Genomic DNA, 71663 nt, shown 5'->3' on the forward strand with positions numbered 1-71663 from the left:
CCAGTATTTACAACTAACGGCATGAGAAAAAGGTCGGGCAGGGATCCAGCGCCCCCATCCCCTCCCCTCCCGCAAAACGCCAAACGCCTCAGTTTTATTCCGAGAGTCCCTCCCCCCAAAGCGACGCCACAACCAGACAATAAGCAAGGCCTACCAAGTAACCCGCGCTAGACATTGAAGCAATGAGGCAAGTGCTCCCGGTACCACCGAAGTACTATCGGTTAATACCCCAACGTAAAATAAATGCATGGCAAGTGGAATTTTGATCACCCGAGGGTGGAGATGAAATAAATGGGGAAAGCTACTCACTGACCCACACCCAGGAATACGGGCCTGGGGAGACACCCCTGACCTCCCCTATAGGACGTGGCGGAAAGGGTTTGGTTGAAGGGAAAGGAAATTGGAACAAAGGAATGAGTATTGTAAATGGGAAGGGAATGGGGGCAGCGGGTTTTGGACCTGATCCAGGATATCCGACTCCATCATGGACTGAAGGCGGGCCAGTTGGTACATAACTGCGCCGTTTTATAACTCAGATATCTGACTCCTTTTCAGGCCTGCGCTGTCACCTCACAGAGGGCATCCGACAGTGCCAATTCCCATATACTGCGGCCCTGCAGTGGGAGACCGTGCTGCTCAGTTCATTCAACTCCGGATCGTCCAGATGGTATACAAGACGCCCAAGGAGTCATGCCGGCCGTCTGAGGGTGGGACTGCTGAAGAGGACTTCTCCTCCCTTCTTCCCCCATCCCCGTCTTGGGTGAAATAAAGTTCTTCGCTCACTCAACGCTGACCATCAAGCCTATCCGAGTCACGAGATCCAAAGAGTCACAAGGTCCAACGATCGAGTCAAAAAGTCTAAAATTGGATCTCTTGAGTTGGAGCTCTTGACGAGGATCTTTTGACTCGTACTGGACCTATTGACGCGGGTAAGGTGAATCAAAAGGTCTAATATTGGACCTTCCGACTCGTTGGATCTCTTTACGCGGCTTAGGTGAGCCAGATGATCCAACGAGTCTCTTTGTGGGCCTCACCTCGGTGAGTTTGCTAAGGGTGAAGACTAAGGTTCTGTTGCCTCTTCGTTATCCTTACAATAAGTGTATTCATTCAATCTCAGCCCAAATTTTTGAGCCATATGTTAGTTTTTCTTTCAAGTATATGTATGTTGCTAACAGTCAAAAATAGATTTGCGCCATGGGCAGTTGAAAATATCTAAGTGATTAGGCGCATGCTAATAACAATGTCGTTTGCCGGTTCCGGGCTTTCGGTACAAAAACCAATTCAAGGAAGCGTTTTAGGCTGCAATGTCTGCGTCGGGGTGGTTGCTTGCAAAAATCGTACTTATTCACTACACGAGTTCTTGCTCGTAATTCTGTTTTATTTTATTTCAGTGGAAATGATATGCGGCCTTGCCAAATGAAGCTTTATTTGTTCGCGGAATAGTAGCCGGAATAACCGTAGCTTCAAGATAGTATTATAGTTGATCATATCAGTCTTCCTAGCGAATTCTTACCATAACTTTGTTTAAAAATCTGTGAGTTACATTATTGTTATCCACTTTCGAGTGCATGCGATAACATCTGCGTAATCGAGCGTCTTCGCTGGGGGAAAGAAAGCAGTCGTTTTCTAAGTTAATGGCAAAGAACTTGGTAGCTCTTACACATCTGCAATCATGTGCTCTGCTTTGTGCTGATAACACATTGCACATAATGCCTTATTAGCAATGCTAAGTTACCAAGGGCACCTTCTGTATTTCGCCGGACGTTGCTGTCCGGGTATCATCGCCATTAGAAGGAACTTCGGCGTGTTCAGTGTGTTCGTGATTTGCTCGAGCGCTGGATTCGCCGAGGTAATCGACAATATAACGCTGTTCATTCCAAGCAAGCCGCCACGTTTCCCTCCTTGGAACCTTGCTCCCTTACATCCTATGCCCCGGCAACTACACCGACATGCCAGCAATAATGAACTACTGGGACTGAGTTGTCTCGTTCGGGCTCCTTGTGGCGATGTAAGAGACACATACCTGCCGCGAGAAATCTTTAATGAATCGACGACGGCATCCAGACAAGCAGAGCGACGTAGTATGACTTGCGTTTCTAGCCACGGCTCCTACAGTTCCCATAATTCATTGGACCTTGCAGCCGCCGCCCCTGGCCCCTCCAATTCCCCCTCGCCGAGTAGCCACGCATCCCTTCCGGTTAAATAGCAAATTTCCCGTTTGGAACGCCGGCGGCGGGAGCCCATAATTCTCCAGCTTGGAAGGCTTTCCGAGCGACATTTTCGCTGGTGTATGTGTCATGGCTCAATGAGCCATTTCCACTGTCCTGCGTAATCTAGCTGTTTGGGCCTGGGTTGGTGTGCTACCCACATAGTAAAATGCCTACGACGGGGAGGGAAACAGGCAGCCACATGTTTGTCCGCTAGAGTAAAGCCCGAGGCCTTCCAAATTTTAACTCGCAGTGAGACGGAGGCATGTTGTTCACTTGGAGGAAGAAGAGCGGGAACTGAAGAAGCGCCAGCCCGAACAGAGCGCGAATGGGCACGAAAACAACAAAGCCGATGCCGCGACCGCTACCTCCTCAAATTCCAGCTCGTTGAGTAGCTGCAAATCCCTCCCGGATGAGCAGCAATTTTCCCGCCTGGAACGCCGATGAGGACCAATATTACTTACTCAGCTTGAAGTACTTTACAGCAACAATTCAGACGGTTTCTCTCACTTCTAACTAAGCGCGCGCACCTAATTGTTTGCCGGTTTTAGCGTGCACGGGTTGGGAGGGGGGGGGGGCACGAACAGCAATAATGGTTTCATGCATGCCTTTAGGGTGACATGTCGTGCTGGCAGGTGGTTTAAACGTAAACGTTAAACGGCCCAGTGCGGTGTCCTTTCAGGCGTCAAGCAGATTGGGTCGGTGTGTTGCACAAACAGTGAGATGCCTACGACGCGGTAGTGAAAAAGACAGCCCCATGTTTCCTCTAGAATAAAGCTTGGTTCCTCCCAAGTTCAATTCAGCTTATTGGCTAGGAAGTATGCTCAATCGCAGATTACAAGCAAGCGTGTTTTGTTTCGTGCACTCCGTGTGATGCGGTCAGCTTCGCAGGTCACCATCTTCACAGAATGGAAGAGAAATAATTTTTTCCCCAAAGGCCGGACAGGTCAACCTGGGTGAAGCAACGGATGATTACGCAACTTATGCTTAGGCTGTTGATTCTGCACCTGGCGAATATCGTTCGCTAAACGCCACCCTCACTCATTTTGAGCTGGCGTTTTAGAGGTAAAAGATTAACTCGGCCTTGACAGAGCGGGCAGTTTTCCGTGTAAATAAAGCCATTTCTGTCAGAGAGAACACTCCCTTTAATCGATGACGAATATTTATAACGAGCCTTCCCCATTAAATAAAAAATAAAGCGCAGCTTCTAACTTCCGGGACGAAGCGGCTGCAGCCAAGGTCAGCCATTCGACGCGCTGACGCGACCGGAAGGCGGCGGCCCCTGGACGAACTCGTCGAGCGATCGGCGCACGTGATTTGCCAGGGCGTGCGGGCTCCCGCAGCGTCCCCTGGCGTCGTCGCCGTGCATGGCGAAAGCGGCGACGCCCGCGAAGCGTCGCGTGGCTGCGAACACACGCGAGGACTGCGGCCCGAAGCCCGCCAGCCAGAAGCGGTCCTTGTGCAGCACGTGGCAGTCGCCCGGGGCCGAGACGTGCTGCGAGTAGCCCAGCTTGGCGGCCATCTCGCACATCTGCCAGTAGGTCGAGCCGGCCGCCATCCTCACCGCGGGGGCCCCTTCCTGCATCGGGAAACAACGGGCCAACTATACTTGGCAAGGAGATATCAGTCTGCTATGGCCGGTGATTATATGTATACACAAGGTTGTTCGTTTCCGTGTTTTATTTTATTTTTTGTAGCGATAGCTACATTACGCTACCCCGGGCGCTCTTCGCGGGGTGACCAGTTTGACTTTGAGAGCTAGAGGTCAAAACCACACCCCATTCCGCAAGTGCCCGGCAAGCATAGGTCGGCAAAACAGAAAGAACTCACTCAAACTCAATCACAATTTTTTAAGTGCGAATGCACTTTATAAGCGACCCTGAATTCCGGTGACCGCCGTCCGTCCACATAGCAACAGCTGCGGGTGCGCGCGCTCCTCGTCTTCCTTGGCAACGGGGGGAGATGGGCGCGCGCTGCCTGGCCGCTGACATGGCACATACCCACGTGGGGGATTGGCCAGGAATCTCCTCGTCTTCCTTGGCAACGGGGGGAGATGGGCGCGCGCTGCCTGGCCGCTGACATGGCACATACCCACGTGGGGGATTGGCCAGGAATCTCCTCGTCTTCCTTGGCAACGGGGGGAGATGGGCGCGCGCTGCCTGGCCGCTGACATGGCACATACCCACTTAGGGCGATTGGCCAAGAATCGGGCGTGAGAAGGGCTAATGCACCCGCTTAAAGGAGTACTGACACGAAATTTCAAAGCTGAGATCCGCTCTAGCAATCAAGTACAACGACAACACAAATAGGTGTCTGTGAATAAATGCATCTTTCTTTCTTTGTAGTTGTGTGTGTGTGTGTGATCTCTCTTTCGCGAACATTACCGAACCGCGCAAATTCAACTCCTGCATTCGCACTTTCACATTCTTCCCCTCGGGGAAATGCGGGGAATTTTTTCATTCACGCTGTACTCAATCAAACTCAGACTGAAAAAAGTTCGTGCGTTCACAAAATCACTCGTACTCACTCATCAAATACTCATTTGTAATCGTACTCACTTGTACTCAAACTCATTTGTCCTCACGAGTATTCGTACTGAATCTGTACTCCTGAGTACTGAATCTGTACTCATGAGTACTCAATCTATACTCATGAGTACTCAATCTGTACTCATGAGTACGCAATGAGTACTACTGCTCATGAGTAATACTCATGACTACTACTCATGTTTCACTCATGAGTACTACTCGTTCTGCCCTCATGAGTACTACTCATTCTGCACTCATGAGTACTGCTCATTCTGCACTCATGAGTACTCAATCTGTACTGTAGGAGTACTCAATTTGTATTACTCACGAATAATCAACTTATCTGCACTGTTAGCTAGGTCGTAGCTCGAATGAAAGACTAAGTAGAAAAAATAAATTGTTTAATTGATTAGAAAAACACAGGTTACATATAAATCAGGACAGAGGAAGAAAACGCCTGACGCGGTGCACTGTCGTTGGGCGACTTACTGCGCGAAGGCAAGTACATGTGACAAAGCAAAACGGAACGTAAGCACTCGCGTTGCGTCTGGTGTCTCCTCTTGTTCTCAGGCCGGGTCGGGCTCAGGGGAGCTCGGGGGTTGTCGGTGCAGCCGTGGCCGTACACTGCGTTTTTCTGCGTGTCTTCGGGTGGCAGCTTTTGTCGTCCGTTTTCTTGTTTGCACTACTGTACTCAGGAGTGCATATACTCAAGAGTGCAAGCACTCGCAAAAACAGTATTCATGAGTATTGTACTCATGAGTGCTGTGTACTCATGAGTGATGTGTACTCATGAGTACTGTGTACTCATGAGTGCTGTGTATTCATGAGTGCTGTGTACTCATGAGTACTCATACTCATTAGTACTCAAACTCATGAATACTGTACTCATGAGTACTCATACTCATGAGTAGTGTACTCATGAGTACTGTACTCACGAGAAGTGGACTTACCCCTATACTTACTCGTCATCGTCATCACTATTTTTTTCTGGGTGTGTGATCACTCATCATCGTACTCACTCGTGAGTTTGAGTACAAATGAGTACAAATGAGTGTACTCACGAGTGTGTACGCCGACCTATGCCGGCAAGGAGCAGCGGCCCGATGGAGGAGAGATAGGCGGCAAAAGAGAGATAGGCGTATGCTTGGATGAAACCAGCGCGAACTTAAAGACAAAGGACAAGCTTAAAGACAAAGGAACGCAAGGACAGCCGCTGGTCTAAACACTGGCGTATAATATCAAGAAGGCTGAATATAAACAGTTAGCACAAACAATAAAGAACACTGCGCATGAGCAAAGCATGTTTACAAAAGCCACAGTGATAAGGCAACTAGATAGGCACCGGCTACAGACAAGGCCCTCGCAGATATGCAATTTCTTCGGGATAAAGACACATGCTTGCTTGGCTGACACACTTTTCTACTCTTTCTGCTATGTGGAACGCGTCCATAATTTTGCAGGGCGTTTGTTCACGGTGCCTAAATAAAATATCAGTGGCAGGAAAATTAGGTTTACATCCGCAGAACTTAGTACAATGTCAAGAAAGATGGGATGATGGGCGGCCCTTTATGACAAATCATGCTCCCATACACGCACGTTGATACAGCCTGTGTTCCACTCATTTTTTCCTTGTTTAAGTTCGCGCTGATTCCATACAGGAATATGTCTTTCCAACTAGCCCAGTTTGCAACCCTTCTGGCGAGAGCTAGGCGAAGAGGGAACGGAGGCGTGCGCGCGCGGGACCCGTGTCGCCACCTGGCGGAGGAAGGCGAGGTGAGCGATAAGCGAGCGCCACAAAGGAAGGCCAGGGGGCAATGTGCGGCGCAGAGCCGTGTGTGATGGAGGAAGACGAACATCCAGATGTGGTCGCTCGTACAGCGGCGACGCTTAAACAACGCCGTTAGGTGAGTAAAGAAGGTGAATAAGCAGTGTATTCATTTCAAACATCTCTGTATATCATTGCGAAACCATACCTCGACAGTGGGCCTGGCGAGGGCAGTGAAGCTTTCGCTATCAACTAGGGTTAACCAAAGCTAAACCACAGCAATTTTTAACTAGGGTTTTATTTGTCAAACTGCTAATCGGGAGAAATCGTTTTTTTTTTTTTGTAAAACCATTCCGAAATTTGGGCTTTTCTGGGTTAGATCTAGAGATGCACTAAGTTACACACTGTTTATTTTATGTGAAGGTATACCACGAGCTTCCTAACCTTAAAGCGTTAAAATTGGTGTTTGTTTCTTAAGCTAGTAATCAGGGGGACATCCAGGTTTTCCTGATAATATTCACCTAATTGTGGCGTTTGTTTGGAAATGAATCAGTATTAATGACAGCAAAGAGCTAGCAGTGAGAACCTCGTAGAAATGAAACATTTTATTCGCGAAATCTGGTCATCGAATTTTTACACATCCTTGTTTACATATACATCTTCATATGCGTGCGCAGCTTGTCGGTCTCCATTCGGTCGAACGCACCTCAGCCGGGAGAAAGTCTCTCGACATCACAGCTTCCGTTAGCTAGGCACAACAATGTTAGTGCCGCATTTTCCAGACTGCAGTAGCGAGCGGTATGATGTCAATACTCAATGAGTTCGAAAGCTGTGTTTCTGGGGCTTTCTTCCGGCAAGTACTGGTTAAGAATGGCGGATCGTCAGCGCCCCATTGTGCCGATCGCTATTTTGAAAAAGCCCATTCGGGGAAAAGTCCGGTTTAACCCAATTTTCCTGAAACATGTTCGGGGGGTAAAGAAACACACCTATATATACAGTGAATTTTCGTTAACCGGAACCTCAAGGGACGGGCAAGCATGTTCATTTTATGAGTTTTGTTTATAGAGACATTGTTTCGAAATTTGACCTTCCTTTGACCGTAGCCTCGCCGTAACCTTGCCAACGCATCACGTGACTTGGCGGGACGAGCTCCGCCGACGGCCGCGTTCTCTACTGGCGCCGTCGCTGCCGGCTTGGCGCATGCGCTGTCCGCAGCTGATTCGCGCCTGACCACGTGACTCGCCGTGTGCATGCGAATGAGAGCGAGGCCATGAATGAGAGTGAGGTCGGGCCGTCTTCTCTGAGCGTCGCGCGGGAGGTGGAGGCTATTAGCCGTCGTCTGAAAGCAGCTTCTGACCCCCCGCGGACATCGTCCGGGGTGCCGTTTGGCTCGGAAAACGCTGGAAGCAGGAACACAGCAGGCTTTGGACGAATAGTGTAATAATTACAGCTAAATCGAAGGTTCAACAAGTGACACCAAGAATGAACCAGGCTAAGCCAAGCTTTCGCTTTGCATATCCAGGGTTGGCTGAAATAAGACGCAGTCATTTTTTTCAGGTACTACTGGAACTCGAAAAATTTTCAATAGTCAGTTTCCTCAATGCAGATGGAACTGCGAATTACATTTTTCTACTTCTCTTATGCTTCCGATTCTAGCGCACCTGGAAGGCCGCGGAGCTGTTGAGGAGGTAGCTGGCGGCCTCGAACGTGACGCTAAAGAGCAGCCGCGGCGCCAGCGTCGACTCGAATCCCGGCAGGGTGTCGTTGAGGTCGGCCAGCAGCCGCGACACGCTCGGCGCCCGCGTGGTGCCGGCCAGCGAGAAGGGCATCGGGCATGCCGCGGCATCCGCTGGGGCCGGTGACAGGTCGTGCGTCCGCAGCACCACGATGTCCTGCACCACCTCGAGCACGCTGCACCCGAGACACCCGCCCACCCCGGAGCAGAAGGCTGCCATTAGTTTGTTTATTCTACAAACAAACATGCGACAAATGTGTTTGTGCGTGTACTTGCATGCGTAGTCTAAAAAGCAATGACGGCGTCATCATCAAAATCAGTCCTGTGCAGGACGAAGGCCTCTCTCAACTTTCCAGTCCTTTCCGTCCTGCGGAGCCTCTACACCGTTCGTTGCCACTAAATTTTGCTACTAAAGCGAAAGCTGTCTTTGTTGGAGCGATGCCGTCCTGTCGAAAAACTAATGGATTTCCCCATAGACCAGTTGGTTGACCGAAAAGCTGTGACAACATCTCTGGAAACACGACGCGTGCGTGGAACCGGGCTGTCAAAACGGTTACTTGAAAATCGCCAAAAAGGAACGCTTCTTACAGATAAGACTATACACGCATCGATCATGAAGGAGGAGTACCACTGTATACCTTTATCTCATAAACCACGTATCGGCATGCATTTAGACCTTTCGTAGATGCCTTCAAATTGGCGCGCGAAAAATCGCCACTTCGGTTTGTTTTTCGTTTGCGATTTGGGTCACTTTGAATGTCTGACGATCGATTGGATGCACTTTCAGCGAATGTTCTGAAGAACTTTCGACACACCTTTGAGAACCGCAAGCTTTCGCGCTCCTATCAACTTTCTTTAAAAGGAGACGGTAAAGTTTTTTTCATTTACGTCCCCCGTCGAGTTAACTTCCGTACTCCTAAAGTCCCGTCTCTCAGTAGCCACTGTATTACCCTGGTGGCCCACCTTGTATCATTTTGTCGCATCACATGACCAGCCACGGCATGCTTGGTATCACAAACACAAGACTAAAACCATGATCGCATAATGCGGGCATGATATTTGCTCGCATAACTCAAACCTTAATACATGGGTAGTGCGGGGAAAAACACGCTATAGTAGCTTACTGGCGTACAAGAACATGACAACCCAAACTGGAAGATTCCTCTAGATCTGTCACCAAACGCACTGACTCGCCGCTGGCCCTAAGATAAGAGCTTGTATAATTGCCACTGCAACGGGCAAAACGCGCCTCCACAAGTTTTCAAACAGTGTCAAGCATGCACAAGCAAAAACACTCTCGCTGAGCAGACACAGCGAGCCGCCGCCGCGTCCAGCCTGCGGATGCGCAGGAGTATTTCTGAACTCCGTCCGCTGCAATCTCGATGCCACCCGCGAGACCGGGCGCGTATACGGAACTGCAGGATTTGTTTCGTATGGGCGCTTCGCCGCAGATCACTGAGCCTCTGCGGGAAAGTCCGAAGGCGAGTCGCGTCGTGCGCAGTTGAAACATTCGCATCGCGCCAACACACACGCACGGCAGTCGATCGGTGACATCCGTTAATTTTAACTTCAGACCACTTTAGGGGCGCGGCTTGTCGTCGTAACTCGCTGTCACGCTATCTGGCCACCGCAGTTATGCGCCGTCACCCACCCAGACAGAGGCTTCGAAAAGTACTCGATTGCCCCTCACGGCCGGCCTGGACGCGCAGACCGGCAGTTCTGTAAGCAGAACTGTTCAAAACTCCGGGGATCGCTGACACTGGTCGTACCGGTCCCCGTTAGTTAGCCTAAAGAAAACTGCACGTACATTTGAGGCAAAATGTATGTAATTAATCGGCAGTCCCCGGGTTCATTCACTTAAGAATGCTGTTGGGTTGGCTTTTATTATAGTAAGCGAAAAAAAGCGGACGCGGAAGACAAAAATATGACCTGTTCAAACTGCTTAGGCGGGAAACTGCTTAGGCGGGAAACTTGGATTGCATTGGACAAACAAGAGTGAGACAGGGAGGCGAATAGCGTAAGGGGTGGTGGTAGCAGTGAGCGGATAACGGTGCCATACCCTATTATGACGAATCACTGCTCGGCGCTTCCAACAGCTTTCACGTTGTGTGGAACGGCTCTACTTTTTTGTTTGTTTGTTTTAGTGCGCAGCACTTTGGCTGCTGGTACTGTGGTTTGACATCGGCGTCGGAGTCGTCACCGAGCGAAGGAAGACAGAAAGAAAGCGGTGGAGGTAAGTGTGGCGAAAATGTGAGGGGGAGGGAAGTACCTATGCTGAGCCGGTACGAGACGCTCTTCGGCGGCGACGCATGGCAAAATTGTGAGGGGGAGGGAGTGAGACATGTTCCATGTTGCGTGGCTCATCCGAACCCCGTGACACTTGCGCGGGAGGTTCAAACACTATTTACAACAACATGATCGCTGGCGGCGGTGACGCGCTGCGAGACTCCGACAGAGTAGCGCGCGCCGCCGAACGCTCGCTGATGACTTCCTGAGGCGCAGCTACGCGCAGTGACAGAGAAGTCTGGAGTTCGCGCTGCACACAAATTTCGCATTAGAAAGTGCAGTAATCGCCAGATGCTTTTTATTAACGCAAACGAAACGTGTGTTATGGGGCGCTTATCAGTGCAGTGTCAGCAGTTTACGGCTTCCGAGGCCCACGTCAACGCCGGATTTTTCTCTCAATGGGCCACTTATTGCTTTCGCATTAAAAATGAACCATTGGCTTGCACGAATACAATGAGGTTAAAAAATATCTGCTTTCTCATTCTGCGATAAAGGATACCAGTGAAGCTGGGCGCAGTGCAAGGAGAGCACGAAACAACACGTTTGTACTTTGCGATTGAGTGTACTTCCTAGCTAACTAGCCTAATGAGACCTGCAAGAACTACAGTTTTATCCCAGCGGAGAGACATGGCGCTGCTCGTTTCTTTTCCATGTGATTGTACTAGGGAGTTTTAAATAGGGGCCCCAATGCTTTTGGTTCCCCAAGCGGCTTGGAGCATAGACCTCCAGCCGTCCTTGAGGTGTTCGGTTTGCGTTGAGCGCGCGCGCTATTTTGCCGAAATAGCGGGCGCCCCGAAACTGGTCCCAAGAGGGGCTTGCGTCCTTGCGTTGCTCTCGCAGTCAGCGAGACTCCGCGTGACCATGGCTGAAGCGAAAGCTGCGGCTCGTTTTCCTGGCTATGACGATCGCTGAGCTAAGCTTGTAGATTTCGTGTGCCGTTCGCAATAAATGGATAAAGCAGGCAATCATGAAGCGCTTTCTGTGCGCGGAGACGCTCCGCATACTCGCACCGGCGCAGGCCGTGACCGCAACCGCTTATTGCCGCTCTCCGGAATCAGACGAATCACGAAAAATAAGTTCCGCGTGCGACAGAGTAGATGTTATAGTGTGAAAAATTGTGCTAAGGGTGGTCATACCCAGTAATTTTGAAAGCGGCAATCAAATATCTGCCCCTATACTAAGCCTACATTCTTCTACGTCGGGTGTAAGCATAGATAGCGATATATAGATAGCTCCGTAGATAGCTACGCTTCACTGCGCTTACACCAATTTTCGTAAAGTCGGCTTAACATCTATAAACAAAGGCATTGCTGGGAAGACATTTTGAAGAGGTGAAATTAAACATTCGTTATATATATATAAATTCTTCCACACACTAAACACAAGTCTCCGAGTTTCCGCTCCACACGCCGATATTTCGTTCCACACGGGCGCGGCAACTTTGTAAATGCAAAGCACCTACAGTGACGCAATATCGTTGTGACGCGATTTCGGTGATGCAGTTTGGAAACGCAGTTTGCAATGTTATACGCCTGCCACCCTGCTATAGCTTAGCTTTAATTTGAAAGTACTTTTTTCAACCCTGAGTATTGAAACAAATGAGCTTGAGGAACTCTCTTAGCACTCTTCCCATTGAATCGTTCCTTGCGTACCGCGCTTAACTTTATTGTTACATTCTTCTAAAGCTATCCAGATCAATAGTCCAACATCACGCGCAAGCGTGCAGCCTGTAATCTGAAAAACCTGCTCCAAATTGAGATAAACATATGCTAACGCTTAAGGCTAGTTTTAAGATAAGCTTTAGGTTCTACCAGACTGTAGGGTGTGGGGACAGAGCTACATAGTTACATACATCTCTTAAATTTTTCCTTTACGCTACTTCTCCTCGATACATCACGCGGGAAAGCAGAGAAGCCGCGAGTATATATGTGACTTTCGGGCTGGCTGGCATAGTTTTAGTCGCTTGCAAGCTTTCCAGCATTATGAGCAAATGTTGCCAAAACACCAGCAGGCTCACAAACCTGCTGAGGGAGAGCGGACCGCCGGGGTGGTCTTTGTGGAAGGAGACCACGGCCGAGACGAACAGGCCGGCGCGGCCCAGGTCTTCGCGCATGCGCCGAAAGTGCGCGAAGAACTCGGCGTCTGAGGTGGAGGGCTCGCGGTGCGACCGGTAGAAGAAGAGAACGCCGTCCAGCTGCTTCGACTGCAGCCACGACGAAGCTAGCGCCGTTAGCTCGCCCGGTTTCGAACCGCGGACCTGCGTCAAACAAGCTGCCCATTGATTTCGCAAAAAAAAAAAAAAAAATATCTTGCGGCTAATTTGGTTGAGTCTTTTGGGGCAAAGTTGTAACGATACCCGTGCACGAAATAGTCCCTGAGGAAAGAGCCATTCGAGACAAAGGCACGGTCATACAGAGATCCATCGATCTACGTTTGTCGGTTCCCGCCCACTATATATATCTCAAACCCCGCGAAGTGGGCTAAAACTATACCCCTCATTAGGTGTTTATTGGTGGCGCCGTGTGCCCTTTGTGCCCTTTGACCAATGGCGAAGACACGGCGCAGAGGCGACATTCAAGCCACAGAATGAAACACGAATCCAACATTTACAGCAAAACGAATACCAAGAGTGTGCTTCATGGGAACTGAAATACTGCCGTATTTCCGGTAAATATCCATTTCGACCACTGCGCTTAATTTTCGCGGCCAACCCAAGCAGTTACAAGTTTGATAGAAAAATTCATAACAACATTGCGGGCATGTTTATACGTGTTTGTTTTTCATTCAAGCTTGAGCGTCTGCACCGGCTTATAAAGTTTCACCTTGTGCAAGACACTTTCTTTTTAAAAGGTGCTCAGCCTCCATCACAGCGACTTCGTTCTTCAGTAGAGTAGTTCTAGAGGGGACCCTAAACACAATACACAAACAAGCCCACCTGCATGCTCTTCCAACATTGATGATTGATTGCTTGTACAGTTTAACGCGCCGACGCAACGCAGGCGATGAGGCGCGCCCTAGTGGAGGGCTCCGGATTAATTTTGGCCACCTGTGGACCTTTAATGTGCGCCGAAATCTCATACACATGGGTGTTTTTGCTTTTCGCCTCCATCAGAAAAGCGGCCGCCGCGGCCGGGAATCGAACCCGCGTCCTCGTGCTCAGCAGCGCAACGCCTCCACTGAGCCACCGCGGCGGGTGCTTTTCGAACAGTTCCTCGCAGTTTACTCTTTGCTCTTCCCTGAAATAATCACAGACAGACAGACAGACAGACAGACAGACAGACAGACAGACAGACAGACAGACAGACAGACAGACAGACAGACAGACAGACAGACAGACAGACAGACAGACAGACAGACAGACAGACAGACCTGATTGCAGAAGACGGCCGTCGTCTGGACTCCGTCCCCGAAGAACGCGTACAGCGGCAGGTCCGGCCGCCGGCTCCGGAGCGACGCGGCAAACGCGTCTACGCCCTCAGAGCCCTCGTCCTCGACGCGGAGGTACTGCACGCCCCGCGCCGTCAGCTCGACGCAGCAGTAGACCACGACGGTGCACAGCTGCACGGGGACGTCGCGGAGGCCGTAGTCGCCCCGCACAGGCTCGTACACGCACCACAGCTGCCGCCTCTCTTGAGGGCCCGGACGACCACCGGGGGAGGACCCGCCGTCGCCTTCATCGCTCAACGCCGGGCCGTCGTCGAGGACCCAGCCGTGGCCGTCCCTCGCTCGGCTGCCGTCGCCCTCCTGCGTTTGGACGGTACGTGTTTTAGGTGATGTAATGAATGGATGGATGGAATTTATTGCGAAACAGATTGGATCCGAGGCCTGCGTAAATAGCTGGAGACACGGGAGAAAGGGAGGATTCAACGCCCATCTCGCTTTATGTTGTTCTTGGAAGCGAAGACAGCGCGTCGTTGTTGATGATCGTCCATTCTAACATTTTACAGTTACAGCCGGTGGTTTATTTTTTCTTCGCGTCATTCCGAGGTGCGGACAGTTTCACAGGAAGTGTGTGGTATAGTTGGAAGCGCATGAGTGTTGCATTAGGTTTCGGCGATGCCATGTTCGGGTACTGTGGCGCGGTGTTTGTTGTAACGGCTATACACAGAACGTCTCCATGTCCTCCGTGGCCGTGAAGGCAGCTCGGGCTTTGATGGCGAACACCTAGTTAGGATCCGCGCAGGTTACCACGGGGTATCGGGAGAACAAGGTACTGCTAACAATGGGAGGAGGTTTGGTGTCAGAACACTCATCCACTCCGCACACGTAGACCCACCACAATATTGAGTCAATTTCAAGATACCTTAGAAGGGGTAAAATTTTCAAGAGATCAGACCAATGCGGTTCCCGTCGCAAATGCTGTTGGTCTTTTGCAGAGTGCAGTGTCACCATACACAATTTCAGCCAACTTATGTCCACTGGAGAACGAAGTCCTCTAATAAGTTTCAAACCACCGTTATCTAGTGATGCCCGAATACATTCTTAGACTTCCAAGTGTCTTATCTGATCCGTCCACACTGGGCTTATTTTGAATGTGAACATCTTCGACAGAACTCTGTCTGGTTGGGTTAAACTTGAAGAGGCAAATACACCAACCAAGGGCGTTTGCGTTTATTCAAAGCGGTCTCAACGTTTCGGAGCCAACTCGGATCCTTTATCAGGGGCCACACCCGCTGACCGTGGCAGCTTTGTTGTTAATTTGTCATCCAGACAACTCTCTCCTTCCGAGGCGGAAGTTTTGGCCAAAGGTCATGGCTTTAACGTTACGACTACCTGGCCCCCTCTGGGAAACAGGGTGACTGCCATCGAAAGTGGGATTATGCGTCTTGAGGCAGGCGTTCGAGAGGAAGTCAGACTGAAGGTGATTGGCGTTCTCGCGAGCATTCCCCGACAGCACCAACAAAACTTAAACCCAGATGAAGCCGAAGCCATCCGTAGCCTACGAGATGATGATAATGTAGTCGTCCTCCCTGCTGACAAGAGAAATTGTACCGTCGTGCTTGACCGCCAAGCCTACGAAAGTGAAGGTCTCTTCTATTGCTCAACGTACGAAAAACTGAAAAAGGACCCAACCCCACAAGTTCAAAGGGAGCTGAACAAACGCCTCCAACATTTTCAAGAAGTACCCCGATTTCCGAAGCCTGTATCTGCGACTGATCTGCCGGAATGGCTCAGCGCCAGGTTTTTATCGGCTACCCAAACTTCATAAACCCGATGTGCCCCTCCGGCCTCTTGTGGACTTGACAATTTTACCACTTCCAACTTCCTTCATCAGGTTCTCTCCCCTCTCGTCGGCAAAACCTCCACCCACGTCAAGAACTCCGGCCACTTCGCCGAACCTGTCTCCGAAGTACCGATCGACCGTGGGGACAGACTCGTCTCTTTTGACGTCGAGTCGCTTTTCACCAGCGTCCCTGTTTCCCTGGCCGTCGCAACCACCACAAGTGCCGCTCCAGGACCTGATTCAGCGTCGGCGAGATAACGCAACTTCTGCAGTTCTGCCTGCAAAGCACATATTTCTGCTACAAGCAGGAATATTTCAGGCAAGTAAGTGGAACTGCGATGGGGGCATCTATTTCCGTGACCACAGCCAACCTTGTAATGGAAAAAAATTGAAAGGACCGCTCTGGAAAATTTCCCAGAAAAGCCCAAGGTGTTTCTCCGCTACGTGGACGACTGCTTTTGTGTCATCAAAGAAACAACAGCAGACAACTTCCTGTCGCAGCTAAATTCGATTGAACCAGCCATTCAATTCACCATGGAAAAACAAACGAACAGCATCTTACCATTCCTCGACGTTTTTATAAAAAGACAGCCAGATAGATACAGGAAACCCACCAATACCGGCCGCTACCTGCAATTCGATTCCTGCCACCCAAATTCCCACAAAGCATCTGTGGTTTCAGCTCTCTTACTTAGAGCCAGAACTATATGCTCAACAGAAGAGGACCGGAAGAAAGAAGAAAAAGCCGTAATCGCTGACCTGAAGAAAAATGTATACACGAGCAACTTCATACGACGCGTCAAACGCCGTCTCCCTCAGCCGGGCTGCAACCAAGAAAATTCCTCTGTACTGACGCCACCGGTCAACAACCCCTCTCCTATCCCGCTTTCTTCACAAGGAAGGCATTGTCATCTCCCACAAGCTAGTGTCAACTCTTGGACGGCGCATGCCTCGACCTAAAGAGCGGCCGCCAAAAGAAAAAGCCCAAGCGGTCGTCTACAAAATTGCTTGCGCACAATGCCCCGCTAGTTACGTTGGGGAAACCATGAACTTCCCGGAACGACTTCGCCAACACAAAAACGACGTTCACAACTCCGACACTCAGCGCAGTGCATTGGCCGAGCACTGCGAAAAAGCTGACCACAGGATTAACTTTGACGGCGCGCAGGTGATTGGCACCGAAACCAATTACTCACAAAGGTTACTCCTTGAGTCCTGGCACATACAAGGCAACCGGCAAGGCCTGAATAGATCCCCTCGGAGCCCTTCCCACCATCTACGCCCACGGCCTCCGACGAGCAAGGGCAAGATTCCAGTAAGAAAAAAGAAAAAGAAGACACCTATATAACCGCTGCTTTTTGTCGTACGCAGTCACCCCTGATGAAGGATCCGAGTTGGCTCCGAAACGTTGGGACCGCTTTGAATAAACGCCCTTGGTTGGTGTATTTGCGTCTTCAAGGGCTTATTTTGCATTCTTCGCTTCTGTCGTACCGTCTCTCGGAGGTCATTGTTATGTGGATGGTCCAACGGTTGTCTATTTTCTGTTATTACGTGCCCGGCAACAGTTCGCTTCTTATTTTCTGCGGTGATGCCTTCTACCATAATTATTGACTTATCTGTTTACCCACAGGTTGTCTAAGTATAAGATAGCAATCCAGTAAATTTACCCTAAATGCTCCGGAGTGCATGCCCTCGGAGCCAGAGGCGGCGAATGCTCAGTTATGAAGGCGAAAGGAAAGCAGTATTTTCGACTACAGTTTTTCTCGTTATATAAGAATGCCCGTAAATAGGCCGACCTACCTTGGAAGATGGCCTACGCATTCGGAGATTCAATCTGGAGAGGCAGTTGCGTAACGTTAAAAACTGACTCATGTGCGCCTTTTTTCTACGTTAGTGCTTGGGTGCCGAATCAGCGCTCCTACTATACAAGGTGCCATTCTGCAGCTCTGCCCCATGCATTAACTTACGCCCTGCTTGCAGGAACATTCTTTCAATTCTTTTGGAGGATATTTGTTCCGATAACGCGCGAGCTGTGCGGGTCCGTTTCCCGTAGCTGCCGTCCCTGAAAAATGCTACCGCATTTCAGTCACTGCATTCCAGAGCTGCACATGGGCGATTAACGGGTATGAGTTTGGTTTAAGTAGTAACTTCGTGCACTAGGAACAGTTTCGGAGGGTGTCAAGTGCCTTATATTAAATGAACATTCATTACCCGCCTACTCGAACATGTACTCGCCAATATTGTCGAATAGGCGATGTGTGTTTGGAACGCGTTACAGGTTGACTATTTATTCCGTTAAGCCCGATGAATGTTTCCCGCATGGATTTTGAACTCGACGTATCCTGCTTGACCTGAGCTAAAAGTATGCATCACGTACAATGGCGTAGTCTAGTTATTTTGCGGTCTTTTTGAGAGCGCCTTTGCTTGACGTTCAGCGTATATATAGCTCTGAAGTAGACAGGCATACAGCCGTTGTTTCCTCCATTCATTGATTATTATGTTTACTGTTTTGTTTCTATCTCGTACAGATTTCGTGCGCTTCACCATGTTTCAAACGCGGAGCCGACGCCCCCCTAAGCAATTGCTTCATATCGGATGTTCTGGAGCCGCAGGTGTATCAGTCAACTTTTTCGGCTCCTAATTCCCCCAATGTATCGACACCTTGCACACAACCGAGCAAAAGAGCTCGCGGTTACTAAAAAAGAAATGACCAAAGCACCATATTGGATAATTGTCATATAAATGCGTAGTATCCAAAACGTATTCTTTGTGCTTTTTTTCAAGCGACCAAACGGAGTTGAGCGGAACCGCAATGGACAAACCAGCCGAACGAACTCGCGAGTGTAGTTTATTCTGTCGTGCTTGGCGCCGCTCGAGACAGCGCGAGGAAAAATTTATTTTTGGAAACGTCACTTTGATTGTGTCCATCATCTGTTTGGTACTTTCCATTTAATAAATTAATTAATAAAGGGTATTCCAGTGCGCATGCTCCTTGTGACACATGTATAAATACGAGACGATGTTTCAATAAATGTTAGTTCAAATTGGGCGCTTGTCCCGTCGTTCTTTCTTTGTGTCGTTGTCCAAGTCGCGCTCCATTTTCCAATCATAACGCACCCACTTATCTTTTTGTTTGCTCCGCTTTTGCATCGCTCTTTTAAATTCCAGGCAGTGCATCTCCTTTGTTTTTTGTCTCTTCTGTTGTGTGTGTGGGGCGTCCTTACTTTTACACAAGAGCTTTACACAAGAGCAGGTGTACTGCACTGCACAAACGTGATGTTAAAAAAAAAAAAAACCTACTTTAAATGCACCAAAGTTACGGCAAGTTGGCTTGCAATGTGGCAGCAACGTGAGAAAGCCACCTTTACAAACATTAAGCTTGACTGCTATACACACCGAACAATCTTTAAAGTAACCTTCCCTGCTACGCACAGATGGAAGCTGGGAAGACATTATTTTAGGAACAATGTAAACAGTCACTTAAAAAATATGCGAACTGTGGGGCATTTTATTTTTGTTCTTTTAATATTACCAGGGGCGACATTCGCGGGTATTACGGGCCATACGAGTGTGTGTGTTTGCTAATTATTGGTACGCACAGCAACACAAAAAAACAAACACTCTTAACTGAATTTCGACGTCTTAATTTAAGGCAGAAAAAAGGCGAGCGGTACCGTTCGCTGCTTCTCTCCTAAAACGTTCATCCCCACAAACTGCGCTTGACCCGAAAACAATTTCAGACATGGCCCTGAACGCAGGAACGTGACGAAGGATCTCGAAGCCGTTAATGCGAAACTCATAGTATGACTCGGAAGATAGAAAATGCGGCGTAATCGAGGTGCACCAAAGAAAATAGGCGACGTAGCAAATAGTATAAAGCAAAGTAACACAGTAGAAACTTGAATACGGTAATTTTGGCTCCGGACGGGAATCTAAGCCACGTACTCCAGTAAAACACGAGCACGCTTCCCCAACGCCACTATGGGTCAGTTGTTCTGGAGCTGAATAAAGGCCTTCGACGAGGACACGTTCGAAGCAAGTGCTCAGGGCTGCATGAGTGGCTCGAGCACATAATAGAGAGTTTTAGCATAACGTGTGTTTCGTACGTTCCGTATGTGCAAGGCGTAATGGAACCCGACTGCGCCTGCGCGCCCGGGCACGGCGAAAAGGGCCGCACCCCGCCGAAACCAATGCACGCGCATGGCAAGGCGGGGGCGACCCATCTGCCCGGGTCCCTACAGATTTCGGCGCATCTTAAAGATTCAGTGCAGGGGGTCGAAATTAATCCGGAGCTCTCCACTACGGCACGCCTCATCGCCCGTGCAGCGTGGCGCGTTAAACCCCATACTCGAATGCATAAATTAACCAATTGTTATTGTCATAATGCTTTCGCATTCAGATCCAGCAACCAGCATTTTCTTCAAGGCCGCCATATAGGTAGAGATTGGACCTGGTGCAGTGGACTGGCCGCCACGGCGCGTTTGGAAAGCGTGGTAAGTTAATCTTACTTTGATTTTTTTGGGGGGAGGGGGGGAGGGGGGGGTGCAGGGCGCAGAAGACGCAGGTGCCCCGTGGGGGCCCAGCGTTTTTCGCCTGCTCCCTCCAGTCTTCTTCTTCGCTCCAAGCCCCTTCCTTGGGTCTACACGACTTTTCCGACAGCCGACAAATTCGATGGTGAGTGCGCAAAAAAAAAAAAAAAAAAGCACCGGGACAGTCGTTTCCTTTCCGAGATGTGCCACGTGATCTTGAATGGCTTTATAAATAGCGACTTCCGCGCGCGACCTTCTCTTACGGCCAGCTCAAAGGTCTAATCTTCGATTGCCTCCACGCAGCCGCGTCGTCATAGTCTGATCCCATTTCTTCGCGTTAAACTGGGCAGATGTAAATATCAAATGCTGTAGTTATTGCACCTATGTACGTCACGTAAACGACACCATCGATTGATTTTTTTAGGGTTTAACGCGCCGACGCAATGCAGGCGATGAGGCGCGCCGTAGTGGAAGGGCTCCGGATTAATTTTGACCACCTGCAGGGGATCTTTGACGTGCGCCGAAATCTCGTACACACTGGCGTTTTTGCTTTTCGCTTCCATCAGAAAAGCGGCCGCCACGACCGGGAATCGAACCCACGTCCTTGTGCTCAGCAGCGCAACGCCTTAGCCACTGACCCACCGCGGGGGTGCACGTAACACGTCTTGTCACCTCCGAGTCGATTCGGGGCAAAATGAAGCCGTCTACGCCACGAAGGTTTGTAACCATTTGAGGTAGACCTGCAGAAGGGGCAAAAATTTTGAGTGGGCAGAATAGAGCAAAGAAAGTTAGCACTGAACAGTGGTGGCACGCGGGTGCATGCACTCCGGTGAAAATTGGTTAGGGGGTGGTGGTGGGGTACGGACACAGGCTAAGGGTTCCGTGCGACTGAACAACACGGAGAGAACTGTACATTAAAGGTTGCCCGACAAGATCTTCCCATTTCCACTTCCCTCCCGTAACACTTTCCTTCCCTTACGGAAACTTTACGACATCATTTTCCTTCGACATTAACGTCGCTTCAAATATCTTGGGCTTCCCTGCCAACCCGGCACATTTTTTCACGCTTTTTATCCTGTATTAAACTTTTACAACCTGGGTGCTGTTTTGCGACCCATCACACCTTGGTCTACCTAAACTGTCCATAAAATTTCTGTAGAACCGAAATAGCACCTCAGTCCGCGTCATGGGGTTATACGTGGTTCGAAGTGGCTGCGCTGTAAACGGCCGCACGTGAAAGCGCTTGTGCCAGTTTTACTGAAATGAGCTTTACACTCTGTCATTTGCCTAGAATGAAATCAAGCGGCATCCTTACAGGGGAAACGTTACTGGCCTAACAGTAACTTGCAGCGAAGCTGTTAGCCTCTCATTGGGCGGAAAATTGCATGTCGTCAACAAAAAACTCAGGCAGGACACGGCAGTTCTCGTCTAAGACGCCGAGCGTAAGCGTCAGACTAACCAGGCATATCATATATACACAGCTCAGTGCTGGTGCAAACCTAATGAACAAGCGGGGTTTGGTAAAGGCTATTCAACAATGGACCATATTCCCACCATCAATCAGGTGATAGAGAAATGCGCGGAGTATACTCAACCACTATATATAGCCTTCAGAGATTATGAGAAAGCATTTGACTCGGTCGAAACCTCAGCAGTCATTCAGACCTTGCGTAACCAGGGGGTAGATGAGCATTATGTAAAAATACTAGAGAATATCTACAATGGGTCCACAGCTACCATCATCCTCCATAAGAAGAGCAGTAAAATACCTATAAGGAAGGACGTCAGACAAGGCGACACCATCTCTCCAATGTTATTCACAGCATGTTTACAAGAAGTATTCAGAACATTGGATTGGGAACAGGTGGGAGTAAGGGTTAATGGAGAATACCCAGCTGAGTAACCTCATATTTGCTGATGACGTTGCCTTGCTAAGTAACTCGGGGGACGAATTGCAAAGCATGATTGCCGCCCTGGACAAGCAGAGTATACAATCGTAGGCCTGAAAATTAATATGCAGAAAATTAAAGTAGTGCTCAATAACCTCGGGAGAGCACAGCGGTTTGAGATAGGTGGCGAGGCAGTGGAAGTGGTAAGGGAATATATCTACTTAGGCCAAGTTGTGACCCCAGATCCCAACCATGAGGCAGAGATAATTAGAAGGATGAGAATGGGGTGGAGTGCATTCGGTAGGAATTCTCAGATAATGAATGGCAGCCTGTCATTGTCCACGAAGAGGAAAGTGTACAACAGCTGCATCTTACCGGTACTCAGCTACGGGGCAGAAACTTGGAGACTCACTAAAAGGGTTAAAGGAGCCATGAAGAGAAAATGCAAGTTGGTTTTATTCGAAAGATTTCGTGTTTTATAGTGCCCCCAGCGCTTGTCCGGATACAAACGATGCTTTATTCACTGAGAAATTAAACAATTTAGGTTAAAATTTTGATTTTCCCGCTAAATCGTTTGTGTTCTGGGTGTTCTGGGTCTGCAATGACATCACAGGAACCGACCGCTCTGCAGCCTAGAATACCTTCATTCACGCATCCGCCGTACAGGGTCGAGACAAGTATACGCTAGTGCCGCAATTTTGGGTCGCTCACTCGCCGCCGAAGCAAGTCATTGTGTCAAAACCGCTCTAAAATTATCGCTGCAAAGCGGTTTACTAAAGAATTTTGAATCATATTGTCTGTTTCGCGTTGCTAGGTCTCGTGGGAAACGAAAAGAACAACGCAATGAGCACGTTGGCCCAATCGCGGCGGCACGGGACCGTTGAAAGGTTGTCTCCACCATGTATAGCGGTGTTGGTTTGTTCCCGCGTTTCTTTACGTTTCCCGAACCTAGATGGCGCCACCATACCATGGCAAGCGTTTGGTTTGTTTTTGCCCGTATTTAAACGTGGCTTATTTTTGTTCTGGGAGAAAATATTCGTTCCCTGAAACAGTGCTCGCTCGACAAATGTGGTCACGTAAGACACCGTTGCTTGCGTCAATCGGCTGCAGTGTCGTCTGAGACAACCCCAAGCCCCGTAGTGCTGTGCAGCTAAATCAAGCATGCTGTGCGCAGTACGAACAGCAGTACGCATCAGTACTTCTATGTTTTCATGTGCTTTCGTAACTTCCACTGTTTGTCCCATCATTCTTATTCCTTTGTAAAGAATGCGCCCTAAATTTACGCGCAAATCGCTCGTTCGTCTAGTTTGTAAGCTCTACCTAATTTGCGTCTGCTTCTGCCGGCCTCCGCCAATCGCAGAGCTGAGCTCATGTGACATCATAGGTTCTGTTGCGGGAAATGAGCTGGTGGGTCGCATGGCCATTTCCTTTTTTCATACTTATGTAGCTTATTTGACCGAAGTTTACGCTAAAAGTGGTGTCAGTATGATTCTAACAAGGCAATCTTTTGAATGAACCAAACTTGTGTTTTCTCTTCATGGCTCCTTTAAACTTAAATTGGGGACGACTCAGCGAGCAATGTAACGGAAGATAGGTGTAACTTTAAGGGACAAGAACAGAGCGGAGTGGGTCAGGGAACAAACGCGTGTTAAGGACGTATTAGTAGAAACTAAGGAAAAGAAATGGACGTAGGCAGGGTATGTAATGCGAAGGCAAAATAACCGTAGGTCATTAAGGGTAACAGAGTGGATCCCTACAGAAGGCAAGCGTGGCAGGGGGCGGCAGGAAGCTAGATGGGCAGATGAGATCGAGAAGTTTGCGGGAATTAATTGGCCACAGTTAGCACAGGACCCGGATAATTGGAGTTATATGGGAGAGGCCTTCGCCTTGCAGTGGGCGTAGATAGGCTGATGATGATGATGACTCGTGCAAAGAAAAAACCACTGGCTACGAAACCGCATGATGGATGATAAGGTGCCGGTGAACAATAGGGTCCCCCCCAAGGGTTCTGGTAAAGATTAGGTTTGCGGCTGCTTTCAAAAGGGGAGGGGGTTGACGTCATTCGAGGGCTTGGGCATGCGTCAGGCTAGGCAGGACCCAGCAGTTCTCGGCCAAGACGCCGCGCGCATGCGTCAGGACCTAGCATTATACTACCAGAGAAGCCGAGAACAAGCGACAAGCCCGCCGAAACAACGAGGAACATTTCATACCCTCCCCAATCAGCATGTGCAGTGGTTTACAAGAGCTGCGCTGGGCATCCACTTTCGCAGGGCGGGATGGCGTCCATTTTTTTGTAGCAATACATTCGCATTACAACTAAATTGTCGCCGCTGACGTATTCGCATAAGGGTGTCTGTCCCCTAGCTTCGATTACTGACCCAACATTTCTTGCCTATCTTCTATGCGTAATTCCATTTTACCAAATGAACCAGCCTGATTTGATTATTTGATTTTGACCACAGGCGGTGGGCCGAGCTCAGGCCCTGTGGTAAAGCGCGCATCAAAAGCGAGATGTACTTTTTTGGTGCGTAAAAATCGGTATTCATATAAAAAGTTTATTCCCTTTGCTACAGAAAATGAGAGAAGCGCGAACGCTTCGTCCAATCCAAGGAAAGTGCGTCCAATCGATTGATCATTAAACGTTCAAAGGGCCAAATCGCAAACGAAGAATGAACACATGTGAGGATTTTCCGCGCACTAAGCAAACGCATATGCGAACGATCTATGCTGATACGTGGTTTATGAGATTACTGTATACTATTGTGCTCCTTATTCATAATCGACGCGTGTGCTCTCTTATCTAGAACCCTTTCATTTTCTCGATTTTCAGGAAACTGTTTTGGCACAATGGATTCCCGGTTTAACGCCCGCGCCGTGTGTCATACAGAGATCTTTTCGGAGCTATTCGGTCTATGACCAGCCGGTCTGTAGGGAAGTGCATTGGTTTCTTGACAGCTAGGACGTCATCGGTCTAACTAAGCACGGCCTCCGCGATCGGCTGCCGGCGGAGCGCCGCCGGCAGCCTATCGCGGAGGCCGTGCACTAAGGAAAGCTTTCGCCTCAAGGGGACCCTGCAACACTTACCATCTACTACTCGAAATGTATTTTGGGGTAAAGTCTATTGTCCCAGCGATCTCTTCGCTTAAGAACAATGAAAATCAGTTCGCTATCACCGAAACAACGCGCGATGAGATATCGCGCGTAATTGTTCCCTCTCAACTCGACCGCGGACAACGCCACGAAAGCTGCGCGCTCTCTTCGGCCCTTAAAGGAGCCATGAAGAGAAAACAAAAGTTTGTTTTATTCGAAAGATTAGGTGTTTCATAGTACCCCAAGCGCTTTCCCGGAAGCAAATGATGCATTATTCACTGAGAAATAAGGCAATTTAAGCCAAAATTTTAAATCTCCCGCTAAAATTGAACATTCCGTGACGTGTACAATGGCGTCATAGAGCCGGTCCATGAAACAGATACTTAGTATGTCGACTCCATATAGCACCCACACGCGGGAGTCGATCGAGACGGCGGCCATTTTAGAAATACTAGTAAAACCTAGTGCACCCGCAGCCCTAGTCATGGAATCGCCTGATCCGGAGAACAAAACTCTCGCCGAGGAGCTCGGGCTTGCATTTAACAACCTCACACCACAAAAACGCTCAATGCTTCTAAGTGCACGAGCGGCAAGAGTTGTGGGATACGCGGTGGACGGGAAAGCGACCATTCCGCGATAGCCAACAGACGAACGCCCAGCCGTCGGCACCGCTGCCTCGTCAGCCCCGTCGCGACGGACGAATATAGACTGGTACGTATGTGCCGTGTTTTGATTACGGTTAATAATAGTTCAATTTCAGTAGCAGTATCACTTATGCCAGTTGGCCGGTGTCGTGTATGGAAAGCCGTTCGCGCGAGCTCTCTGCTTCGACCAGAAAGATACGAGCGTCAATGCGCGGTGTTTACGGCATTTTTTTCCCCAAGGTCAGAGCGATTTGACGAAGTCGGCGACGAGCGCCAGCAGGTCCCAGGAGTGAGCTAACGTAAGGGTCCCTGCCGTAACTGAACAAACTGAAGTTTTCAGTGGTTGTAAACTGGAAACGAGCTCGTAACGACAGCAGCAAGCCAACACCATTCGAAACTTACGCGACGACTGGCACTATCTCGTCGCTTCTTGCTGTTCCTTACTCCCCTCGTTTCTATTTTTACCTTTGCTGGTTGGCGATATGACGGACAACCTCCTGCGAAGGGATTACGATACGAAGCAAAATCGCGGCTGTGCGTGCTGGAACGGTTCGTTGGCCCCGAAGAGCCTCGAACCCGAAAATTCGTCTGCGCGACGGCGAGATGTCGAGCTCGGCCGGCGCGCTAGTTTCGTACGCATTGGCGCACACGCTTGCGAATTCGTTCTGACCTTCAACCGTTTACTCCACCGTTCTTTGTCATAAAAAGAATGTGCAGTATGTTTCACGGGCATTTAGCTCGCTATGCAAACTGTAAGCCCTGCCTAACATGCGTTTGCTTCTGCCAGCCTCCGCCAATCGCAGAGCTTAGCCCGTGTGACGGCATAGGTTCTGTTGCGGGAAATGAGCTGGTGGGTCGCATGACCATTCCCGTTTTTCCTAATTATGTAGCTTATTTGAGCGAAGTTTGCGTTATAAGTGGTGTCGTTATGGTTCTAACGAGGCAATCTTTCGAATGAACCAAACTTGTGTTTTCTCTTCATGGCTCCTTTAAGGCCGCCCGTATCTCTCACTTGTACATAGTCTTAATAAATGTTTTTCACCAACACCACCTCCCGGAGAGGGGGGCGGCTCGCGGCGTTCTCCTCGGCGGCTTTCGATACATCACATGCCTTGGAAGTTATCTCGTTTTACCGCAACGTGGAGGGAGTCTTATTTCCAGTCTGATGCCCCAATAAGCAAGCATGGCTGCCTGCTTGCAAGCGCGCACTCAGACTGGTAGGGCGTTTTTGAAGCAACAAACGTTTGTTGTCGAGTGGACTCGCTGAAATGGAAGTATTAAGTCCCTCACTCAAACTCCCCGTGCACTCAAAACACACACACACACACTCAAAAAAAAAAAAAAAAAACACGATAACTATGCGTGCAGGTTCAGGCATAGAAGAGATTGGTACACAGCGCCGACGACGCAGGAAATGCAAGAAATAAACCGCGAAATGACATCGTTGAGGCCATGCCTGGGGTGCATAATGAAGAGAATTGAAGAGAGCGAGGTTGGCTTTTCCGAGTCTTTCATAGCGATTCGCGCGCTTACCGCTTCACGTGCAGGTGTTATATCTGGCTCAGGTATTGCTGGCAGTGTAATCTAAATGTCGCGTAGGTTTACTCGCACTGCACAAAGACTGTTGCAGGGTCCCTTTAATAAACCTGCCTATTGCGAGAGAGTTTCCACATTTCTCGCCACTCACCTCAACCAGCCCCCCGGGGAAGATAACGCCCCCCGAGTCCATCCTGGCCGGGCGGAATAACGACAGGATCAGGGTCACCTGTAAACGAAATATAGGCAGTGTATCTGCTGGCTATGCTGTGTATCTGCTGGCTATGCTGTGACTGACGATGTCAAGGTGTCTGCACGGGCAACCAGACACCTTGACATCGTCACCAGACACCAGGCGACATCGGAAAGCTGTCGTACAGTGCAAACAAGGTACATTTAATACGTTCATTTTGTTTAATTTCGCCACCTAAGACACGCATTCGATTGGTCTGTGCGTGCTAAAGCAGGATGCATGCCGGAAGATTCCGCACTCTAAGAACTCGAGGAGTGCTGGGCACTCTGTCTAGGAGTAAAAACTTTTGTCCCATATTTCACTCCCTTTGGAAGCATTGGGCGACTCTTCCGAGGAGTAGCGCGTGGCGGCCGAACGAGAGGCGAGACACTCCCCGTGGGATTTACTTGCTGCTTTCGAAGCGGAGTACTTGAACCCTGTGTGAGAATTGCAATGCCATCTCCAAGGCAGCGTTCCGTCACTCCCTTTAGGCGTAAATAAGCTCTATTGGCGGCGTTCCCGGATACTGCAGACGGGTACTACACTCTTAGCCAAAAAGGACTAACGGGGCATCGGCGTTAGTCCTTTTGGGGACTAACTGCGTTGCCACTAGAATTAGTCCTTTTTGGGACTAACGGCAAGGGTACCAACTGTTAGTCCCTCTACACTTAGTCCCTTGATGGTTCAACTGTTGGTCCGCCATAAAGACTAACTGTTGTTCCCTTGCAGATCAACTGTTACTCACCCCTGTTAGTCGACTGGAGACCAACCGTTGGTCCTCTGAGTATCAATCGTTAATCTTTCCCATTACTCTCCCTAGACCAATTGATGCTTTCAAGACTAAATGTTCATCCCTGCAAATGCTCCCCTCTGGATTAACCGCGCATACTAAAAGACGATGTGCTGGCTCGTGCAAGTACTCCATGAGTGACTGTCGTTCCATTAGACCGACAATTCAGAAGACAGGAGTAAACACAAGAGACGAGAAGCAGTATTTCTTGGCCACTTGTTCACGACAAAGTACTCACGACAAAGAAAATGTTACTTTCAAGCTTTTTATTGCAACACTGTGTGAGCAACATACACAACAAAAGTATACCGTACTCTACTCTTGACGTTGGAGTCTCTATTTCGAAGGCCTGTACGGCACACCTTATTGAGGCGATGCGCCCAGTATTGGGCTATTCCGGGCATACATGGCTGCTGTCCTTGGCGCAAGCGTGCTCCACTTGTCTTGAGGTACTTGTCCGTTGAGAGGAGACAGCCATCCTCCGTGACGCTGTCGGCAATGGGCGTATGTCGTCACGCTCCTGCAGGAAATAAATAGGGCAACAAAACAAGTGTTATTCATGGTAGGACGCAAAATTGAGAAAAACGCAGTTTCCAGCAGCCCTAACAAGCATCCGTAAAAAGTACCTCAAAAAGCAAAAAGAAGCAAAATCAACGCTTTATGTAGTGCAGCCAAATGTGGCCTGTGAATTGCACTGAGTATAAGACTACGGATTAAGACCATGGCCACGGTAGTTAACAAGCGAAACTCAGACATTGTTGTTTTTCCGACTCCAGCAGAAAAGACGCCACTCAAACCAGCAATAGAACCTGGGGACTCATGCTCCCTCACTCAACGCATTGAACCACTGTATAAGGGCAACAGAAAATAGAAAGATTGCTCATTTCTCGCTTGCAGGTTCGCTATCATTCTCAGAGGCTTACGTAGCACGAAACAAGGGCCTCTTCCCTCTCTTTCACAAGACATGTAGGGAAAAAGACGCTTCCTGTCAGCACCAGCTTTAAATCAAAATGGTTTGACTGCAATCAAAAATAAAAAGAAAACAGGAAGGAATATTTATTTATTGGAAGAAAACCTGCTTTCCTGCGCTGATGGTGCGGGTTTGTATAGAACAAGGTCATTATTGATTTCTGGCTGTGATGTCGGTGTCGAAGAATGCGTTTTTATTTCGAAAATGTATTAAGAGCCAAATTTTCTCAATGTTTAGTAAATTTAACAATGTTTAAGAAATAGCCTCGGGCGAAACAAACAAAACGGCGTCCTCTCAGCTTTCTGCATGGGGAGTGGCTATGGCTGCACGTTTTTATTTCCTCTTTGCGGACAGTTCACAGTGAATTCGTACGTGCACACAAAAAAAGGCTTTCAAAGAAAAGGGGCAAAAATGTTTGAGGCTGACCACGCTGCGAGCGCTTGACTACCAGTGAGGGAGCAACGAAAATGAAAAAAAGTGAAGGAAGCTTTCGGCCACGTTAGATGAGTCACGCGAGCGTGCGCCTGCTACTGTGAAATTCATGTGAAAGGCACGGGTGACGGGTGGGTGCGGGAAGGACTGCAGGACGAGAATGTTTCGTGAACGAGTTCCCCGAAAGCAGAACAATTTTGGGGGGGGGGGCGCGTTACTGCCAGTTAGGTTCGCTGTGGCGGCCACAAGGAGGGCCGGTACTGGAAAAGGGGCCATTAGATGACACTGTATTCTCAAAAAAAAAAAAAAAAAAAAAAAAAAAACTTGCCGTGAGATACATAAAGATTCTACGATTTTGTTAGAGGATTTTTATTACGGCGGTCAGACCGCGCCTTCGAGGAAGACTTCATTTTGCCGTTCTGCTGTGGTCCGGCAGATTACAAGTTCGGGTTCCGCAAATTATGGAAAAAAATGCCTTACTCAGCCAATTTACATCAAATTTTAACCGCTTTTGTCTAGTTTTATTCTGGACGTAGTTGCGGTTACGAGGGTGCAACTATTTTTGCCCTACTCAGCCTCAGAGTGTACGCGCCCGTTGCAGTTCCGGCGTTGTGCCAGACTTCTTGTAATTTTCCTGCTTAAAATATCACGTTTTCATTTAAAATTTAATATGTCTGCGAGTAATTCTTGTGTCCTAACAGCACCATGTTGTTATTTTAGTGTTCATATGTTTGCCTAAAAAGTTAGAGCCCTTCAAGATTCTCGGCCACGTGTTAACCACGCTTTGACATTTCTGGCTATAAATGTATTAAAACTGCAATTTCAACAGAAAAGAAGTTAGCGGTTAGCTTCCTTTTTGTACGCTGCTCCTGCTGGGACGGTTATTTATGCGGTTGGGCCACTTGTTTAAAAAGAAATTGCATTTTTACTATTTTAGGGTTAAGCAAAAAATTGGGTAAATATTGACCGACACAAATAAAAGTTAGGTCGCCGTCGGCAGTAACGCACAGCGAATCGACTGGCGCTGGTTTTAAAAAATAGCTGGCACTCTGACGCTAAGATGCAAGCTCACGAACTTCAAAAAAAGGGCGAATGGGGAAAAGCGGTCGCCGCCGCAGCTCACCTTTCGCACGTCCGTCCCCGCTGGCCGCCGAACAAGTAGAAACAAATCGGAGGGCCCCCGCCAGGGGGAGCAACAGCAACGTTGCGGGTAAGGTCCCTGAAAGTAATTTTAGGGACCTTAGTTGCGGGTAGGGTGCCTCGATGCGCGCCCGCTCCGCTGAGGGTGAGGACAACCGCGTCGTCTGCTAGCGCGACCGCCATTTTCTTGCATCCGCTAGGCGCGGGGCGCGCGTTTGCTGCGTGACGCGCCTCGATAGTGCTGGTCTCGCTAACAGTGTGGGCATGAGTTGGCTTTACTTTTGATATACATTCTTTTTCTAGGGTAGATGAACAGAAGAGTAACATTTTGGTGAACGATTCTCTATTTTGAGGTGATTAGCGAAGGTATGGTGAATGCCTTTCTTTTTTTACGATAGGTGACACGGCGGGAAACTTCTCGCCGTCGTGTCATTCCGGCGCCGTGAACTTGCTGTCGTTGCGTTTACATATAAACATAGCAGAAAGTAGGCGGAGTACACGAAGGAAGGGAACTGCTGCATATTCAAGTGCGAATGTCCGGCACGCTTACAGCCACTGAAACTATTATTCGGTACTTATATATATAGGATTGCCTGGCGGCAAAGTGTGTCATGCATGCACTGTGCAATCTGAACGTGAGATTGATTGGTGAGGTTTAAAGCGCCTACGCTACATAGGCGATGAGGCGCCGTAGTGGAGGGCTATGGATTAATTTTTGACCACCTAGGAATCTTTAACATGCGCCGAAATCTCGAACAAACGGGCGATTTGTATTTTCGTCTCCATCGGAAAAGCGGCCGCCGCGGCCGAGAATCGAACCAGCGTCCTTGGGCTGCAATCTAAACATAAACGCTTACACGGATGTAGGAATAATCATTTAATACCTTGAAGCAAAAATATACTATTTACAAAGTGATGAACGACATCCTCCACTGCTGATACATAATACATTATGTACAAAATGATACAAACACACTTCACTGTAGTTATAATACAAGTAATGATGATTACACTCGAATGTTTTCGAACTTGCTTTTTGAGGTTTTGAATTGCGTCCTTAGCATGTGTGTGATGTTCTTGAAGTACGGTGTACCTTCTTTCCAGGTCTGCCAACTGCTTTTTCAACTCAGCACAATCCCTTTGTGTCTCACTAGCTGTGAGAGTTTCATTTGCCGAGTTTGGAATTCCGACATTCAAAGCTTCGACACCTGGGCTGTTGAGTTGGAGGTTTTCCGATGACGTCTCTTGTGATACCGTCTCTTGTGATACCGATGACGTCTCTTGTGAGTTGACTCAGGGAGGATTTCCGCTATCTGATGATGCGTGAAGTTCTTCAGCGGGGTTGTTCACCTCTTCATTGTTGGATGTGGGCTCAGGCTGCGTTCTGTCTCCGGGTGGCTTTCGCTGCTTTGGACCGATTTCTTAAGTAATGTACGCACTTATACGAAAACACGCAGTGAATGAAATGGTAAATGCCGACCTCTGATTGGGAAAGGCGTTGGCACAGCATTTGGCTTCAGCTCCTTCCAACCATATGCACGGTTTTGTTCAAAACAGGATCCTTCAAAGTGAGCCTGCACGATAAATTGTCAATATAGGTGCCTTTTTCTCCCGAGAAATAAGAATAAATTACGTGAAATCAAGCAAATCGAACAAACCGGCATCCACGCGTATCGGCTCACATCCGCACATGATTCACAAAATAGAGGTGCAATTGACACATTTCTTTTCACCTCCATGCGCTACTTTTATGGCATGATAAGCGACAATAAATGTCTTAAATATTATAATTTTCACGCGCAACAAGATCTATAACAGACCTTAAGTTGAGACAACACGGAGAAACAAGACCATAATGCCTCGCATGCAGTTTTACGCTTTGGGATATATCATTCACACTGCCAAAAAATGGGCTTTTGGTGAAGTAAGCGTGATGCGCCGGGGTGACGCTTCGGGACTGAGAAAGGTCGCACACCTTTTTACAATGAGCGCCTTATTTCGTGATACAAAGTAAAATGACTGAAGATGCAAAGCGACACACGTTTTAAATCGCCCCCCCCCCCCCCCGCTTTAAGAGGCCACGTCCGTTTGCATCAATCAAAATATAAAAAGGCCGCAAAAGCATGATGAAACCTCCAACATAAGCATGTAAAACCGTGCGTCTGGTATCAAGAAGCAGCCACACAGACAAGCTTACAATAGCCCCAAATGGATTTGACAGTGCTGAGAAGCCGGGTACTTGTACTGCATATGCAGGAGTGCTTCGTCGGCAGCCACTTGTCCTGCTTGATCTTCACCGTCCACAGAAGCCGCCTTTTTGGGTCTCTAGGAAACTAAACATGCTCCAGAGATTTGTAGCGCTGCTAGAACACACGGGAACGCAGCACCCAGGCATTCTGCAAAGAGATTTTGTGAAGAGCGCCGCTTTTTGCGCGCCTAGCGCGGGAGTCGGCGGGGGCGGGATGCAAGAAAATGGCGGCGGCGCCTCCCGTGAACCGGTCTTGGCGGCGGCGACCCCTTCAAAGAGTGGCGCCACCCTCCGCGGAGCGGGCGCGCATCGAGGCACCCTAGTTGCGGGAGCAAAGGGCGCTGTTTGTCTTTCCGTTGGTCCCATTCGCGTCGAGGGACCAACGTTTGGTCCCTTCTTTTTGCACACGGCCCTAATCTTGGCGCGTTTGGTCTTTTGGGGACTAAATGTTCCTCGCGAGGCGTAATTGCTGCAGTTAGTCTTATTTTCTCCCATTTTGGCTAAGAGTGTACTACTCTCTCTTGGAAAGCATCTCGTTACGCCTCAAGAGCGTTCTGCTATTCCCCGCGAGGCAGCGTGCTTTCGCTCCGCCTGCTACTAGACCCCCCCCCCCCCCTTCCCCACGATGGTGCTATAGGCAGTTACAAGCAAACAAAACAGGACAAGCTATTTTGAAACATGGAAAAGAAGAAAAAACAAGCTCAGAATTTATTTTTCAAAATACCACAACAATCGGTTCATTCTGCAATTTAACACAAAATGCAATTTATTGGGAATTAAAATATCACGGCATAAAAACGGTTCCTACTTCACATGCACACAGGAGACGTAGCGCCTATTTAGGATACACCCAAGAAAAATTCACAAATAAAAATGCAGCAAAGCATTTGAAAACACTGAAATACAAACATTAAATTATGACGATAAAAATGACATTAACATCCACAAATAAAAAGGTACTGGCATTAGCACGAAAAGCGTCAGTAGAAATACAGCAGTGGGAGAATAGTTAACAGTATTAAAACAAAATGGCCTTAGTACATCAGTGAGTGCTTCACATGGACTGGAAAATCCAGCTCTTATTTAGCACACATAAAAAATATTTACAAATAAATTTTGCGAAAGAAAAATCTGGGACTAAAACAATTCAGCGTGGATTACTATTAACGCATTACAAGGTGCAATCAACACAAAGATACAAAGCCATTGACACGGCAACTTTGCAACAGATATATTTTGGTGGTACAATAGGAAACCGCAGGAAACATTCCCACTGGGTTTTTTAGGCGGGTGGTTCTCAAATGAGGATGCGCTAGTAAGATTTAAAAATGCATAACTTGGTATTAAAAACAAACACGTTCGAGCTGACTGCTTCATAATGTTGGTGGCGACCGACCAGGGCACCGTGCTTGAGCCAAAGTAACGTCCACAGAAGCAAGACGGTGCGCTTCGCCTTTGAAGCGTATTACACAATGAACGGCCAAAACACAGACAGCAGCAATGGGATCCCATCCACGATGTCCAAGGGTGTGAGGAGAAGTGTCTTGAATGCGACGGCCACTGCTGCTGACGCCTCGGGTATCTCCCTCTCTCTCTCAAAAAAAAAAAAAATCTTCGGGCAAGTAGCGTCTTCCCGTGGTTCCTACATAGACAGAAAGAGGGGGGCAGCAAAGATAAGTTCTACAGTGAAAAAAATATTAACGAGTTTGACAATGTTAAATGAAGTTTATTGGGTGATAGATAGTTTTTGCGCCGAGAGCACGCACTGAACCCGTATTGGAATGCCATACTGCTTGGCGCAGTAACCAGTCTAGATGCGGATGTGGTGACCTTGGATGCCACCACGCTCATTGTACCACTTGGCCAATGTCATGTCAGACAGCGCGCCCTACAGCTGTCTGCCTACGCACTGCGCCCCAAACCCATTAGTGCTTACGTGTCCGTAGCTTCAACTGTTTACCCCGCTATCGTTCCCGGTATAAAAACATAGCACAAAATTTAAGGAAACATAACTCTTTTTGTAAGGTTATAATCCCTGAATAATTTGCATTGGATTTTGTCCTCAGCCGACTGCAACGTAGGGCCAATTATACGTTCACAAGACTAGCGTGGAAAAGTTGCTAATGGGTCATATAGCTACTGTTTTCTTCATTCTCGAGTACGCTTCGTTGCATGCACGCTGCAGATCGCAACATTTGATGAGAACCAATAGGCTCGTTATTGAACGATCAGAACGCTCGAACGCTCGAGCGACGGCGACAACCGACGCGAAAAAAGTAATGTAATGGGTACAACAAACAGCGTGGGCGACAGCGACAAACGAAAAAAAGTAATGCATTGCTGCCAATGCCCTTCGTCGTCGTTGCTGCCGCTCGCTTGTGGGCTGCTTCTGTCCGGGAATAAACCCGCCACGGCGACGGCCCTGCGCCTACCGCTGTCGCCGCCGTCAGCGGCCTGTGTACAAAATTTTCGCTTGTCTGTGTCGCACACAATACCTGTTTGCCGTACACACTGAGTGAGGTTTCTCGCGTCGCTCATCGCCTTAGACGCATGTAATTACCCCTTAAAGGAGCACTGACACCAATTTTCGGCGTTAATATTATTGCACAGTTCGCTTCCTTCACTCAACATAATACCCTGGCTGAAATATGAGCGGCCTGCGACGCGAAGAACGTAGTTCAATTGGATCTCATTTATCGCGCCGACGGAGCAGCGCGCGGAGCGGCACTCAGCAAATGGACATCAGCGTGACGTCAATCCAAGAGCGGAAAAGAAGTGACGCGACAGCGCTCGTCAAAAACTCGTGACGTCCCTTCACGCGCGCGACCCCACGAGCGGCGAGCGGGCGCAACACCCTCTCAAGCGGGCGCCGGTGACGTCCGCACAAAGCGGTGACGTCTGTCCGGGAGTCTGTCATATGCGCCGTTCGGGATGAAAGCGCGGGAATTTGAACCAAACGATTTTCAGGCCGTTCAATGTAATTAACTATCGCGCGCTGAAGTATTTGAAGGGCTGTTTCGGGTTCGCCAGACCATTAAGCATCGATAAAAACAATAAAAGTGGAACATGAAATTTTTGTGTCAGTGCTCCTTTAACAGTGCGGTGAGTACGCCCCGAAAAGTCCCATTTCCGTCCATCCTGCCCTCAAGCAAAACGTAAAAAAACTTGTCTGAACAGCATTTCAGTCTGCTGCTGTACGCGCGGCGGTCACTAAAATTATTGTAAATTTAGTGACTACCACGCGCTAGACGCGCTCCTATCACTCAGCCTATTGTACGCAATACTTTGGAGCCGCGCAGGTAGCCACAGCTACTGCACGGCCGCCACTCTAACCCTAGCCGCCGAGATAAGAGTACAGAGTAGCGCTGCGACTACTCGCGCGACCATGCTTCCTACCTGCGACAACATTCCGCAAGGATACCAACACTTCACGAATCAAAGGGATTGAAACGGTGCAAGAATCGACGCTGTTTGCACACGGGTACAAAAGCCGCCCTTCAAAACTAAGCAACGGTCAAAATCAGTCACGAAAACGTTAGGACTAACCGCTTCCGCGGACCGAAGTACCGAGAGTAACTCTGCTTCGTTAAATTCACAAGACAAGAATACAAGGTTAACTAATGGCTTACCTCTACTTCCCGCCAGCGTTTCTTCGTCCGGTAGATAAATCCAAGGTCGTAATAGCTGCGAAAGATCCCAAGCTCAAGGCGCGAAGCCTGCGACGGCCGCGGATACAGTCCGGCCATAGCGCGCGCATCGCTACACAGTGCGCATAGTTCCGAAATCGGCCTCAGCGCTGTCGCCGCTGTGATGTTCGTCCGAAAGAAAAACTAGTACCACGCACGCACGCACGCGCACGCACGCACGCACGAATGAACGAATATACGACTTGCTCGCGTGTGCATGATGTCGCGCTGACGCACAAGCGGCCAGCAGTTAGCCAACACGCGTCGTATAAGTATGACGATAAGGGCAGGTCCAACTTCCCATGTTGCACGAAGCGTCTGCTTGAAAGCCCACTTCGTTCGTATCACGGTCTGGCGCGGCCTGTAAGTCGCCCGTCCGGCCTTGGCGGGTTCACCGCCTGTGTAGGTTTTTGCAGAACACGCGCACTTCGTGGCTCGCTGAAGGTACCGTTCTCACGCTTGCTCGGGCGGTTCGCGTTACCTGATCCCCCGGATGTATGACGCGTTACGTATCGTGATCCACGCCTGCGCCGCCGCGGGGGGGGGGGGTCATCATTTCTCTTTGCTTAACAAAGGCGCTTGAGTTCCAGCAACCGATCGGTGTGTACGCTTTTATCGTCACTCGTCAGCCGACGAGATAGTTTTCACCGTAGAGGGTGTATTTTAGATGCCCTCGCAGTGGTATCGCCTGTTCCTCACACTCCGATCTTGCAGATAGGCCCCATATTGCTGTTAATACCAGTTATGTATACGGATTTCCTTTATTTAACCTAATAAAAGCTATCGTATGTACATGCCTATCTCGGCGACACTAGCCACGGTTGTTGGGTCGGGTTCGTGTTGCGCTTGCAGCTTGAGCTATCAGAAGAGCGCGGACTTCACTTCTTGCAACACCATTTTTCTCTATCGATCTCAGATTTACAATCCGTTTTTTTTTTAGCTCGACTAGGCGCGGGACAAGCGTACGTCTATCAAACTCTTTCAAAGCGACCGTCTGCAGCGGTCCGTAGAGTAGTTCCTTCGGTTTGCCGCCTGCCGCCACTGAACGCTGCGAGCAATCGTTACACGAATTCCTATTCTTGCACGTTTAGAATGCGCGGCAGAAGTAATCGGGCGCTTTTTACACAACCGCTTTATATAATATATTCGTATGCAAATAAAACATCGCTGATGAGTTGGTGTGCGCAGATGGCAGGAGTGCATCTCCATGCTTACTCCCGCACTGGACAAGAATGAAATTGCAATTCTACTCTTCGTACTGGAGATGGGAGACGATGCGCAGGTTTACTCTTCACTGGTGCGGGAGCAGAACTGGGGCTGCACTCCGCCGCGCACGAGAAGAGTACGCGGTCAGTTTTGCTCTCCTCCTCATGGGGAGCGAGCATTGAATCCAACTCCCCGCAGCTTTCGAGGGGAGTCCGCCAACGCTTGCAAGAGTACAATGACGGTTGGACTCTTCAACTGCTCCCCCGATTTCTTAGAGTGCGGAGTTATCCTCACCATGCATTTGCACAGCCGAAGCGCGTGGTAGGGAGAAAGAGAGAATACTTCTTTTAACAATTAATTAGCAGGAGGGTGTCCTCATTTGAGGACCCCATTCGTGGTGCCAGCTTTACAAGGGCCATTTCAACCAATCGAAGCTATGTCGTCCAGGATGGAACTGGGCAGCACGCTCTCCCACTGATCATGAGATGGACGCGAGGAATTCTGTCTATATTGAAGTCTTTTTGCCGTCCCACGTGTGCACCGTATGGTAGAGTGTACCAGGTTCGCTACAAAACTCACACAGAGCGGAGATACAGATTGGGATATACTAGGTGTAATTTATTCGGGTGTTGGAATGGATTTGTTGGCAGCAGACTAAATGAGCGCTCCTGGGCTTTCCTTAAAAATTCGTGCGCCGGGAGTAAACATTGAGCCCGACATAAAACTATAATGGCAAACTGTTCGCATGGCGACGCAGTGAAACATCCCCCTCGCGAGGGGCGCGATCAAATGCAGAGCATTTCCGGGGGCGCACGACGTTAAGTAGTTTGCGTTACGTTAATGTTGTTGCACTTGTGGCAACTGCTGACGAGAGAGCGCTCGTCAGCAGTAATTTGAATGAGTCAAGGATATAAGGCGCGTTCATAGCCTCCCATTCTGTGTCGGCTTTGTGGCGCAGTGGGTAGAGCACCATGTACATTGTGTTCCGCCCGCAGGGTCGAGGGATCGAAACCAGACGCCGGATAGTATTTTTTTTATATAGTGTAGGGGGAGGGGTGCGGACTACGACTACGGACGCCTACGGACGTCAACGCGGGTGACATCGTGAGTTACTGAAATGCTCTGCATTTAATAACGGTGTAGACCGGCAAGGGCTCAGTAGGAGACGATGCGGGGTAGGAATTTCCGCGTGAGCGCGTGGTGTTATCCTTGAATTGCCTCAGCCACCTGTCGGCCTAGTGGCCAGCGTTTGCACCGAAACCTTCCCTGGCGACAATGGGCTCACGGAAGAGGTTGACGTACTTGTAGTTCGCGGACCTATATGATGAATGAACGTCTTAATCTTGCGAAAGAGAAAACTAGACAGAAGTTTTGGGAACTTGTAAAGGCAAAATTGCTACCAGAAAAATTAAATTTATTAGACTTATTATTAAACGTGTTTCGTGAAAAGTTTCAAGAAGTGAGTACCCTCGCAACGACTCCTTCAAAGCTAAGGCAGTGCACAAAGGGCACACTCCGCTGCCGGAGTTTTGTGTTTGATTCTCGCTGTCCTATGACGACAGGTGAAAACCCACACCATCCCTTGTCGCTACCGCCTGCACCTTCCAACTACACTCCCCCCTTCCCTGCCAGAGGAGCAGTGGAAACGCTCGAACATCTCCTTTGTAACTGCCCCCACAACCCCTACACCCATTTACCAGACAATGGGCACTGGGCTGAGGCGCTCGGCAGCTACGACCTGACTATCAAACGGGTAGTCACCGCGAGGGCTGCTGCCCCCCCACCTCCCCCACGGGCCTTAGAAGGCACACTAACGTTTGAGTCTCCAACGATAAAGGCGTATCGTATACCTTTGTGAATCGTACCTTACCTCGGTAACAATCCTGCTGCTCTTGCAACATAAACTCACCACTTATCCACACATCACATGACCATTCGTCTTCTCCTCAGCATTACACGACGTCCGCCCCGCATTCTCGTTCTAAGACTCACCCCTCTGACTTCCCGTATCTCTCATATCAGCGCTAACCTGGGATGCACTCTATAAGCCAAAAACAAGCACGACATCGCTTCCACGCCGCTCAGGGTTCAGCGGTGCTTGGCGCACGTGCACGGGCGTGGGTGCAGGTGAAGCGGACGCTCACCTGCAGCGCCAGCACGGTGGCGGCCATGCAGAAGACCATCACTGTGCGCTTGTGGTCGCCACGCAGCGTGTCGAGGGGCGACGGCGAGCTCTCCTCGTCCTGCGGGCAATCCGCGTCGCCTTGCCTCCCGTCGCTCACCAGCGCCTGCTGCGACGGAGCCGTTCGCGCGTACATCTTACCCGCAGAGTCCAACTACACGAGGAGCGAGAGGACGCGCTTCGATCGTGCACTGTTGCCACGGTATACGTCACGAGACCAGTGCGCTCGCGGTAGCGAGTGGTTTTCCTTGCCTTCCTCTTTCTCTGACGAGTCATATCGTGTCACGTGACTAGTCGCCGGTAGGTAGGTAGATAGGTAGAAAACGTTTATTTGAGCCGCTGAAGTAGGAGTGGTTCCCTAGTCCGGGAATCTATGAGGTGAGCAGAAAGCCTTCGCTCTGGATGTCAGTAGTTGCTGGACGTCCAGATGGCCGTTGGTCACCAGGTTCACCCGCAGCTCAGGGGTGGGAAGGGGAGATCGGAGAGGAGGAATTTTGGGATTGTGCTGACACTGTATTATAGTATCAGGTAAAGTTCCGGGTTGTGAACAGTATTGGCATTCAGCAGAGTATTGACTTGGAAAAATACTACGCAGGCGAGCTGGGTGAAGAAAGGTATTGGTTTATAGTCTGCGGTGTAACGAATATTCTTCCTTGGGGAGTGCGGTGGAAGTTACTGACTTGGCGTCGTGCCGCAGTCCTTTGAGCGAGTACAAGCTGGTTCTGTAAAATAAAACAGCGGGTTGAAGTACAGAAACACGGTGGCGACCAATCCCGCGCGTGAATCGCCATTACCTAAGAGCTACATGGTGGTGGTGGTACCAAACAGATGGATCCTAGGAGGATTGGCCAGGAAATGGATGATTTACCGAAGGAAACAATGTAGTTTTTTTTGAGGGAAAGATAGATATTGAAATGTTAAGATGGGTTAGCCACGGCCGCTCGATGGAAACAGGGTCCGGCCAGCCAAATGCGCCTCCCCGCCGGTGACGGCGCTAGTTTCCTTTTCTGCCACAGCGTGAGCCGTGGCGCTGGTCATCGGTGAAAGAACCGCGGCCGACCGCGGAAGCTGCTTCGAAGCGCTACCCGCGCAGACGAACGGCCGTAATTGATTACATCGTACTTTTTTATAATTATGCGGTGACTCGAGAGCGTTGCAAAATGATCGACATTTCCAAAGTATAGTCACAGAGTCAGCTTTTAAGTGATATCGGTCAGAGAGCTTCATTTCCTTTCCTTGCAGCGCGACTTAGCAGCATGCGGCGTATTGAAAACGTCCTGCTCGAGGCGGATAATTTCTTCAGCATTTTTAAAGGATTGTACATGTGATGTTTGGCGCGTCATGGTGGTGTTTTGATTAGCACTAGTGTTGAACCGTTCTTCTGTTGATATTTCACACACTGCATGATCATCAAAAAACGAACAGGGAAGACCGCAGCCTCTTTGTTACTCGCGAGATGTAAACATCAGAAAAATGTTAAATTCTGTGACGTACGGTCAACTTTTTACAACGCGTTTTACAACTGCGACCGCATTTTCCCTCTTCTTCCTCTATTCGCGTTTTTTTTCTCTAATAGCCCCTCGGATTTTTTTATAATTTCTTCGATTGATTACCAAAAACTAAGAAGCAATATATTTCATTGTCGTTCAACTGCTGCAAATTATTAACGGGCAACATTTAAAAGCGCCTTTATGCTTGGCATATTTTTCGAAACTGTAATGTCTCTTTAAACCCCTTCCGGAGGCATTCGAACGGATTGTTTATTGTGTGGCGCATTGTCTTTGTACCGAGCGCACTTGTAAAAAAGTATTCAACCGTCAAATAAAAGTTTCCGTGTAGCACAGTTATAAAGCTCTTCGCCAGGGGGTTTTCCAGTGGAACTTACAAGCAGTAGAACATTGTGGGGTAGCATAGGAGGAGGCAGGGGAGGAGAAAGAAGAGGAGGAAAAACCTCACTTGACAAGAGAGCTGGTCGGAAAGGCGTTTTGGGGACATCACCAGTCCAGTTTCAAGCAGTGACCTCAGTAGTTTTCTTAGGAACACTGTTGCTCTGTGGTCAACACGTTTTTTTCGGCCATTAAATACCGAAAGCCACTGAAGGCTAACTCCGTCGTATCTCGGTTGAGAAGTCTCATTAATTTAAAAATTCATAAATAAATGTTTATGACGAACAGCAAGTTATGTATTTCGATTGGTCGTGACGTTTAACGCACCGAAGCTCCACAGGCGAGGATGCGCGCCGTAGTGGAGGGCTCCGGTTTAATTTTGACCATCTGATGACCTTTAACCGCGTGCGCCGAAATCTTGAACACAAGCGTTTTCGCTTTTCGCCTCCATCAGAAAGAGGCCGCCGCGGCCGGGAATCGAACCCGCGTCCTTGGGATCAGCAGCACAACGCCATAGCCACTGAGCCACCGCGGCGGGTTAACTTCTTTAACTTCGCTATTTCATTTGTGTGTTTGTGTGTTGGGGGGATGTAAATGTATATGTGAGCAAAGGAAATACTATGTGGAAATTTTACACTCGAATGACTTTACCGAGAATGTATGCATACTATAGTGACCGTCGTTTTATTGTCATGACGATTGCTTCATATGTATTTTTGGTTGGACACTCTGTCCCAGCCCTGGTTTTTGTTTCATATCTTCAACTTCAACGTCGAACCACGCAAGCCTCTCGTCGTCACTCTAAACAAAACACGGTGCCTGGTTTTCCACCCCGCTCTGATTTTCCACCCCGTCCGGAACGTAGTGCCACAAGGCAACGTTGTTTTGTTGTAAATACAATTGTTGAGCCATAATATTTGTATTTCTGAGCCGTATATTAACTTGCATGGCGAGACAGCTTGAGCCATAGGCAGCTCAAACTACGTTGGTCAAGCTCAAAATGCGTCTGTTCTTAAATTGTACTTAAGGATAGCTTCAAATTATTTAGCGTAATAAATGTCAGCAGCCGTAGTTTCATTTCAGAGCATACACCTAAAAGAATTTTTAAAACAAATTCGCATTGCAACTGGCTGCAAAGCCGTTTTCCCAAACACCGTGTGGCATCATCGCGGCCGTCTTAGACCACGATTACCCTTTACTGCCGGCATTCCACGAGATCACGTTTTTAGAGATTGCACAGCCATCTTTCCGGTCACTGGTAATAGTATTACTATCCATATATACGCGAGACAGGACTTTCGTTGAAGGCGCTCTCATGCGCGGTGATCCCGGCAACTCCGAAGGCGCTCCGAAGCGGGAGACGGGTGAGCCGTCACAAGAGTTCCTGTATATAGCTCCCCTAGGGGAGAAGAGTTGCGCGTCCATCCGCCATCTTGTGTTCCAGGTCATGCGGGAAAGCCACCCGTCTCGCATGTACGAGCTGCCGCCGGGCCGCACGATAATGGCGCACGACTGGCGCACGATAGTCGGCTGCTTATATCAGCTGAGCGGTCGCCGCTGCCGCCGCTTCGCAACCGCCGATGCTCAGTTGAGCAACACTTACTGCATGCGGGGTCTTGTGCGCAGCACTGAAAGCGAGCTTTCCTGTCTAACTGGAACCCGCGGCATGTGGCAATCAGACACGCAACTCTTGCGCTACGCGACATACAAGAGCTCTAGCCGTCACTAGAGTTCCTGTATATAGCTCCCGCAGGGAGCTAAGAGTTGCGCGACCCTTTTCCACGCGCCGCCGTGATTGCGACAGTCCTGTTATCCATGCCGCGCAGAGAAGCCCCCACTACGGCTGCTCCGCAGCCGCCGACGCGGGCGGCACCACGCCCCGCCCAGGAACAGCAGCCGCAGAAGCGTGAGCGACATCGCAGGAATCCAGCGTTGCCGCCGTAAGGCGCCGCCGACCGAAGCGCCCCCACCGCGCGTCGGCCGCCTTCGGAAGCGTAGCGGCGAGGTTCCTTCACTCGCGACGGGCGGCTTTCCCGCAGCAATCCGGATAACAAAGATGGCGGTCGGTCGCGCAACTCTTAGCTCCCTGCGGGAGCTATATACAGGAACTCTAGCCGTCACTAGAGTTCCTGTATATAGCTCCCGCAGGGAGCTAAGAGTTGCGCGACCGGCCGCCATCTTTGTTATCCGGATTGCTGCGGGAAAGCCGCCCGTCGCGAGTGAAGGAGCCTCGCCGCCACGCTTCCGACGGCGGCCGACGCGCGGTGGGGGCGCTTCGGTCGGCGGCGCCTTACGGCGGCTACGCTGGATTCCTGGGCGGGGCGCGGTACCGCCCGCGTCGGTGGCTGCGGCGCAGCCGTAGTGGGGGCTTCTCTGCGCGGCATGGATAACCGGAGTGTCGCAATCACGGCGGCGCGTGGAAAAGGGTCGCGCAACTCTTAGCTCCCTGCGGGAGCTATATACAGGAACTCTAGCCGTCACCGATGTGGGGCGCCCCCGCCGAAAGTAGCGGCCGCAACTGGAAACTCAGCACTCACGCACTCGCCCATTGCGGACGCGCGATTCGGCGGGCCGGACCTTGTTTCCATCGAGCGGCCGTTGATTAGCAGTGGATGACCAGAGAAATAAAGGTTTGAAGATTGTAGACTGCAGCTAAAAAAGAAATAAACGTCACCATCATCGTCGTCGTCGTTGTGGCTCCGTTTGTGTCTACTGCAAGACGAAGCCCTCTACCGTGTTTCTCCAACCTTCCATCTCTCCGATCCCCTCTTCCCACCTTGAGCTATGGAAGAGCCTGGTGACCAGCGGTCATCTGGACGTCCAGCAGCTCCCGGTAACCAGAAAAGAAGGCTTTCTGGTCATTTCATGAACTCCCGGTCTAATTGGAACTACTCCCACTTCAGCGGCTCAAATAAACGTTTTCTACCTACCTATCCATTCTTGGCTTCCACCACCACCATTACAACTATCATCATCAGCCCCCCAAATTCTCTTCATTAAGTCATCCATTCATCCAGTTAGTGTTCCTCTCCTACGTGTGGTCGCATCTCTCGGTAGCGAATCTGTTACCCTGATGGGGCCCATCGGTTGTGAGTTCTTCGCGTTACATGCCCAGCCCCAAGTCTGCTTCTTCCATCTTAATTAAGGTCATATATGACCTCCGCTACCCGGGTCTTTTGTGTAGTATGGGCTGCTCGTTTCCTCTCCCTAGGCGTCGCTACTGTCATCCTCCAAATGAGAAAACAATACACTAGAGAGTGGCTGACCTCACCTAGAAGAGAAGAGGAGCAACGCGACCTGATTGATTTCATTTAGAAAACCGTCAGCAGAAGCCTGGACCGAGGCCTCTGAATCTCGCAACGCTCCCTACAACTCCTCCTTACTTTGTATACCTGTCAATGAAATACTCTTTCTCTCTCTCTCTCTCGATCTCCCTTTCATTGCTGGTTGGGCTGATGTATGTTTTCCTCCAAGGCGAAAGCACCACATTTTTCTTCCACAGGTCATCACTGGCAGAAAGCATTGGTTGTATACCGTTCTTTTCATTGATTGGGGGAGCTTACTTTTGATTACTTGAGTGTGACTTCCAAACGCCCCCCACCCCCGCCCCGAAACGCCATCGGCGGCAACAGTACACATTCCGGGCCTCCCCTATTATCAGTCCATCATCCGCGGGCTGCCCTGGTGGACGGGATCCGGCGCTCGATTGTCTCATGTATTCCTACAGAGCCCTGAGCCCGAGGGCAGTCCTCGGACTGCCCGCGGACTATCCAGGACAGGTTAATGGAAGATACCCTCCGTTTCACAAACAATAGACCTAGCGCTTTCTGCAAGCCACCAGCTCCTAACGCCAACAACAGGCTCTATCTCCGCAGCAATGTCATTTTCATTAGCTCCTATAAACAGCACACCCTGTTTCCATGCACTCCGTGACATTGCGATAATGTCTCTGGTTCCAAATTGTAACGGCCTGAGTTCGCACCCCACAACTATACGTTATTTTTTGAGTAAGAAATTTCCAAATCAATCGTAAACATTTTTTTTATATAGATAGCGGTGGCTTGGTGTGATTAGGTCCTTTCAAGCTGTCTGCAGCCTTTCCCCGCATTTATTCGACGCTTTGATTTCACCGCACTGGCAGGTATATGGTTAATGAGAGCTTGCTTCTGGGCTATAGTTGGTACATTATTTCTTGTGAATACACTGCGCTAAATTGAAATTAACTCAGACGAAGGATGGCGGAAGTCCGCATCTGGTGTTCCGCCGTCCTCCGTCTTCGTTAATTTCAATTTAGCGCAGTGTTTTCACAGGAGTATGGTTCTGCACTGCTGGGGGAGTTGAATGTCGCGCTTGTCTAACTTCAATACGCTGTTCTATTTCATCGCATCACCACATGCGCGCGTCTGCAGAGCTGCGTTTGCAGACGTGATAATCCGAAATGCACTCAAGCAAGTGAGCGTTGTGTTTACCGATTAGCACCTCAACCGATAAATTGCTCAAGATGGGACCACACAATACCGTTGACGAGCTCGTGGACGGACACCTGTCGAACCAACGAGGAAGATTAGGGCTGATCCAGGCCAGCAAAAAGCTCTTTCAGAAACTTCAAAGGACTTCCCAGAATGTAAGACCACCTGAGAAACTTCCTAACGAATGACGGAAGCTGATACGGATACACGGATACTCCCTGAGCCACGAAACATGCATCCTGAGCACTGTAAAGACAGCCGTGGGGGGGGGGGGGGGGGCAAGGCTTTTAAATAAACTGTACGGCGGACAAAACGACACCCGTGTACACCGGTAACACCGATGCAGCCAACCACAGCACCAAGTGAGCCATGGTGGCGATTGTGACTTGCGAAAGCGAGCACATAATTAGCGTTATAGCCTCGCGCACCACGCGGGAGGCTGAGGAGCTGGCCATAGCTCTAGCGCTAACGCAGACGCCTCCACTGCGGCTACGGACTCTCAAGGGGCTTGCCGAAGTTTCACGCCGGGTCTAGCGGCACTGGCAGCAGTTCGTATCCTGCAAACCAAACCCCCGAACAGGAAGGTACAGATTGTCTGGACCCCGGCCCGCTCCTCCATGAAAGGCAGCGTTTGTCCATTTCATGGACCGAGCCCTGTCCGACTGGGCCACGGAGGAAGAACCAGAGTCCAGCCCCCTAACGACTTACTGTGAAATCACGGCACACTACAAGGTAAGGAAAAAGACTCTAGCAGCCCCCACCTACAACTGGCTATTAACGGAGGACACCACTCACAGGTTGCTTCAAACGAGTACTTTCCCACACCCCACTCGAATGAATCTACCGTTTCCCACCCAGCAGGATCCTCTGTGCAAGTTATGTGGACAACCAGGCGCACTCCCTCGTATCCTCTGGGAGTGCAAGGACAACCCATATCTGCCACCCCTAACCCCTTTTCCTACCGCCGAGAAGTGGGAGAGGTTGCTGTCAAGCTCGCACCTTCCTGACCAGGGTTTTCTGGTGGAGAGGGCCCTTCTGGCGAAGACGGCACCTCATGAAAAGAGGAGCCACTAGCACCTAGAACCACGTTCAATAAAAGCGTTTTCCTCCCCTGCAGAGCTTCGCTATCCCGCCTGCCAGTGATGACCCCCGTCACGGCGGCCCTACAGAATTTACACCTTTCCTCTTCTATCCTATGCTCTCCCCCCGAGATTCGCCGTCCTCGCACTCCGTTGAATGCACGTATATCCTGGGAATGGAAGACCCAAAGTAAGTTTCGCCACGGGGGAGCTAGGGTGGCCGGTCCACCGTCGTTCTACCGCACCTTTCCCCGAAGATGCAGGTAGGCGCCTGGAACGACAAAAGGAAAATATCCGGCGCAACACACGAGTTCTCATTCCCCGTGGGGTTCAAACCTCCCTGGTGACTTGAGAGGGCGTTGCGCTGCGGTGGATACGCGTTTGGGTGGTCCGAAATCGGTTTGGGCTGCTGTGGCGAGCTGACGTGTGCGCGCGTTTGTCCGACCGCGGCAGCGATGGTTTGCGATCTTTGTCGGCCCCACGTCGTGGCCCTGAATGCTTGCTTCGGCGATGGGCGCTCTGCTGTGTAGCGCCCTCGAGTGTAAGCTTCCGCTGGTCATTATCCGCTTATTTCCCTCGACTGACTACGAGGTTTAACGTGCCGATGCTACTCAGGTGATGAGGCGCCCCGGGCTCCAGATTAGTTTTGACCATCTGCAGGGGACCTTGCGCCGAAATCTCGAACACACGGGCATCTTCCCTTTTCATCTCCATCAAAAAAAAGCGGCCGCCGTGGCCGGGCATCGAACCCGCGTCATTGGGTTAGCACGCTTATTCGCCTGAATCTGCACCCAGCGAATTCCCACGGTTCTGGACTGCCGCGGACAGCTCATCACATCGCACTTTCGCCTCTTCGCTTCACCACTCCTGCCGAGATTCGTCTTCCGTCGGACGCAGCTGGATACCATGACTGCACCCTGTGGTGTGTTTTCGTGCGTGGTGGTCCCAACCAAGGAGGTTAACCAAAGTGGCAACCCCTCTGATATCTCGTATCCTTTCTTTGCTGTTTACTTTTCTCTTCCCTTACATGCTCTCCCCACTATATCCTCGTCCTTGAACTGGGTTGAATGCAGGTGAAGTCCCCTCAGGAATTCGACAATATCCCCAGTTCATTTCGTAAGGGCTACCCCGTGGGGTGGCCCTTACGAAATGGCTCCTGATATAAACTGGTGGCGCGGAGCTCCCTGGTCCCTCTTGCTTATGGCGTACACCTGCGACCGTCCCTAAAACATCATCTGCTCACAACGCCGGGTTTCTTGCCCCACGCGGCACATAATGCTTTCGAAATAAAATCAGGGTGCGCGATAGACAAATGCCTTGGTCTGCGCACTCATTGCCCATGCTCGTCTCAGATGCAGTCACGTGGTATACTCCGTTGGCTCTTCACGAGCGCGCGTGTGGAAAGCAAACGTCCCGGTGTCTGTTTAAACGCGGTCACCATCGAACTTGTCCGCCGAGGCCCGGAAACATGGTGTAGACCGACGGAGCGATTCAGAGGCAAGAAGAAGGGCGGAGGGAGCCTGGGTGGCCGCGCCAGGGAGCCAAACGCTCCTGGAAAAGCCACTTTTCACCTTCCAACCAAACGCTGGTGGTACAGCTCCCTCACGCCATCATACAAATACAAAAATAAGAATCACCACGAAGGGCCCACAGCAGACCAAGGAGGTCAGCACCATACGAAAGAGGTTACACAGGACGGGCATTATAGCGCCGGTCCTGTGCAACCGTTGTTTTTGTTCTTCCGTTTTTTTGCATCATGTCTAAGCTCTACAACCAACTATACCAATTTCCGCCCAGTAGCGTTCGGGATACTTGAAACGTGTAGGGATCAACATATGGTGATAACGCTGCTCTGTTGATGCCGCTTAGATGCCGAACAAATTTCTAAATCCACGTTTATTGGTGAATTCGGCTTCGCCATTTTGTATCTTCCGTCTATGTATCGGTGAAGTCGTACGTATAAAAAATTAAAAAGTGGACCTGGTTTCTTGTGGCGCTGCAACTCGGCACATTCGTCTTTTTCAGGTACCAAACAGGTGCACATACATTTCGCTGATTGTAGCCATGGTAAACATATGACATATGCATTCTTAGCAATGTAGAGCGTGCCGCGATTTACGCAAGAATAATTAAGTAAACTAATTTATTATATTTCTGTGCCGGGTTCAACGTGGACTATGTGGCCTCTGCAGCCTTATTAGAGCACCCGAAAGTCAGAGAACGCAGATCTCTCTAACCGTAGAAATATTACCCTTGCCCTTGGACGCGTGGCACTCCTTTAGCTGACTCTGGAACCAGAATTTGACGGAACAGCTAGTACACACCCTCCCGAATTGCGGCAGTGATAATTAAGTACGTCTTCTAACATAAGCAACACTTCACATGTACCTGAACGAGTGTCCCACGGTCTTCTTCTAACATAAGCAACACTTCACAGGTACCTGAACGAGTGTCCCACGGTCTTGTTGGGCGGGAACATTTTTGTTGTGCCTGTGCCAGCTGCAAAGGAGGAGATACCACTAGGCCCTAGCAGTGCATTCGCAGATGCAAGCATGGGCAAGCTCAGGCACACAAACCTGCTGGGAATCCAGACGTTTGCTGTCTAGTATCTAATAGTATAAGCTTGCGTCTCCCTAGATCGCACGTTACCTATGTTTTCAGATATTAATAGCTGTAGACGGTACATCAAAAGAAATGGAGAGGTTGTTTGAAATTTATATACAAACCATTGCCTGGAATGTCCGTTAAACGGGCTCGGTTATCTGGCGTCGGTGGTTCAGTGGTAGAATACTCGCCTGCCACGCGGGTGGCCCGGGTTCGATTCCCGGCCGACGCACGTTTTTTTTTACTTCTAATATTATAGTGCCTGGAATATATTGGCCAGTATATTCTAGGCACTATACTAAGTTTCCAATTCCACCGTTTCCAATTGTTTAACGCTACGCCATTTGCCCTACACCGCGCAGAAATATGCCACAGAATAGCCGGCGAATTGATGTTTTGATGAATGCCGAACCCTTACTTCCCGGGCGCTAATTCACAAACGGTGCATTGTCCGCGCTGTTTCGACGTCGTTGTGCCATTCAGGTTCAACCACTCGGCGCGTAAAATTGAAGTTTCAAAGAGAGTTATGAACACAAAACAAAAGCTCTTTCTAGGTTATGCTTCACGGAAATGGTATATGTTTTATAATTTGACGTAAATTTTATGGGCATCCTTTTAGCGCGTTTCGATGAAACGAAAGCGTAAACGTGTCATCCGCAAGAAAACTCCATGCATGCTCCACGCCAACGTTTATAGATAAACGCTGCTCCATGCGAGAAACATGCGAGGAACCTCCTTTATAAAGCCGGTCGAGGGTTTGGCGTCCCTCTTCGAACCTTCGGCAAACGTCAACGCGAACTATGGGGCACGTGGCGCCATCTGTTTACGAAGTTTAGAGTTTATCAGAAGTAACTCAAGGCGGGAATTTTAGATACGACAATGCGTGTATTGCCGTTCGATTTGAGATGATTTGGGGTAAGAAACGGTATAATGTCAGAAAAAGAAATGGTTTCGGTATGACGTAAATCCTGTGAAGTTTCAAGATTTGAAAGCTGGGTTTAGGGTGTTTTCCAGTGCGAGGCGTATCAACAGCCGCAACATATGTGGCAGGTTAGAGAGGTTTCAACGAAGCTTCTGGGCTTGCGCTGACTGCCACGTGCATTATGTTAGCTGCATTATGTTAGCTGCATATATGGCGAAGACAGAAATTTGTAAGACCTGAATTGTGTCCTCCAAAAAATCGCAATTTTCGTTTACTTCGTGTGCGCGGTGTGTCCGCACTGACAGTGGCCTCTTTCGAATCGCTTGCACGTTACACTTGAATCCGCGTCGTGACCGGTCATTTGTACGCCTGTACGAAGTAATGCTTAAAGCACCAAAGTTAAGAAGTATTAAAAAAAGAATATAAATTCATTTGAAACTATATTGGCTTTCTTTTTGCCGAATCGGTTAGGGCCGTTATCTGTCGCGAAGTATGCATGATGTGGCCGTTGCGGGGATGGGGCACTCTGTGGAAGTGTAATTTAAAGTCTCCACATCAGTGTGTCAAGTCGATTTTTTTTAAATTTCCCGCTAAGAAACATAGATGGTCAAGAACGCGTTCGTTACAAGGTGGTGTGCGAGCAGCGTCTGCCAAAGTGAGCATGAACCGCACTTCGCTCATCTTCACGTGAAGGGTGCAGAAGGAAACACGCGGGAAAGTCGAAGAAGGGAGTAGTAGTAGTAGTAGTAGTAGTAGTAGTAGTAGTAGTAGTAGTAGTAGTAGTGTAACATTGTTGTTTACTCGAGTAGTGGGGAATTTCGTGGAAAGCTCACGAAAGCCATACAGCCAATTTGTGAGGCGCTTCCCTGCGTCAAAGGAAAGGATGCCCATAATGCTGTATAATATAAATGAAGCTGTGTCGGCTCGAATACGAAGGTTTTAATGTCATAACTGCATTCTAAAAATGCCTAGAAAGAAAGAAAGGAACAAGAACGAAAGAAAGAAAGAAAGAAAGAAGAAAAAAGGAGAAAGGAAGAAAGAAAAAGAAAGAAACAAAAAGAAATAAAGAAGGAAAGAAAGAGAAAGAAAGAAAGAAAGAAAGAAAGAAAGAAAGAAAGAAAGAAAACAGACTGAGGCTAGACCGCATTTTCATTTGACAAATGAGGCGGTCCAACTCAACATTACATGCTTGATCGAAATATGAGCAAAGATGGATGCTTTTGCCGTTGTTTATTCTCGTCGGTTCCAACCAAAAATTATACGTCTCTGCATCCATGCTTGCGCGTAGACTAAACTCTCTCGGCTCCACCTTGTTAAGGTACATGTAGCTCAGATTTTCTCGCTCTGTGAACGACTATACAAGTATGGCTTATTTGAACGAAACAATTGTTCCGTTCAAATAAGCCATACTTGTATAGTCAGGCGGAATCGAAGAGCTGCCTATTGCTTTCTGTTTCGAAGCAAAACCAACAAAAATTTTAAACCCGTCGTTTGGTTCAAGGACAAAGATTAAAGTTAGTATTTGTTCGAAGTAGATATGAGACTCCTGTTGGTGAGTTATCCACAAGTAGAAATGCTGATAGTCTGCCCTTGGTGGATACAACAGATGACGAAGAATGACCCTGGCTTCGGGCACGAACGATAACTGAAAATTGTGAAATATCGTGCTCATGGTTGACGTGTTTCACGTACCCATTTTGGACACCCCAGCCACTGGCAACAGTCCTGGTTCTTTTTAGGAGGGAGAGGGTGGGAGATCTCCGGGGTACGATTTTTTTTCTTTTGTATCGAGACGCCTTTTTTTTTTTTCAACTGAAAGATGAAGCGCGAGCGGTTCTCGCACGTGCCGGCACCTTACTGCGCAGTCCACAACGCGTTGTTTTTGGCGGTCACTTATTTCGCTTACTATCGTAAAATTGGGCCCATCTCCCCGCGAGGGGGACTCGAGTAAATGCGTCGCATAGGGGGTGGGTGTATTGCGTTAACGTTTAGTGTTTGGGGAGTTGGTGGTAGTGAATGCGTTGTATCAGCAGCTTCTTGACGTAGTTTGAATGAGTCAAGGATATAAGGCGCGTTCGTAGCCTCCCATTCTGTGTCGGCTTTGTGGCGCAGTGGGTAGAGCACCATGTACATTGCGTTCCGCCCGCAGGGTCGAGGGATCGAAACCAGGCGCCGGATAGTATTTTTTTTTATATTGTGTAGGGGGAGGGGTGCGGACTACGACTACGGACGTCAACGCGGGTGACATCGTGAGTTACTGAAATGCTCTGCATTTAAAAGATGCATGTTAGTGAGGCCTGGAAACTAATTGTAGACCATCAATTGAACTAGTTGGGTAAAAGCTGCACTCCCTTAAACCTGCAACGCGGTGGCAACGAAAAAAGCAGAGTAAGTCTTCGAAGCGTTCCTCGGACTACCACTCCCTTTGTGAGTGCCCACCCTCCCCATATCCCCCTCTCCCCTCCCCCACCCTCTGGGAACAGGCCCTAGGTAGCCCAGACATCTCCGATCAACTATTGGTGACGTCGCGGGCACTGGACGTCGCGGAGGCCTTATGGTCCTCCGCCACCCCCCTTCTCCTAATCCCAGAGACTAATAAAGTTTGTTCTCTCTCTCTCTCTCTCTCTCGGAGAAAGAAAGGAAAAAAGACAAAGAAGGAAGGAAAGGAAAAGAAAAGAAAGAAAGAAAGAAAGAAAGAAAGAAAGAAAGAAATGAAGAAAGAAACAAGAGAAAGAAAGAGAAAGAAATAAAGAAAAAAAGAAGGAAAGAAACAAAGGAAAAAGTAAGAAAGGAAGAAAGCAAGAAAGAAAAAAGAAAGAAATAAAATGAAAGAAATATAGGAAGGAAGAAAGAAAGAAAGAAAGAAGAAAGGAAGGAAAGAAAGAAAGGAAAAAAAGTAAGGAAGAAATGAAGAACGAAAAAAGAAAGAAAAAGAAAGAAAAAAAGGACTGAAGTAAAGAAGAAAGAAGAAAACAGGAAAGAAAGAGACAGAAATAAAGGAAGAAGGAAAGAAAGAAAAAGGGAAGATAGATAGAGAGAAAAAAGAACGAAAGGACGAAAGAAAGAAAGAAAGGAAGAAAGAAAGAAAGAAAAACAGACTGAGGCTAGCCCGCCTTTTCATTTGACAAATGAGGCAGTCCAACTCAACATTGCATGCCTGCTCGAAATATCAGCAAAGATGAATGCTTTCAAAGACTTACGAATGTATCAAAATTCTGTTAAGAAGGAGGGAAGAAAAGCGCTGACTCAAGCGGTACACGTCAGCGCAAATAGCCCTTGCTGTGCCAGCTGCACAGCTGTTGCATCTTGGCGCTAAAGCTTATTTGATCGCAGCCCAGATATTGCAGTTCCCTGAGTACACTCGATGAAATGATGTGATAATGAGCTCAGTGCCTTGAGCCTTACTTTGTCAATTTGTATAGAATGCGAGTTTTCCCACTTGTCACTGTTGCAACGAGCGGCCACCTTCAGGGCTTGTTTAAGAATCTACATTTAAGCGAAGCTTACATGTCTAAGGTTCCGTGTATTTTACCTGTCCACGAACGACAACTCCCGAGTCTACACGTGTATTTGAAGTGCGAGGCGTTGGAAAAAGAACGCCCCTGCGTGTGTAAACTCAGCGCGTGGTCGCCCCGAAAGCACACGCCATTCAAAACACTGATTTGAACCTCAGTCTTACACGTGTTATCACACAAGGCACGTGCAAGCCAATACCGAGTCTTAAACTGTGCCTGACTGAGGTCATTCATCAGTTGCTGCGACCTCGGAAAAGCTGGCCCTAGCAAGGCTTTAAACTGCGCGCTCTTTTTTGTGCGCAGTAGTGCGTGCCTTGCCCTCTAGGGTACGCTAGCGTAAAATAAAACTGAATTTGTACTTTCTAAAACAAACTTACTATATACAAACATTTAAGGTAAATAAATATAAATTTGTGTAGTTAAAATTTTGTTATTAACAAGAATAATGAATGAACAAAATAAAAATAAGGTTGCTGCAGTTGTCGCTAGATGGCAAAACATCCGCGAGCGGAGGTGTGTTGTGTTATTTTCACGTCTGGCGACGGTGTGTGTGTGCACAGGTGGCTGCCGAACAGCTGAGTGAGTGCTCGGCTGCTCGCATGTGTGCATCGGGTCAGTTACTTCTCGTCAGCGCGTAGCGTGTTTCTCTCTCGTCTGCCGGCAACGCCTCGTCGTACGAGTTTCGTCACCTGCCCGGGATTACAGTGACGACGACCCTCGCGGTGGTGCAGTGCCAAGTGTTGTGTGATGGTCCTTCCCGCGTTTGAAAACCCGCCGACGTCGTCTGCACTCAACCGCTGCTAGGAACGGCTGCAGACGCGTCGACCGACAGTTTCCACTGCTAAGCCTAGCGCACAGTTTTGACAGCCGACGGGAGTGCAGTGTGACAGGTGGTGCTGTGCTTACGCGCACGTGCGTCAACTCTGCTTTCGCCCGTCATCTCGTGCCACTCCCGATGACCGCTTAAAAGGTGAGTTGAGAGTATTTTTTGCCGCGCCACAACGGATCGATATAGACGGGCGAAACCTTCTGCTGCACGGTCGGCGTCTCATTCTCGCGAGATTGTAAACTATCCACGTGGTGTTGCGCGGTGTTATGTAAGCAGTTCCGCTTGCATAATGGCAGAGTCCTTACTTTGTGTACAATTACATAATGTGCGGTCGCGCGGGAGGTGTATAAATTTAAGCAAGTTCAATTCTCCGAGGCATGTCCCACTGCGTGAATGCAGTTTCGCGTTTTTGTTTTTGAATGCGGTTCTATGTTTTTTCGTCTGACGTAACGTGCATGGTTACAGGCGCTATGCTATTGAGAAAGTCCCTCAATGCAGCTGAGTTAAATTAAGGGACTCTGTTATTGAACACTAAAAGTTGCCCCCATCTCGTTGTTGTAGTTATTGATTCGAAATAAAATGAGAAGCGAATGATGCACTGCGGATTCGTGCGGGGCCTGAGTTCGTATTCCCCTTGAATTCGGGCATTTCGGAGAGCGTACTGGCTTTATATATATACCAATACATTTTATCAGGGCCATCTAACTAAAATGAATACAGCGTCATGTTACCATTATCGACTCAGATTACGCGATCACAATTTCGTATTGATTTGCAGAAGGGGTTGTTTACGTTTTGTAACCTTGGCAGCCAACTTTTTAAAAAGGTCAACGCAAGTTAAAAAAAAAAAAAAACCGGCTGTGTCTCCATTGATCGCCTGACGGAATGTGCGTACTTTGCTTCACCGATTCGAGGTTTTCACGCTTCGCTAGCCTGTGATGCCAGGCGACGTCACCAGAATTTGTCCCATTTGAGCGTTGATCCTGGTTTGAAGCCAAACTGGCGTAAGGAGACGCATCGGTTGACGTGTAGGCGTCGCCAGTTTTTGTTGCCGTGTTCAGCCAAGCAGTTTGTCGGGCCCAACTTCAACGAGCCGGAAAGCAGAGGGAGACGCGTACGGTTTTGACAAATAGCGACGTTGTTTGCGGCGTGCGCTTGCAACATACCCGGCGTTTATTTTGGGATCGGCTGAAAGGAGCCGCTTCCCGCCACCCATTCATTACAAATAGCTTTTCTTTCTACGTGTTTGTGTCGGAGTTCTCCCCTCGACCGCCAGGGCTTGTACCGTAAACAGTTTTATACAACATCCTTGCCGTAAACGGATTTCGGGCGCGTTTTGCTTGTTGTGGACGAAGTAATAATGTGATGTGTGTACCAACGTGGACCTGTGGTCGTGTTGCGTACTTCCTATGGTGGTGCCTCTTCGCTGGCTGCCTGTTCGCTTGAAGATTTTTTTTTTATCTGTTCCGTGATGGACGCCGCTAATTACCGTCGTCGCCGACGCGTACTTACGTCCTTATGTCGTCTGCGGTGCTTTCGGTTTCTTCTGCGTGTCGTCTTCCAAACACCACCTACGGTCTTTGCGTTTGTCGGGCGCGGCTTGTGGAGTTGTTTGTCGCTTTCTGCCGTGCGGAATTGATTCCTGCAGGACTTTCAGGGAGAAGAATACGCATGTATTTGTGAATTTTTTTCTCACCTCGCGCCCTGTCGTGCAGTAGAGCACGCGGTGGCCGTTTTTTGGACAGAGGGGAAAGACAAGAGACCCCACATTAAATCTCGTCACAAGCTCTGAAGCGAAAAAGAAAAGAAAAACGCATCAGCGTAATTATTCTGGGTATCATTGAACAGCCTTAGAAATGGCAGAACCTTTGTTGGGAGGTAATAGCGAGAGCATGATGAATAAATTGCTAATAGCGGATCTTCGAGAAAAAAAAAATGTTTTAGCTCATGTATACTGAACCCAAGTAACCCCCCGCGATGGCTCAGTGGCTAAGGCGTCGTGATGACGAACCCGAGGACGCGGGTTCGATTCCCGGCAGCGACGGCCGCTTCCTGATGGAGGCGGAAAGCGAAAACTCCGTGTGTTCAAGTGGCGTTTGGTATTGCCTTGTATGTGTAGTGTTGAATCTTAAGTGTTGCATATATTTAACAAATACGTACAGTGCTCAGCGATTGAAACGCGATACTCGGAGCGCGTGGCTGCCGGTGCCTGTTGCGCCAAAGGTGAGCGCTTGTGAAAGCGAGCTGGCGCATTGTGGTATACGATGAGGGTGAGAGCGTTCGTGACGCATGCTTAGTGCATCCGGGAGACAGCCCTTGAGTGTGTGGTTCTTGGCGGCGCCATAGGGGTGCTACATGCCATGGCTTCAAAACGCTGCGCCTGCGTGCCGCGCGCCCCACGATAACACATCGCGAAAAATGCACATTCAAATTCTTCATAACGCACGCGGTGCCAGCTCACCCAGCTTCGCGCGGCGCGGCGCGGCGCGGCACGCAGGCGCAGCGTTTTGAAGCCATGGCATGTAGCACCCCTATGGCGCCGCCAAGAACCACACACTCAAGGGCTGTCTCCCGGATCCACTAAGCATGCGTCACGAACGCTCTCACCCTCATCGTATACCACAATGCGCCAGCTCGCTTTCACAGGCGCTCACCTGTGGCGCAACAGGCACCGGCAGCCACGCGCTCCGAGTATCGCGTTTCAATCGCTGAGCACTGTACGTATTTGTCTTATATATATATGTATCCTCCACTTCTCTCTCCTCCCTTTCCTGTCTACCTGTGTTCCCCATTTCCCGTACCACCCCCCCCCCCCCCCCCCCACACACACACACACACACCAGCAGGCGTTCCGGTGTCCACCCTTAGGTGAGACAAACCACGCCTGCTCGTGGTCCTTCCTTTACATGGTGGTAACAATAAATTCATTCATGCAATCATTCGAGATTTCGGCGCACGGGAAAGGTGGCAACTCCAACTCACTGAGGAGTTTGTATAATTTTTTTTTGTTTGTCTCGAGGCGTTTCGCATTATTATACAAACATTATCTTACATTTTATCGAGGGATACGGAAGTGAGTTGTCAACACGGTGTGTAATCAATGCGTAGGTGAAGTTTTAACTTTTGTTTCAGCTATTTTATACGGTATTTTCCTTTACTCAGTGGCCTTCCGTGGCTCCAGGCAGTCAAAAATTCTGTTTCCCGCGCATTATCCTTTCCGCCGATTTCCCCGAACCGCATAGGCGAAATTCAACGGACTGCAAGCACGTTTGAACTACCATGAAGAGAAAATACTACTTGGTTTAGTTCACGTAACTCACCCGGCTCCATTCCAGCCACGGAAGTCGCGCTGTCTTAACAAACGAAAGAAACAGGAAATATTGATAAACTGTCGAATTTTGCGCCACAATGACGCAATATGGGGAACGTATTATGGGCCAGCATTAAAGACAGTTATCAGTGTGTTATCTACACGTTATCAGCAAAGTGATACGATCAAACGAAACTGGAGGACCCACTACAATAGCCGAATCACGTTCAATCGAATGTCATTCAAAGTTAATGACATTCGCTGTTAATGACATTTGGTTTGGCCGTGCGGGTCTACACGGCCAAACAAATGGCATTTGATAGTGATGGCAATGGCGATTAGCGAGCTCGCAAAACCGCAAAATTATATTTCAAGCGCATCTCGATGTTGTCATAGATAATATTTTTTTTAAAACAACAAAGGACTGTTTTTAAAGGAATAATAAGAAAATCACCGGTTTTGGGTGACATCAGTAGACATCACAAGCCGAGACAAGTCCGAAAAAAAAAAACCCGTATTAGGGTAGCGCTAGTAGCGCGAGCATTCAGGACGAGATTTTCTTTTTTGTTAGTACTTGTTTGTCTTTCTTTGTTTGAAAAACAACGTGAAGGGGAAAATATAAGTTTACAAACAGTTTTTAGAAACGGTATTCTTTGGTGTATTACTGAACTTTATTCTCTAGTGACGCGCCACTGCTGTCGAGGCTACTCAGTTGGCTGCTAAATGAGCTTCCGAACCTCACTTAGCCGCTAAACGTCATTCGCCTCAAATGCCACTCGGTATTCCCGTGTTGCGCCGAATTAATGACAATTAGAGCCAATGACAGTTTCTCTAAATGACATTAGCTCGGTAGCCGCCTATCACACGGACAAGGTTCTGTGACGTCATAAATCTCTGAAACGCTGCTTTACCGGTTTTCTTTGATATCTGATTACTTGTATGCATTTTGTAACATAATTGTTATCATTGGTACTGGGAAAAAGCAGTCGTTTTAACGAACAAAATTTGTATTTTGCCTTCATGGCCCCTTTACGTGTGTTTAACGAAATGGAACATGGATCTGTTTTGTTTTTTTCTACCATGAAGTTGGTGAAACTGGTAATTTTGAGGATTAATTGAGATAACACATTGCAACCCACCATGACATCACTTACGAGCACTGCACATAAATATTGGACGAAGGCTAAATAGTGAAGCGAAGGATCACACTAGTTTGCTTTTGGGATGCAGCCGCAGGTGCGAGTGGGCCAGATTCAGTTCTGTGCTCGCTTAAAAGTGGCGGGCCGCAAGCTAGCTTACACGAAATGGGGATGTGTGGGGCTACTTTCCCGCTAGATTCAGGCGCGCGCAAGATAACAGATATCGGTTAGTTGTTGCGCTGGGTTTGGATAGGCGAGCGTTCGTGGTCTTTATATTTTTCAGTATGAAGGAAGAACCCGCCGCTGTGGCTCAGTGGCTATAGGCGTTGTGCTGCTGAGCACGAGGTCGCGGGTTCGATTCCCGGCCGTTGCGGCCGCTTTTCTGATAAAGGCGAAAAGGAAAAACGCCCGTGTATACGTGATTTCGGCGCACGGTAAAGATCCCCAGGTGGTCAAAATTAATCCGGAGCCCTCTGCTACGGCGTGCCGCATCACCTGTGAGGCGTCGGCGCATTAAACCCCGCAATCAATCAGTATTAAGGAAGAAGAGAGGAAGGAAATGCTTAAGGGGGGAGGAGGGCAGCAAACATCTCCCACTTAATAAGAAATTTTTCTAAATGAAACCAAGTTTACGTGTTCTAATGTCCCCGTGAGCGCAAATAGCTTACAGCTGAAGTCCCTCATTAGCTTAATTAAACTAAAGCTCATATGCTTCACTAATGTCGTAGCACGGAGAGAACAAACTAGACCCCGCCCCTATTACACCCTGCTTAGTGCACCTTGCATGGAATAAAACAGCGCGCACTATCATTTATAAAATAGTAGATGAGTTAGTACAGTAGTCTCTGGATAATACGAGCGGGTATGATGAATTTATGGTTAAAAAGACCAACACATTTGCTGTCTTCTGACACGCACAATGCAAGAAACGTTCTCTTAAGAGCAATTTCTAGCCAGGCTAGCAGCGCTTGCTCCATTAAGACAACAACCACCACCACCGCCTGATAGTCCGGTCCCTTTGAGTTCGTCTTAAGGGAGCCATAAAGACAAAATACAAGTTTTTTTTGTTAGAAATTAAGGCTGCTTTGTCCTGATAGAAATGATACCGATTTCATCGCAAACTTCCAAAAAATAACGGATATATTAAAGAAAACGTGTGGAGCTGTGGCGACTCGCTAGCCCGTTTTTTAGCAACTTTTCTATGACGTCACAGAATCTTGTTTGGGCGATTGACGGCGGCCGAACTAATCAATCGCCAGGACACATGACTGGACGATTGTAGTGGGGCCGCTAGTTCCGTTTGATCGAATCACTTGAATGCTAACGTGCACCTAACCCACTGGAAATTATGTTTTTAGTGCTGGCCCATATGACGTCACTCGCGCCGATAACACGTCACTGTGGCGCGAAATTTGAAAGTTCTTAAGTATTTCTTGTGTTTTTATCGGTTAAAAAACGCCTTTCGTGGCCGGAATGGAGCTGAGTGAGGTACTGAAGCCGAACTCTTTAAAGTTGAACAAAGTTGTATTTTCTCTTCGTGGACCTCTTCAAAAAACGCTTTTCCGCGTTGCTGCATTGTTTCAGTATCGTAGAAGCTCAAACTTTACGTCTGCTGCGCTTCCTTCCAGGCTGCTGCGTAACCACTTTTTTTTTTCTTTCTTGTTTTGCACGGCGTCTCGTCGGCGCGAAGGAAGAAGGCCTCCCCTCATTAGGAAGCCTTCTCCCTTTCTATGCGCGCTAGACTAGGCAGGCGGAAAGACGCTCGAGCGGCAGTTATTTGCATCGAAGGGCCCTGATTAGCGCTTGTACCTTCCTGTATTTCGCCGACGGCCGCTGGCGGATGCGTGTCGGTTTTTCGTTTTCTCGTTTTTTAGGGGCGAGGCCCCTAGGCGCTAGGGCTGTCGGCGTCTCATGTCGTCGTCGTAACCGTCGTCTCATGTAGTCACGGTACTAGAACACCGGGACACTCGTTTCCTCCTCGCGCTGGAACGCTTCGTAGGACGTACGAAGAAAACACCGGGACGCTCTTTTACGCCTCGCGCTAGAACGCTTCGCGCTTGAAAGACGCGAGACTTTCACAGAAAAGCTGTATACGTCTGTCCAACGGTTTCATCTCCGTGGGCAAAAATGCCAAGGCGCCAAGAATACACTTGTACACCGCTTGGTTCGCCCCTCCCCAGGTTTCACGTCAGTGGAGATGGCCCGGGATTTTTTTTCCTGTGTGACACGGCCGACATTGAAACGCGAACCAAAGCGCGTGCCGTTAAAAAATACGCAACTTTCGTTCAGTTCTTTTTTCCCTAGCTTAGCGCTGTGCAGCTGGCGCGTATCCTCGTGATTCTCTGGCCTGTGCTCTGCCCCCAACTCGTCTCCTGACGTCCTACCTTACGGAGACCCTAATTTCCCGCATGCTATAGATTTGTTTTTTGTTTTGTTTTTCAATTAAGAGTGGCGTGGCTAAGGTAGTGTGAGGCGGGGTATAGGCTTCCCTGGCTTCACTAAATAGCTTATTTAGTGACGCTAGGCTCCCCCTCCAAGGATACCACGCATCATCGCCAAATGCAGCCCTCATCATGACTGACTGATCGCCACCCCCTCTTTCTCTTTCCCTTCCCAAACTACTGCCACGTGGCCTCCCCCATCCCAATGAAGATCATTCATTCATTCATTCATTCATTCATTCATTCATTCATTCATTCATTCATTCGTTCATTTATTCGTTCAGTTTCTTTTTTTTTTTTTGTAGAATCTGGGCGTATGGAACGTCGACATAAAATCGCGATCCAACAAGCTGCTTTTTTTTTTTAGTTTTTATTTGACTTAGTTTCGCTCATAGTTTTGTTCAAACTACGTACAAAAAAGACCCGCACATTTCTCAATATAAATAGAACTCCACCCCAGACGCACGCGCGTACGCAAAAAAAAAAAAAGAAAATGAATGAATGAATGAATGAATGACTTTATTGTAGAGAAGAGGCTATAAAGCCCTGTGGGTAAAAATCTCGGCCATCGTGAGCTTTGAAGCCGGCACCCGATTTTTACTCTCAGGTACCAGAAATAAACACACACGAAAATGAGAAATTTCAGATGTGTATATTTTCTGTTGGCGTATGGCTGAGGCCCTATGGCTGAGGCTGTAAAAGTGTCCATGCATCCCTCTTATAGCGTACACGTTTGCTTGGGCGTGAATGTTTTTTCTTTCCGAATACTTCTTTCGAAACTCGAATTGTTTTCGCCCGAACGTGACCTGTTTTGTTTCACTCAGAGCAGAGGACCCCCACAACGTAAACTGAAGTTCCAGATCGGCGAAGATTTCTACAAGGAGTTGGAACAAGCTATATGGCCGGTTGGTCATACACTCGCGCTTGACTGACGGCCGACCGAGAAACTCGTCTAATGACCCATATTGCCTCATTTCCCTCGTACCGCTCCGTTCCAGCTCTTATCCCGATAGCGCATGCCTGCTACGGACTCTCTTGAGCCGTCCGTTTTTAAACACTCCGTGTGCTGTTTAACCTCCAAACCCTGTAGACCATGACGGGGTGAACTTGAAAACGCGCATGCACGAAGCGCTCTCGTCGGCACGAAGTGTGCAAGTTGCCTGCTGTTTCTTCCGTCGGCTGGCTTTGTCTTCGCGCTGTTGCTTTTTATTCCTCAGGGTTTACAGTGCTTTCGCTGCATCTTGATTGCCACGATCCACCGCTGTGTGCCGGCTATAATTACCGGTATTTTGAAGAACGGGCGCGAATCCAACTTCTACATGCGCGTCGGAGCGTGTAGTGTATTCGGCGTCCTCTCTTCTTCTTTCGACGGCTAAGTTACAAAGCCGAGCCCGCGAGTTGCTCCAGATCACGTTTCGGGGATGATTGTTGGAACACAGTCGGCTTTCTCGTTGTTGTTGTACTCGTTTGTGAGTGGCTAGAGACGTATCGGGTCCAATCTTGGACGAAAGGTTCGCGCGGGACGTGCATGGTTGTCGTTATCGGCGTCTATATTTCTCGCGCTTTGGTTATATACGTCGAGCGTCTGGAAAGCGTTTGAAGCCCTGAGGTGGCGTGATGAGCAGACGCGAAAGAAGTGTGAGGCCACTGTGCAGGCGGCGGACATCTTCGCGGCCTGGTATATATACCGCAAGGCCTAGTGGCTGAAACTGTGTCCCGCAAACTTTAGTCCCCCTATCATTACTTCATTCGACCCACTTTCCGACCCCCTCCTAGCTTCTCTCAGGCGGAAATAAAAAAGAACTATATATACAAGGCAGCAATCCATTGATTATTTTTGGTAGATCAATTAGTAGATCAATCAAACGAAAGAACGAACCGAGACTAACAATTGGTAGTGACAATTTAAATCGAATAACGAAGAAATTGGCACAGCTTGGACTAGTGGTACAAGACTTGAGAAACAGCAGAGCTGGACAGCGGACCCCAGGAGAGAGGGAGCAGCCAGACCCCAGTAGTGCAAAGCGTTTTGGACGACTATGTAAAGCGAACGCCAGTAAAGTACGTAAAGTGTTTTACTCGGTAGCAATCATCGTCATCCATTTCGTCGTCTTCTTCCGACAGCACAGCCGCGATAGGGCAAATCCTCTAATGGCGCGTCCTTGCCTAGGCTTCCACTTCTTCGTCAGCTGGTCCGGTGGCCATCTCCACGTGTAGGATGTAAAGGGATGACGGATTTGTCGTCATCGTCTTCGGCGCGGCGGCCCCGTGGCGCGCCGGTCGCTACACGATGACGACGACCAAAGCGGCAGCTCCTTGTGCGATGTAAGCCCACGCGCAGGCCTGGACTATGCCGGACGGTCGCCGCGAGGCACGCGCTCACGTACGCTCGGGGTTTACTCTATCCGCCGGGCGTATTTGTGTCGACCTGAACAGCTCTGCGGTTAATAGTTTGCCACGCGACAAGGTTAGTTAAAAAACCCGGTCCGTCACACTATGTACCGAACTTGAAACGGCTGTCACGCCGAAAGAGTGCTGAAATGTGCAACCCTTATTTAATATAATGGTATATTCATGAGCGGATCATATAGCTACGATAAAATATGACCAGCAGGGGAGTAGACGCATTAGGAAGTGTGCAGATATATCTCCTAGTGGGGAGGAGGGTGAGAGGTGGCGTTGGACATTCATCCAGAAGTTCAGATAATCTATTCAATCAACGTTATGTGTCATTATAGATCGTACATGTGTTACTGTTACGCACATATAAGCGGGGTACTTGTGATTGGGTATGCGGCACTTCCGGGTATCGTCGCTGCTTTTGCGGCTGACGTCTGCGTGTACGTTGGGACGAGGAAGCATGCTGTGCAGGTTCGTAACGTGAAAGGCACGGTATACTTTAGTTCATTTTGCTCTCACTAATGTGAACGCGGAAGTGGAGTAGTCAAGTCACATTCATTGTAGCGAATGTCGCGAGTTAGTCGCGCTCGTCCCGTTTATCGGCCGAACTGCGCGAAACACACCACGAATTCAGCACAGAATTTGCTCTGTAGGCTTATATTTGGCACATACGGTAAACCAACCCTGGTTATAACGAAACCGCTTTATTCGACATGTTTCATGGTCTCTACTCCAGTGCATATAGATAGTATTCAGTGAAAATTTTAGCTGTAAATTTATTTGCTTCTGCCACTGCGCCCGCACCGCTTAGTAAAAGGGAAAAAAAAAAAAAAAACGGCGTGCGTCGTCTGCCCCGTTTCAACCCGATTCTCAACGGTGGTACAGTGTACTGGAAGGTAATGTGTGTCGTTCCGGGAAGAGACCAGTGGGGAGCGCGGGTCCCGTTTGCGATGAAAAAAATATACGTAGCGCAGGCGTTCCCGAGAGAACGATGTTGATGGTGATGATGATTGCTATTGGTTTCCCCTTTGTAGCGGGGTGATGACATGTCATCTTACCAAAAAGGACTAATATGCCCATGTTTTACACTCTTGGTTTAATACTAGCGATGCTTAGGGCAGGCACAAAAAGCTTATTAGGCACAAAATTCTTTTTTTTTCCTGTTACAGGTGGTAACTTCCGTAGGCAATATTCCCCTCTCTACCTTTCGTCCACCACCATTCTAATCTTCTTTTCGTCCCCTCTACAGCCTTGAAGCTACCCTTAAATCCTAGGGCTTCTGGAAGTCGAATATTTCCCGCATGTAAATTTGGATGGATACCCTCACATTCTAACACTATCTGCCGCATAGTTTCTGTTTCTTTGCCGCAGACCACGCATACCCCATAATTTTGTGAATACTTCCCCACAAAGCTCTTAGTTCGCAAGCAACCTGCTCTAGCCTCAAAAAGCAAAGCACTGCCCTGGGAATTATCGTAGAAATGTTCCTTTCTGATGTTCAATTTCTCAGCCCTGTGAATCTCTAACGACGTTTTAGCTTCCATTTTTTCTCTCCATTTATTCTTTTCAATCTGCCTTGCCCATTTTTTGGTTACCTTGGCTGTTTTGGATTCCACACTGTTCTTTCTGTATTTCATCGTTAGCCTTCTAGTCTTCCTTAACCACTGCGTGTCCACGCTTGTCAAGTATAGGTACTTTAAAACCTTAGCTGCTCACCTTCGTTGATCCATTGCTCTCAACCTCATCTCAAAGCATATTTTACTCTGTGCTTCTCGAACTTCAAACGACGCCCAGCCCATATCTCCCTGTACCGCTTCATTAGTTGTTTTTCCATGCGCGCCTAAGGCCAAACGGCCTACCGTTCTCTGGTTCACTTCAAGGCCTGATAGAACGTCTGGTTTTAAGCAGAGTACAGCATTCGCAAATGTGAGACCCGGAACCATTACTCTTTCCCACATTCCTCTCACTACCTATATTTGTTATACCCCCACAGAGTTCTATGCTGCATTATAGCTGCGTTTCGCTCTCCCTTACCCTTAAGTTGCTCCTCGTGAGTTCTTAAGTAGTTATCCCCTTCGTTTATCCACACTACCAAATATTCATATTCCTTCACTCTGGGTAATTCGCCTTGCTGGATAGACACTACGTCGGTGGTAGCGTCATTGAAAACCATTATTCCCGATTTTTCTGCGCTAAAATTTAACCTGAGGTCGGTGGCTTCCTGGCCGCTAATATTTATTAGCCGTTGCATATCGGTCTGGTTATCAGCTAAAAGAACTATGTCGTCTGCGTATAACATTCCCGGGATACGCTGTTGTACCACTTCGCCTTGCAGCATATGGGTTAAGCTGAACCCTACTTGACTTTCTTCCAGTTTCTTTTCTAACCCTGTCATGTAGAGCATAAACAGTATTGGGCTCAAAGGGCATCCCTGCTTCAGTCCCCGATGGGTGTTGACCTGTTGGGCGCATTTCTATCCTTCCCATGTAAGGTGCACTCTATTGTCATTATAGATTGCTATAAGGGACTGTATTAACTCGTCATCTAATCCCTGGAGTTTCAGCATTCTCCACAGCAGTTCTCTGTTTACGTTGTAATATGCCCCTTTATAATGTCCAAGAACGTAATCCATAATGGTATTCTGCGCTTTCGCAATTTTAATGCACTGCGTTATCACGAACAAATGATCATCCAATCGCCTGTCTTGTCCAAATCCATTCTGCAGTTCCCCAAGTATTTCATTTTCTTCCATCCATGCTTGAATTTCTGATTTTATCGCCTGCATTACGAATCTATACACCACTGACGTTACTGTGAGTGGTCTGTATCAATCAATACTGGCTTCGTTGCCTCTGCCTGCCAGCGCCCCCTATAGGATTTTTAAATGAAACTAAACAGTTATTTGACGGGTTTTATAAAACTATATTCAATAAAATGGTGAATTAAGGCCATGTAGGGAAATAAATAGGGATTTATTTAACAAAGAAAACTTCTGAAACCAACTCGTAAGCAGCCGCCGCCAGGGGTGCTACTTTCACAGGAGTTCCTAAGCAGAAGTTTTCACCGCAAAAGGGACCCCTAATCGGCCTCGAACGGCACACCCCTCACTTCTAGTACACTGTAACGTCAACAGATATGTTATTAATCGCACTCACATTGGAGTTGGGGATTTGCTTTGCGCTCGGTGGGGGACAGTTTAGAACATCAAACACACGTCGTGGGCTTAGCACGGACAAGTATCGCCATCTCGCGGAGCCCGACGTAACTAGTCACGTGGCGCGCACACATGGTTGCCCGCATGCGTGCCACGCCAGTGAATACAACCTATAGATCCAGACGTCTCGCATGTAAAGGGGCCGTGAAGACAAAATACTGCTTTGTCCCGATAACAGTGATACCAATTTTACCACAAACCTCAAGCTCAGTGGAACCTCATTATAGCGAACACTGATATAGTGAATTACCGGATATAGCGAATTAAATACGGTTTGTTTGGTCACGCTTAATTTCAATGACACCTAATCTTTTTATAACGAAGCCGCAACCTCGAGAGCGGCGCGATATCGGCTACAACGAAGAAATATTTGGTTCCCGCGAGGCTCAAAACTCGACAGCTAGAATAATAAAAGCAAAATTTTGAAGGAGTGAGACAAAACAACCGTTTTTTAGTAGTTTAAGACCCTTTATTGCGTGGACACCGTGAAAAGCTTCATTCCGCTCAGACTGTGAAAAGCCACCAGGCGAAGGCCACACCCTCCTGCAAGTAAATAAGAAGGCCGGCCTGTCTTGCCGTACGAACTTTGTTCTGTTGTAATTTCACGTTCTCACGTTCCGGCCTATCGTTTATATAGGGTTCGAAGCCTAGAACAACGCGTTTTTTGTGTAGGAATATTGCGGTAACCAGAGTGCCGATTTATTAGGGCCGATTATTACCTCTACGGTTATAACGAATATCGGTTATAACGAGCTAATTTACTACCCTATACTACTTCGTTATAACGAGGTTCAACTGTGACGAAGATATTAAAGAAAACGTGTGAAGCAGTGGCAACTCCCTAGCCCCTTTCCAGCAACTTTTCTGTGACGTCAGATATGGCGATATGGCGACAGCCGAACACACCCATCGCTATGGCGCATGACTGGACGATTGTAGTGGGGCCTCGTTTGATCGCACCACGTAAATGCTAGCGTGCAGTCAACGCACTGAAAATGACGTTTTTATTGCTGGCCCGTATGACGTCACTCCTGCCCATAACACGTCACTGTAAGCGCGAAATTTTGACGCTTTTGCATACTTGTTAAACGTCCTTCGCGAGTGGAATGGAGCTGAGTGAGGTACTGAAGCCTGGTTCTTTCAAATTAAACAGTTTTGTTCAGTGTTCATGGCTCCTTAAAGCCAAGTACCACCTGTAACGGAGCGAGTGCCACGTCCCGGGGACTTCGCTAGAACAAACATTTACTGTACGCATGTATATACTCAGCTGACTGGCGTATTTGCGAAGTTTTGCTGGAGGAGAAGATAGCAAAGGGGAAGGAAGGGGGGTGGGGCACTAGACCAGCGGGAGCTTAATGGCCGGCGGCGATTTTTCACACCCAGCGCAGTCAGCTCATCCCTCGCAACTCTGGAGCCTAAGCAGAAGTTACCGGCGCCTGATACACGCGACCAAGGGATAAGCCTGTGCGGGGAAATTTTCCATGCATGCGACTGCACAATATTGCGTCGCCGTGCGCATAGTCTAGCTGGACGCACAACCGCACCGTGAGACGCTACTGCGCACGCGCCGTATTCTCGACCTTGTCGGAGTCCTCCTTGCGGGCGCATTCAGCGGTGTTGCGAAGGGTATTCGCCAGCCCGTGCGTCCGTGTAGCGGACTAAATTATTTAACCCTGACGATCGCCGGGGAGCCGAGGCATAATTCATGACGCGTGACATGAGCCACTTCGCAGCGTGCCCACTGCATCCGGAGAACTCCCTTGGAACGTGCGGATGTCTTGGCAGTCGGTTGGTTTCGAGGTTGAAGAGCCCATGAAGACAAAAAGTGCAATCGTGGTTCGTTAAAAAGTCCGCTTTGGTCTGACAACAATGTCAGCAATTTTAATGAAAACTTCGAAATCGAAATTGAGATATTAAAGAAAACAGATGAAGTAATGGTGACTCCTCAGCTACTTGTCAGCAATTTTCTATGACGTGACAGAATCTTGTTTGTGCGATTGGCGGCCGCCCCTGACCAAGGCCACGTACCGCCAAGAAACATGTCTGGGTGATTGTAGTGCGACGGTCTAGTTCCGCTCAATTTATCTCTTGAATGCTTACGTGTCGTCAACACACTGATAACTATGTTTTTAGCGCAGGCCCATATTACGCCACTTCTGACCACGTGACGTCACTGAAGCGCGAAATTTGAATATTTCCCAATTTTATTGCGTTGTTTTCGGATAAGAAAACGTCTTTCGGGGCTGGAATGGAGCTGAGAGAGTTACCAAAGGCTACATGTTTCAAACTAAACCTTTCTGTTCATGGCCCCTTTAGCGGTGAACCGAGGCGACTGACCAAGATGTATACCCGCCTCGCAGGACTTACTATTTCGGCATTGCTGGCACGTAAACCTGCTTAGGAATAGGGAATGTGCTGTGTAACAAAGACTGATAGGGGCTTAGGCTTGGCTTGTCTCATCTGCCTGCGTTGTTGTTGCAGCCCCACTTTGGCACAGACTGAACTTGATGGGCGCTCGCATCAGCGCCTCGTTGAGGTGCCTTGAGACGAGACAGAGGCCTGTTGACGCTTCGAGAGGCTCGAACAACGGCGCGCTGTCGACCGGCATTACTGTTTGGCGTAGGCCTGACCCGTGCTTTGTTCATTGTTTGCGGGAAATGATAAGGCGCGTCCCCCTTCAGCGCGTCGTACTAAAAACACGCGAAAACTTTTCCCTCGTTCAGTCCTGCCCTATTTTCTGAAAATAAATGAATGAAAAGGAGAGAGAGAGAGAGAGAGAGAGAGAGAGAGAGAGAGAGAGAGAGAGAGAGAGAGAGAGAGAGAGAGAGAGAGAGAGAGAGAGAGAGAGAGAGAGAGAGAGTTTCATGTTCTGTTTTCATTCGCGTCGTGTTTTGGCACTAAAACATACGGCGGTCGCATCCAAAGGATCTTGCGTGGCCCTGTTATTCTGTAGCTTCGAAGGTAAATGATTTAGGATGATTTGCAGTCTTGGACGATCTCCCGGATGAGAATAAAAGCCGCGGCGTCTTTCTTATTTTGTGTGTGTGTGAACGCGAAAAGCCAAGAAAGGCACGCGCGCGTCTGTGATAGCGACTCTTGTTAGAGACCCGGGGTGTATGGGTCATTTCGTTGCCCTCCGCTACGGGGCGTCTTCTTGGGTGAAACATGTAATTTCTTTCCTTTGAAGACAGTGTTAAAACGTGCGCTACTGTGGTATCAGCCATGCCATGGCTCGAGTAATCCACAAAGTCGACTGAACGATGCCTGAAGGAGCGACATTGATTGCTATGTAATACTACCGCCTTAAGGTACGTGCACACTAGCGTCGAACTTGCTGCGTCGCTCTGCGACGGCCGCCAGCGGCGTCGCGCCGCGCTGCGGATGAAAGCTGCGTGCGGAGTCGCTTTATACGTGCATTCTTAGCGCGCGCTCGGCAGTGCTCATGATACGGCGTATACACAACGATTTGGGATTATCGCTTAGGTCATGTAGGCACGTTTGTTGAATCCGTTTTCGTTTGTTGAATTTTTCTTGCT

At 48.8% G+C, this 71663-nt stretch overlaps 2 protein-coding genes and 1 non-coding gene across 6 annotated transcripts in view; 2 read left to right on the plus strand and 1 right to left on the minus strand.

Moving 5' to 3' along the window:
- Positions 1–2354: 2354 nt before the first annotated feature.
- LOC144149045 (endochitinase-like) lies at positions 2355–40429 on the minus strand. Its single transcript, XM_077680593.1, has 6 exons — positions 40282–40429; positions 27585–27662; positions 13891–14265; positions 12543–12778; positions 8162–8411; positions 2355–3786 (listed from the first exon to the last, which is right to left on the minus strand). Exons 1-6 carry the CDS (start codon positions 40318–40320, stop codon positions 3448–3450), a joined length of 1317 nt encoding a protein of 438 aa, XP_077536719.1. The 5' UTR covers positions 40321–40429; the 3' UTR covers positions 2355–3447.
- A 10089-nt stretch (positions 40430–50518) lies between these two features.
- Trnag-gcc (transfer RNA glycine (anticodon GCC)) lies at positions 50519–50589 on the plus strand. The gene has a single exon. It is a non-coding gene; the product is annotated as a tRNA-Gly (tRNA).
- Positions 50590–55324: 4735 nt separating this feature from the next.
- The window catches only part of LOC144149486 (uncharacterized), a 589882-nt gene continuing 573543 nt past the window's right edge, over positions 55325–71663 (plus strand). For 3 of the 4 annotated variants that reach the window (XM_077681074.1, XM_077681075.1, XM_077681077.1), the window contains exon 1: positions 55325–55764. The gene's annotated coding sequence lies outside the window, so the exon portion shown is untranslated. The remainder of the gene's footprint in view (positions 55765–71663) is intronic. The other variant, XM_077681076.1, reaches the window with a different exon arrangement.

This window comes from Haemaphysalis longicornis, unplaced genomic scaffold (genome assembly GCF_048455015.1).
Source record: "Haemaphysalis longicornis isolate Haplotype H1 unplaced genomic scaffold, Haemaphysalis longicornis Haplotype H1 scaffold_8, whole genome shotgun sequence".
Taxonomy (NCBI): domain Eukaryota; kingdom Metazoa; phylum Arthropoda; class Arachnida; order Ixodida; family Ixodidae; genus Haemaphysalis; species Haemaphysalis longicornis.

Excerpts from the sequence above, each read along its gene's own strand:
- LOC144149045 (XM_077680593.1), bottom strand. The coding sequence starts at position 40,320 with ATGGTCTTCTGCATGGCCGCCACCGTGCTGGCGCTGCAG. Across the intron at positions 14,266-27,584 it reads TCCCCGGGGGGCTGGTTGAG|GAGGGCGACGGCAGCCGAGC; the intron begins GTGAGTGGCGAG and ends GTCCAAACGCAG. Across the intron at positions 8,412-12,542 it reads GGTCCGCTCTCCCTCAGCAG|CGTGCTCGAGGTGGTGCAGG; the intron begins GTTTGTGAGCCT and ends TCTCGGGTGCAG.